The sequence below is a fragment of the Cucurbita maxima genome, unplaced genomic scaffold, assembly GCF_002738345.1.
Source record: "Cucurbita maxima cultivar Rimu unplaced genomic scaffold, Cmax_1.0 Cma_Scf00092, whole genome shotgun sequence".
Lineage (NCBI taxonomy): Eukaryota > Viridiplantae > Streptophyta > Magnoliopsida > Cucurbitales > Cucurbitaceae > Cucurbita > Cucurbita maxima.
The window spans coordinates 219804-288587 of record NW_019272108.1 but is presented as its reverse complement, the minus strand read 5'-3'; the positions used below and the strand labels follow the sequence as shown (position 1 = coordinate 288587).

General features: G+C 32.4%; 1 long non-coding RNA gene across 2 annotated transcripts; it reads left to right on the top strand.

Annotated features, from left to right (window-relative positions):
* Positions 1-8161: 8161 nt before the first annotated feature.
* On the top strand, positions 8162-48152 carry LOC111472925. 2 transcript variants are annotated; one of them, XR_002715511.1, is made up of 3 exons: positions 8162-8761; positions 31645-31733; positions 48061-48152. It is a non-coding gene; the product is annotated as an uncharacterized LOC111472925 (long non-coding RNA). The 2 variants fall into 2 exon arrangements; XR_002715510.1 differs by lacking the exon at positions 48061-48152 and adding an exon at positions 32231-32320.
* Positions 48153-68784: the final 20632 nt, after the last annotated feature.

Genomic DNA, 68784 nt, shown 5'->3' with positions numbered 1-68784 from the left:
TTTTTTTTTTTTTTTTTTTTTTTTTTTTTTTTTTTTTTTTTTTTTTTTTTTTTTTTTTTTTTTTTTTTTTTTTTTGCATCCTTCTCGTATCTTATCTCAAACATATCATTGAACACATCGTACCACAATTATTATCATACAATTCACATATTATAACATAACATAAACATAATATAAGCGTACAAATTCACTGATAATTCACACATATTAGTATATATGACGCGTGCCGAACCACAGGCACGTGTCAACATCAAATATAACCATGCCAATAGTAAGACTCCTGATTAGCTTAATTCGTTGTCACGAATATATGCTTAATGAAAGTTCGATTTTGTCCTTCAAAATCCGAGTAACTCTGTATCTACTTTTCTCTCTATATTTAGTTTGTGGTTTTTACAATAACTAATAATGAGTTCGAAAAGTATATTTTTTAATTAAAAAATCGGTTATCAAACATGGTTCTATTTTATTTCGAACAATAAATAAGAACGGGTTACCAAACAAGTCCATAATTGCCCTCCTTTGTGACAAGAATACAAAACACCGAAACCTACCCTTGTCATCAGCTTTAAAGTTAAAGGTCTGTAACATTACACTCAAGAATATGCGTTACAGTTATCGACGGATGATTAACGATCGCTCTTATGGGTTGTTTTTGTAAATAACTAAAATACTAATAACAATAAATAAAACAATTGATAAGTAAGCACGCAATATTTGGTCACCCATTTCAATACAACAGATCATGGGAGCCGTTAACAATTAAAACTAATTTTGCAAGTATAAAAGTGAAACAAACCAAGCACAAGTATTCTCATACTTCAAAATAAATTCATTTCCAACCCTTGCCCTTTCTCTCTTAACATTGTTCTTTACTTACAAACTCAATACCATGGAAGGATTAATATGGAAAAACCCAAGGATTTTCGTCAAGATAACAAATTCTCTAAAAGCTAACAATCAGCTCACTTTTCACTGCAAATCTGGCGATGATGATTTGGGAGTCCACAAGCTGACACCGTGGGCCAGCTACGAGTTCAGCTTTCGTCCAAATTTATTGTCATCAACATTGTTTTACTGTTCATTCCAATGGCCTGGCTCATTTCATTACTTTGATATCTACATAGATAAGAGAGATAGAAAGAATTGCGAAAGTACTCTATGCTCGTGGTATGTGAGTAAGCAAAATATCTGCATGTTCAACTATAAAACCAATAATTATCAAATTTTCTATGAGTGGTTAGATAAATGATCAACATATTCATAAACTGGAAAGTTGGTTTTTAATATTAAAATAAATAAATGTTCTTGACATGTTGTTTGTTTCCGAATTTAATTTATAGTTACCCAATCAAAATAATTTATTTTATAAGCTTGTTTAAAGCGACAAGATTAGTGTCACGTCTTACATCAGTCGCATCATGACATTTGTTTATTACGACTCTAATGTGGTTCGATGGGCGACACTCACATGTTTCTTTTTGTATGTCGTGTAGGTTAGAACCTATTCTCTTAGCTAAGACATTCTGTCTGTGAGATCTCACATCGGTTGGAGAGGGGAACGAATTATAAAAGAGTAGAAATTTCTCCATAGTAGACCCGTTTTAAAACCTAAAGAAGATAATATCTACTGAAAATTTTTACCTTTTAATCAGAAGTACATACTTTATATCAATTGAGTTACATTATATTAAGTTATAGTACTTATTAAATACCTTTCTAATACAATATCAAAATATATATGTATATATATATATATATCAATTAATTTCAACATTATCATAATTTAACCAATTGAATTGAGTTACATTATATTAAGTTATAGTACTTATTAAATACCTTTCTAATACAATATCAAAATATATATATATATATATATATATATATATATATATATATATATATATATATCAATTAATTTCAACATCATCATAATTTAACCAATTGATCTTAGGATTATGTACAAAATTCTGATGGATAAATCTAATTTGAGGAGCCGAGTGATGAGATATAATGACCAGATAAAAGCACGGTTGGACTAGGCCATGAGAAACTATAAGAACTAGACTAGGTGAAGGACCCATCTATACTACAAAAAATTATTATCAAACGAGAGAATTATATATCGAATCGAGAGAAGCGACAAGCAAGATAGTAAGAACCAAGAGAATGAAATGTCATAGCTGAGGAAGAAACTGAAACGATGACAATTTTTTTTTGCTGACGTGGGTTTGAAATGGTATATATACCTAACATACTTTTACATTTTTAATTCAAAAGTTTATAGAACAATAACCAATAATGTTTGAGTTACAACCCTATAGTTTTTTTTGTTAAAAAAACTGGTTATCAAATATGGTTCTATTTTTATTTTCAACAATAAATAAGAACGCATTATCAAACAAGTCCATAATTGCACTCTTTATGACAAGGATACAAAATATCGAAACATTAAAGTTAAAGGACGGATGGTTACCGATCATTACACTAAAAAATATGGGTTCCATTTATCAACCGATGGTTACCGATCGTTCTTAGGAGTTGTTTTTTTAAATAACAAAAATACTAATAATAATAAATAAAACAATCCATAAGTAAACACGTAATATTTTGTCAACCATCTTAATATAACAGATGGTTCCAAATAAAAGATGGATCCAAGCTTATTGACAATTAAAACTAATCTTGCAAGTATAAAATTGAAACAAACCAAGGACAAGTATTCTCATATTTACAAAATGAATTCATTTTCAACACTTGCGTTCTCTCTCCTAATGTCGTTGTTCTTCACTACCCTATTTACTACCATCAACGGATCAATCTTCAAAGACCCACCGATGACAGTCAATATAACAAATGTTCTAAAAAGTCACAATCAGCTCATTGTTCACTGCAAATCTAGCGATGATGACTTGGGAATCCTCCAGCTCCCACCTTTGGGTGGCCTTCACTTTTCGACCAAACTTCTGGGGCTCAACACAGTTTTACTGTACCTTCGAGTGGCCTGGCTTTTCGCATTACTTTGATATCTACAAGGATAACAGAGATAGAACCAAATGCAACAATACTCTGTGTTTGTGGATTGTGGGAGAGCAAGGTATCTGTATGTTCGACTATAAAACCAAATTGTATGATATTTGCCACACTTGGCTGCAAAAATAAATATAACTAATCAATATATCCATAAATTGGAAAGTTCAATTATAATATCATAATAAATGGATATTAATATGTTGTTTTTGTGCATGTTTTTTTTCTTTCCTTAAAATTTGATATGTTGTATTAGTTTTAATGAATTATAATATTAAGATTTGTTAAAGGTATTTGAACTTATACCCTACTTATTTATTAATTTCATCTACTTTGATCGAAATTATTTGAAGATGTCTCGTAATGTGGTAAAGATGGGCTGGGTTAAAGTCCCTCTCGTTCGCTCCGTTTAGGTGTTCTTCTGTTATAATCTCCAACGTTGAGAATTATTTTTGCTTGAGAAATGAGCATGCACCTGAATGCATAATTCTTAAAAAAAACACGGACAATAAGATGTTTTTCAAAAAGAGAAAACAAGTAGATATAATTTTCCTCATTTAAGGAAAATCTCCCATACTTTTTTCAAACATAAACCAAACTCAAATACCAAAGGAAATTAACTCTCTTTTTAATAAGTTTTTAAATTTAAAAATTCATTAGCTTGTAATCCTTAGGCTCTCTTGTTTGGATCAAAAGGGTTTGGTTTTCAATCTTGGACCAAATCTAGAAGAGTATTCTTATTTTTATTTGCTTATCTATTTGTATTGAAGTATCAATTAAATTTATAGCCACCCAATCAAAATTTATGGCTCTCAAGTGGTCCGATGGACCCAACTCGCATGTTGCTTTCTTGTCTATCGTGTAGGTCACAACCTACTCTTTTAGATATGACATTCTCTTTGAGAGATCCCACATTGAATGGAGAGGTGAGCAAAACATTTTCATAAGGGTGTGAAAACCCCTGATACATCGTTTTAAAACCTTGAGTGGGAGTCTTGAAGGGAAAACCCAAAAAAGACAATATTCACTAATTAAATTGACTTTTTAATCAAAATTACCTACTTTATAATAATTCAACTATGTTATATTAAATTATACAACCTATGCAAATTTTTTTCGAGTATAAGATCAACAAAACAAATTAATTTCAACCTGATCATAATTTAAATGGTCATGAGATTGTACTCTTGACGATATCATAGGTTCAAATCGCTCTATACTGTACGTTCTTGAACTCATTTTTGATGGTGTTAATATAACACATACGGAAGCAATTTGGATCTTAGGCACTTTTAAAACATCAATTATAGTAAATAACTAGCATGTTCATAAGTATTAAAACTTAATGAATTTGAATACTAACCTTTTTGTAGTTCAAATTTCTTTTTCCTCACGAATTGGTTTCGAACCACCACTAGTGTCTTCTCCACTATCCTCCGGCCTTAGAACGGGATTATGTAATCTGGTGAGTGACTTAACTTGGGAGGGATTTAGTATATATGAAAAGAGAGCTTGTGAGAATTTTCTCAAGGTCTTTTTCAAGGTCTAAAAAGACCTTCCATGTACCATGATCACTCTATTTAAAGAGTCATGTTTGCATGTTCATGCAAATTTGAGATCACCAAAATTTGACACTCAAAATTCCACTCAAATGTTTGGGATTATGTGGCAAGCATGCATGTTTGAGTTAACCAAATTTTGACACTCAAAATTCCACTCAAACTTGTGGGGTTTATTTGGCAAGCATATAAGTTTGGTTAAACCAAATTTTGACACATCAAAATTCCACTTACATGGATTTTTTCAATAAATGAAGTCAACATTTTGACTTTCTTCATTTTAATTCAACAATTAATTTGAATAATTAATTTCAAATTAAAGTAACATTAAATGATTAATTAAACTATTTAATTAATATTTAATATTAATTCAAATGTCAATTTCAATCAACTTCGACACATAATTTATTAGATTTAAATATCTCAAATTCACTTTTTTTGTTTAATTCGTAAATAAAACAAAAATGCAGTTAAATATAACGTATATATGTAGCACATATTCCCTAATTTGAATTCGAGCACTTCGAACTCCTTCGTCACACTGTTCTATGGTTTAGTCCGATATAAGCTAGCAGAGGGACCTAATGGACCCATAGGTCATGGGCTCCAACGATCCAAGATTAACTGGTTAAACTCATTAACATTGTTAACCAACATTCGTTAACTACTAGGACACTCCACCATAGCCTAGTAATTGCACTCCCCTCACTATTGATATATTTCTGTCCATTTGATATAACCATGATTAGTAAGTCGATCATTCACAGGTTGTTCGTAACTAGAGCTGGGTCAATTAGCCGTTTTACCCCTAAAGTTACTTCTTGTTCCTTATGTCCCACTGATTCTCTTATGAACAATTGGTTTGTGGTCCAACTAGTAAACCAAATCCCTCTATCTTGCACCCCACGTCCTCAGCTATTCACCCAGTCTTACCTCTGAAATGGGAGGCCTATTGAGTCGACGAACTCGAGCCACTCTCACCCATGCAAATCTAAGGATAATTTCGAATGAACGGGAGTTAATGGTTAGCTCAGGATTAAGATCGAGTTACCTAGGTCATCAAATGAAAAGAAAATCAGTCTCAACAGTAAACGACATTATAAAGAGAGAGTGATTTTCTTCATGATCCGATCTTATGCAATACTCATTGCATAGGACGCCCCCACTCACATGTCTCCACATGTACAATTTAGTAATCACATTGTTTTTTATCATATACAAAAGAGGGCCGCATCCATAGTGTCCCTAGAATAAGGTACTCAGCCTTATCCTTATACTATAGATCATTTTGACTATATACTTGAACTTGATCCACTTTTATGTCTCTACATATAGTTCAAGTAATCATACTATAGCCAGAGTGTTCTTAGTTTATTGGATTTAGATTAATGATCGTAAAGGTCACTTTATTCAATAACAATATTTACTGAATAAACATCAATAATAACTTTATTGAAAATAGAATATGTCTTTGTTTACAAACTATGAGTTTTAGGACATAAAACCCAACCATTTTTATTCCATATTAATGTGATAGCAGCTCTGTTACAAAGACTCGATGGAGCTTAGAAGGGTAATAAACTAGTTTACATAAAAAAATGTCATGAAGTGTAATGCCTCCAAACTGCAAACTCCTTGGGAAGGAGGTCATCTCGTAAGTGAAAATATAAACCATCATCAAGCAATTATTTAGTGTATTCTAAGATGTTGAACGTATAGTACTTGTATACAATTAGATACGATCATTTTGGTAAAAAGTTTATCAAATTGCAACAAAAATAGCCATAGAATTATTTCTAGGGTTTCTTCTTCCTTACGACCATACTTATCAAAATCGAAGGTTGTTATCCTTCCATAGGTGTTTATGGATGAGTTGGTTCTGAAATTTAGGCGAGCTCGACTTTCAAGCTCTAACTTCAAATCTGGTGGATGTGAAATGAACTAAATTTATTTTGACCCATTCTAAACAAACGAGCTTTCACATTTTGGGTCAAGATATTATTTAGATACATAATCCTTTGTAGATAAGGTATGAGCTACCCTACACGTAATTTAAAAGATACGGTATGAATTAAGATAACAAAATTCGATTGCTCGATTTCTTACTCCTGAAATGTTGAACTAAAATAATCAAAATTTAGAGACCTATTAGACATTATGTCTAGGTCTAAACGTATAATTTAAATGTCCAATAAGCTTTTAATCTTACATGATCTTACTAGCTCTTTATATGGTATGTTCTTACTCCATCTCCCTTGTATAGCATTTAAATGTTCAATAAGAAATATTATTAATTTTATTTTAATTTATACATTTTTTTAATAGGATCAGTATTAGAAAATTAAATTTTTTTGGTAAAAAATTATTTGAAAAAAAAAATTCCTTGTCTCCAATGTGATCCAATGTGATCTCCATGAGGAATCCTTCCTCTAATCTCCAAAAAAAAAAAAAACTAAATTGAGGATTTCGCACTGGATAATCATCTCTAATCCCCCACAAAAACTAATAGATGATTTTTGAGGAATTTTTCAGGAATAAAAAATAAAAACAGAAAAAAAGAAAGTTTTCCCACACATCTGTTGTAATAATAAACAATAAATGAAAATGTTATCAAATGATCCATATTTACTATTTATGGCAAGAATAGGAATATTGAAACCTCTCAAAGATACAATCAATTTTTACCTTCCATTACACTATTTATCAACTATAAAAGTGAAACAAACCAAGCACAAATGTGTTTATGCCTATATTTTTTCTCTACCATTTCAACAAAATATGTTTATTTTCAACACTTACGCTTTCTCTCTGAATTTCATTGTTCTTCGCTAACCAATTCACTACCATCGAATGATCGATGATCCAAAATCCATAAATTATCGTCAAGATAACAAATGCTCTAAAAGCTAAGAATTAGCTCACTTTTCACTCCAAATCTGGCGATGGAGTCCACAAGCTTACATCGTGGGCCAACTACGACTTTAGCTTTCGTCTAAATTTATAGTTCTCAACATTGTTTTACTGTTTCTTCCAATGGTCTGACTCATTTCATTACTTCGCTATGTACGTAAATAAGAGAGATAAAAAGAATTGTGAAAGTACTCTATGTTCGTGGTACCTTTTTCATAGGATTGCAGAATAGCATTTTTAAAATAATGATATGAAAAAAAAGGAAAATGGCCGAATAAAAAATGAATATTTTTTCCCTCTCTCTTCCCTCCCATTATTTTTCCTGTTTCCCTCTCATTTCTTTTTGTTTTTGGGTTTCCCTCTCTTCTCTCTCATTTCTTCTGTTCTTTCTCCTAGCCCTAGATTCATCTCTTCTCTCATTTCTTTCTCCTTTCTCTTTTCGGTTTCCATCTCTTCTAGCTCATTTCTTCGGTTCTTTCTCGTAGCCCTAGATCCATCTCTTTTGAGTTTTTTCCTTTCTTTCCATTGACAGTTTCAGAACTCACCCATTTCTCTCATTAGGCTGCTGGAAGTGATCGACAACAACCACAACGGCAGTAGAGGCGGCGACGAGGATCATGACCGAAACGCGGAGGATAGTTAATGATCCTTCTTTTGTAAGTGAACTAGAAAGTTTTTTTTATAGTTTTTGGAACTCTACTTATAAAAATAATGTATCTAAGAGTGATGATTCCGACTATGATAGTTGGAATAATCACATTAATAGTTGCATTGACAGTTATCTTCGGTCTCAAATCTGTATTGATAGTTACTTTTTAAGTGGTAGTCACAATTACAGTGACAGTTACGTTTATAGTTACATTTGTGGTGAAGGTGGAAATAGTAGTGAAAGTGAGAGTTCCAGTATAAGAACTAGCACGGATGGAAGTGATTTAACTAGAACGGAGAGTTCTACGGAAAGTTCTACGGAAAGTTCTATCGAAAGTTCTACGGAAAGTTTCGAGACCCCGAAAAATGAACAACTTTTCTTCGGAACACATAAAAGATTCGTCATTGCAAAAAGGGGGCGGCCCTGCTATCGCAATCGTACAACAAGAATGAACTGGATGAGATGCAGAGGAGCTGGCTTCTCGGTTCGGTGGAGGGGAAAAAAAACAGATATGTTGACCTAGGTTGCCTAATCATATCGAAGAAGGCTTTGAAATAAGAATACAGGTGGAAACAAGATGTGCCCATCCTATTTTTTTTCTGACCGACGCATGGTACGACTCCCTTTATAAATGATTTTGTATTTTAATCAACTTTTTTTTCTTCTATTGTTGTTCAGTTTAGAAGCTTAGTGCTTGAAATGGCCTGAATGGTTGCTGATAGACATAGACAAGAACTTTTGATTTTGAATTTGATTCTTTAGTTATGTAAAATAGAGTTAAGGGTCCTTTAAATACAAGAGAACCATTGTTGTAGAATAGCTTTCAATTCAGTGTTATGAGGGCATGTGTGGTTGCGGTAAGAAATGAAGAGGTGAAGGGGAAATCATGAACATTAACTCATTATGTTATTGGCTATTTGGATGAGAAGCATAAATATAGACACAAGACAAATTAATATAACAAGGATGCAATACTATATTTTTAATGTCTAGAACACATTCTAAATTATCATAATTGAGCGATTAAGTAACTAAGAGTTACTTGGAGCAGTGGAGAGGGGTGAAAGGGAAATGATTGAGAGTGAGAAATTGATAAAGATATGAATGATTAAAATGGATAAGTGGGGATTTGATATAACTTAGTTGGAAGGAAAACAGTGTTGTGTGGGATGTTAAGTAAGATTGTTAGGACTTGAGCCAAGAAGAATAATAATAGAGACTCTCGAGGTTTTGTTTGTTTTAATTTTATTGCAATTATACTAGGGAAAGATGTATAATTTGAAGTAAGGTTTGAATTTTAAATGTGCTAAGAAGTATACAAGTTTGGAGTGAGGAAATTTGAACTTTTGGCAGTGTGACAATGTCTTCTTTAGGCGGTATGTCAAGTTTGAGATTGAAAAATGTGCCCAATTTTTCAATAACAAAGTTGCTTTGCACAATAAGTCTCGGATGCCTTCTTCCTCTTTCCATTTCTTTTTGTGTTTGGACATTTGATCTTTTAGTTATTTATTATCTCTCACATGTGGAGTGATTCTACTTCAAATTCATCATTGTCTTAATTCACTTTGAAAAATATTGATCTAATGACTAAATTTTAATTAAAAGACTCTTATCAATTACAAAAAAGCCTTTTAATCCTTTGTTTCCCTCTTGAGTTATCTGTCACAATTAGTGCTGTCATCTTATTATTTGTTTTGGTTCTTATACGGTGCATATAAGGTTAGTTGTTGTGGGAATACGTTGTTATGGAATGGGAGTGAGGTCAAGGAATAGATGAAAGTGTTTCTCTATCTTCTATTTCTTGCATTTCTTTGATATTGAGTAATTGTAAGCAAGTTCCTTCGTAGAATAGGTGGAAAATGAAATCATTTTAGAAACTTGTTATAAAAAATTTATAATATCTCACTACTAGTCTACACTATATAAGTCTCATCTCTTTGAAAGAATACCTTTGTAGCCTTTAAATATAACATTTTGAACTAAAAACTATGAAAAATTGAACATCATGGCTATATATTTTGTTGTACAATTTTTTAACTCCCACCTCCAATTTTTATCTCTCCCCTTCCATCTTTTGGTTTTTGTCCATTTCATTTCACAATTTGTTTCCCATACGACATCAAAATTTTTCTTTCATTTTTTTAATCTACTTCTATATTACTAATTATCCTCTTTTAGAAGGTTAGAGAGATGAAGGTGAGCAGAGCAATAGTGACTTAAAGAAGAGGTTTTGGAGATTTCGTACTAGGAGCCTCCAAAGATTTAGGTAAGTTCAATTGAAATTGGTTGCTGTATTTTAGATTCTTGATGTTCAAGTATGGATTTACAGTCATTCCTCAAAATACTCTTCTCTATTTATGATTGTTTTGAATTTTAAAGTGGTTTTGACTGAAGATGTATAAGTGCATTTTGAATTTTAAAATGGTTTAGGCCGAAGAAGATGTAGAAGTATAGAGATACTTTGATTCTAAGTTTGATTTTCATTTGAATGATATGAATTTTGTTATTATGGTTTGAAGTGAGATTTGAGAATCTCTTTCTAGTTTGGAAGAATTTTAATTTTTGAATTTGAACTTATACAACAAGTTTCTCTTTATTTAACGATTATACATACATCTAAATGTCTCAATGTGAAATTTGGAGAAGTCATAAAGTTTAGATTTCATTTTTCTTTCTTTATAATCATTTTTTTTTTTGTTTTTTTTTTTGAATTCTAAGGCTAAATTGAGTTAAAATTTTCCATTTTCTACTATGAATTTGAGTGGTTATAAGTAATAGTAAAATCTTGTTTTTTTTTTTTTTTTTTTTGTTCAATTAGCTTATAAAATGTTGTCTTAATATGTAAGCTGAAAAGTTTGTAAGAGTATACTCCACGAGCAAAGATGATAGAAGACTTACAATGCAAAGCTTTCACATGATAGCGACTCATTCATTGAACAACAGTGTAGATAGTGGAGAATCCTTTATCTTGTATCATTTGAAAAACCCTTTATTTTTAGAAATTATTGAATACATTAGTTGGTAACCTAAATAGATTATAAAATTATTATAAAATTTCAACTATGAATTTAAGGGATGACATTTAGTATTATATATTTAATGTGGGTTTAGTCAAAAGATGAATACTTGGATTAAATTTTATTACAATAAAATTAATTCAATGATATTTAAATATTAAAATAAATTTTGACTAACAAAAAATAATAAATTCTATGGAAATGTTATTAGAATAATTATAATTATTATAAATGATTAAAATACTTTATTATAGCATAATATTAAAACTATAAATGTTATATTATAGCGTTAAAAAAATACAATTATAGGCTAAAGATAACACAAAATTTTAGTTATGTTAAACATATAATAGCATTAATAAAACGCTATAAAATGATTATATAACAATGTATAAAAGCTATAACTTCATACTTTATTATAATACTTATTATAGCTACAAAAAAAACGCTATAAAATGTCTCAGACTTTTAATAACATGGGCTGTCACGATACGAAAAACGCTATAAAAAGTCTATGATGGCATTTTTCGTAAGCTATTGTATTCATTGTTTCTTGTAGTGTGACATAAATTATGATATTAAGAATTGTCAACTTATTTTGGTCATGATTGGTAATCAAAACAACTATACGAGATGCGACATTGCTTTCCAAAAATTTTGGCCAAGAACAAAGGTAAAGTCGAGCCTTAGGACATAGCCTAGAGTAGAGGCAAGTATGATTGAACAGAATTTAGTCACTACATAAGTTATGTTGGGTTAACGAAGAATAACCCTGTCAAAGGTCTAATAAAGCCACAATGTTCAACGTACCATTTACTTTTCCTAACTTGGAGAGAAATTATTTGAAATCGTTTGGTTTATTTAAGGAAATGATAATACAAAAATATGATATAAATGATATTTCACAATGTGTCTAATATAAATATTTTCAATTCATAAATGACATATCAGAGGAGGGAAATACGAACATACCATGTAGACTATACGTTACCCTCTTTTATGACAAGAATACAAAATATCAAAACTCACCCTTGTTCATCCGCTTTAAAGTTAAAAGACCATAACATTACACTCAAGAATGTGTTACAGTTAACGTCGGATGGTTAACGATCGCTCTTATGAGTATTTTTTGTAGATCACAAAAAATACTAATAACAATAAATAAAACAATCGATAAGTAAGCACGTATATTGGGTCACCCATCCTAATATAACAGATCAATCGGAAAAGCGGTACACAATTAAAACTAATTTTGCAAGTATAAAAGTGAAACAAACCGGGCACAAGCATTATCATATTTACACAATGAATTCATTTTCAACACTTGCATTATCTCTCCTAATGTAGTTGTTCTTCACTACCCTATTTACAACCATTGACGGATCAATCTTCAAAGACCCACCGATTACAGTCAATATAACAAATGTTCTAGAAAGTCACAATCAACTCACTGTTCACTGCAAATCTGGCGATGATGACTTGGGAATCCACCAGCTCCCGTTTTTGGGCGGCTACGCCTTCACCTTTCGACCAAACTTTTAGGGCTCAACACAATTTTACTGTACCTTTCAATGGCCTGGGTTTTCACAGTACTTTGATATCTACAAGGATTACAGAGATAGAATCAAATGCAACAAAACTCTGTGTTTGTGGATTGTGGGAAAACAAGGAATCTGTATGTTTGACTATAAAACCAAATTGTACGATATTTGTCACGCTTGGTTGCCTAAATGAATGTAACTGTTAAGGATATTTAGTAATAAATTATTGTTTACCATATATATTATATTTGATATTTTATTATAAGACAAATATTAGATATTTGCCCTATTATCGTATCTTTCTATTTATTGTTATTTCCATTTATTACTATTTCCATATCCTTGTAATTCATTTGATTATAAATAAGATAACTTTCACACCATTTAGGTGTGGTGGATTAATCAAACATTCACATGGTATCAGAGCCCTCTCGGTTTAACAACCCCGATCCTTTCTTTTCAATGGCTTTTGAATCCTCTAATCTTCTTCTCCACCACCCTTGCTGGTTTTGACGCCACAGAGGCAGTCTTCATGGCTGCCGTAGTCGGAGCCGATTGATTACTCTTCGGCTCCACCTTATTGACCTCCAAATCACCTTTCGTCATACTCTGTACATACAACCTCACCTTTTCCAACCCAATCGGTTTTCCCCTTGGCCAATATAGTCTCTCTCATTTTCTTCCCAATCAACCTTCATCCTTCACATAAACCCTAACCTAAACCTATCAACCTTTTGCAGAGATTTACCTTCGGAATCTGGGTGCCGCACTGGCCTATTCGCCAACCAAGTTGCCGCCGCCCTTCCTGCCAAAATTGGCTTCTTCGCCCGATGAGGCGACTCTTCCGACTGCCCTTCTCGCCAAAATTGGCTCCTTCGCCCAATGTGGCGACTCTTCCGGCTTCAACATTGTCTTTGTCCCTTGCTCTAGGTTTCCCCTTCTACTTCTTGGGGTTAGAAATATTCTCACCAGAGCCAAGGCAGCATCGCCGCTGAGCGGCGATCCCTCTGCAAATTTTTGATGGCCAAGAACCGGGTTGTTAGCATCTTCATGAAAAGTGTTAAGGATATTTAGTAATAAATTATATTTGATATTTGAATTTTTCAGATTCAAGCTTCACATTCGTTTAAATCCGACGCTTAGCTTGCGGTGGGGTGTTAAGGATATTTAGTAATAAATTATTGTTTACCATATATATTATATTTGATATTTTATTATAAGACAAATATTAGATATTTGCCCTATTATCGTATCTTTCTATTTATTGTTATTTCCATTTATTACTATTTCCATATCCTTGTAATTCATTTGATTATAAATAAGATAACTTTCACACCATTTAGGTGTGGTGGATTAATCAAACATTCACAGTAACTAATCAATATATCCGAAAACTTCAAATATAATATTATAGTAAATCATATTAATTTGTTGTTCTTGTGTGTGTTTTTTCTTTTTTTAAAATTTGATATGGGGTATTAGTTTTAATGAATTATAATATTAAGATTTGTTAAGGTAATTGAACCTATACACTACTTATTTATTAATTTCTTCCACTTTGATCGAAATTATTTGAAGATGTCCCCGCAATGTGGTATAAGATAGGATGAGTTTATGTCTCTATTGTTAGATAGGATGAGTTTATGTCTCTATTGTTGGCTTGGTTTAGGTGGTCTTCCCTTATCTTTTGTAACGTTGAGAATATTTCTTGTTTGAGAAATGAGTGCTCTCAAATGCCCAACTCTATGATATTTTACAAAAAGACGAAACATATAGTAGACATAATTTTCCTCATTTATGGAAAAACTCTGGTAATTTTATAAAAAAATAAACCAAACTCAAATGTGGTAATAATACAAAAAAGGAATTAACTTCTCAGTAGAAAATTTAAAGTTATTTTTTGGAGATAGATTCGTTATATTAGATAATGTACTTTTTGTTCATGAAATGAAAAGAAATCTAATATTATCTCTTGTTTATTAGAACAATTGTATAAAGTATCTTTTGAAATCAATGAAGTGTTCATTTGCAAAAGAGGTATCCATATTTGTTCTGCAAAACTAGAAAACAACTTATATATGTTAAAACCGAATGAAACAAAAGTCATTTTAAATATCGAGATGTTTAAAACAGCTGAAATTCAAAATAAATGACAAAAGATTTCTTCTAATACCTATCTTTGACACTTAAGACTAGGCCACATTAATCTCAATAAGATTTAAAGATCGGTTAAAAGAGAACTTCTAAATGAGTTACAAGACAATTCTTTACCTCCATGTGAGTCTTGTCTTGAGGGTAAAATGACTAAACGATGGTTTTTTGAAAAAGGTTATAGAGCCAAAGAAACCTTAGAACTCGTGCATACAGATCTCTATGGTCCAATGAATGTCAAAGCACAAGGAGGGTATGAATATTTCATCAGTTTTATTGATGATTATTCAAGGTATGGCTATCTTTACCTAATGCGTCACAAGTTCGAAGTTCTTGAAAAATTCAGAGAGTATAAGACTGAGGTTGAGAATCTATTAGGTAAAACTATTAAAACACTTCGATCAGATCGAGGAGGAGAGTACATGGACTTAAGATTTCAGGACTATATGATAGAACATGGAATAAGGTCTCAACTCTCAGCCCCGGGTATGCCTCAACAAAATGGTGTATCAGAAAGGAGAAATAGAACTTTGTTAGACATGGTTCGGGCACAAGCATTATCATATTTACAAAGTGAAACAAATCGGGCACAAGCATTATCATATTTACAAAATGATTTCATTTTCAACACTTGTATTGTCTCTCCTAATGTCGTTGTTCTTCACTACCCTATTTACAACAATTGACGGATCAATCTTCAAAGACCCACCGATTACTGTCAATATAACAAATGTTCTAGAAAGTCACAATCAACTCACTATTCACTGCAAATCTGGCGATGATGACTTGGGAATCCACCGGCTCCCATTGTTGGGCGGCTACGCCTTCACCTTTCGACCAAACTTTTGGAGGTCAACACAATTTTACTGTACCTTTCAATGGCCTGGGTTTTCGCAGTACTTTGATATCTACAAGGATAAAAGTGTAAGAATAAAATGCAACAAAACTCTGTGTTTGTGGATTGTGGAAAAAAAAGGTATCTATATGTTTGACTATAAAACCAAATTGTACGATATTTTCCACGCTTGACTGCCTAAATGAATGTAACTAATCAATATATCCATAAACTGGAAAGTTCTAGTATAATATTATAGTAAATCATATTAATTTGTTAATCTGGTGTGTTTTTTCTTTTTTTTTTTAAAATTTGATATGGGGTATTAGTTTTAATGAATTATAATATTAAGATTTTTTAAGGTAATTGAACCTATACACTACTTATTTATTAATTTCTTCCACTTTGATCGAAATTATTTGAAGATGTCTCTGCAATGTGGTATAAATAGGGTGAGTGTATGTCTCTCTCGTTCGCTTGGTTCAGGCGGTCTTCCCTTATCTTCTCTAACGTTGAGAATATTTCTTGTTTAAGAAATGAGTGCACCGGAATGCCAACTCTAAGATATTTTACAAAAAAAAGAAACAATAGTAGACATAATTTTCCTCATTTATGGAAAAACCCAGTAATTTTATAAAAAATAAACCAAACTCAAATGTGGTAAGAAAATACAAAAAGTAATTAATTTCTTTTTTTTTTCATCCGTGTTTAAATTTAAAATCTCATTAGCCTTTAATCTTACCTTACCTGTCTCTGTTGTTTCGACCAAAAGGGGTTCGTTTTCAATATTGACGCAACCAGGTCGCGTTATTTTTATTTTCTTTTCTATTTACCATTGAAATATCAATTAAATTTATAGCCACCCAATAAAAATAATTTATTTTACATACTTGCTGGAATCAACATGATTAGCGTCACGGTCTTATATTGGTCGCGTCATGGTTTTTGTTTATTAGTCTCTCAAATGGTCTGATGGGCGCCACTCGCATGTTGCCTTCTTGTCTATCGTGTAGGTCAAAACCTACTCTCTTAGATATGATATTCTCTATGAGAGATTTCACATAGCGGTGAACAAAATATTTTTTACAAGGGTGTGAAAACCTCTGATACAAGCGTTTTAAAACCTTGAGAGAAAACCCCAAAGAAAAAAATATCTAACGGAGAATTTGACATTTTAATCAAAAGTACATAATTTATAACAATTTAGCTATGTTATACTAAATTACAGTACTTATGCAAATTGTTTTCGGGTACAATATCAACAAAACTAATTAATTTCTATCTGGATCATAATCTAAATGTGAATGAGATTATACTCTCAACGATATTAGAGGTTCAAATCGCTCTATACTACACGTTCTTGAACTCATTTTTATTCCACATTAACGTGATAGCAACCCTGTTACAAAGGCTTGATGGAGCTTCCAAAAGCAAAAGGATAATAAACTAGTTTACATACAAAAATGACGTGACGTCTAATGGCTCTAAACTGCAAACTCGTCGGGAAGGAGGTCAGCTCATAAGTGCAAGTGTACACCATTATCAAGCAATTGCTTAGAGTATTCTAAGATGTCGAACATATAGTACTTGTACACAATTAGATATCATTTTGGTAAAAAGCTTATCAAATTGCAACAAAAATAGTCATAGAATTATTTCTAGGGTTTCTTCTTCCCTGCGACCATCCTAATCAAAATCGAAGGTTGTTCTCCTTTCATAGGTGTTTATGGATGAGTTGGTTGTTGAAATTCAGGCGCAGAGCTCGACTTTCAAGCTCTAACTTCAAATCTGGTGGATGTGAAATGAACTCAATTTATTTTGACGATACTAAACAAACGAGCTGTTGTATTTTGCGTCAAAATATTATTTAGATACATAACTGTTCGTAGATAAGGTATGACCTACACTAAGCGTAATTTATTAGATACGGTATGAATTAAGATAACAAAGTTCGATAGTTAAATTTCTTACTCCTGAAATGTTGAACTAAAACAATAAAAATTTAGAGAACTATTAGACATTCTACCAAGTATATGGACAAGTGGATATAAAGTTGATAGTTTACTTTATGAGATGCAATATGGCATTCGAAGGATTTTAGGTCTAGAGTAAAAGTAAAGACGAGCCTTAGGACTTGGCTTCGAGTAGAGGCAAGTCGGTTAGTATTTCTATCAAGTGAACATATACTCATACTCCCTACATTTGTCATTGAACAAAGCTTAGTTTATGTATAAGTTATGTTCGGTTAGCAAAGAAGTTTAAATTGCTCTATACAATAACTAATAATGAGTTGGAAAAATATATTTTTTTAATTGAAAAATAAGTTATCGAACATGGTTCTATTTTATTTTGAACAATAAATAAGAACGAGTTACCAAACAGGTCCATAATTGCCCTCCTTTGTCATCAGCTTTAACGTTAAAGGTCTGTAACATTACACTCAAGAATATGCATTACAGTTATCGACCGATGATTAACGATCGCTCTTATGAGTTATTTTTGTAAATAACTAAAATACTAATAACAATAAATAAAACAATTGATAAGTAAGCACACAATATTTTGTCACCCATTCCAATACAACAGATCATGGGAGCCCTTAACAATTAAAACTAATTTTGCAAGTATAAAAGTGAAACAAACCAAGCACAAGTATTCTCATACTTCAAAATGAATTCATTTCCAACACTTGCCATTTCTCTCTTAATTTCATTGTTTTTCACTTACCAACTCAATACCGTCGAAGGATCAATATAGCAAAACCCAAGGATTTTCATCAAGATAACAAATGCTTTAAAAGCTAACAATCAGCTCACTTTTCACTGCAAATCTGGCAATGATGATTTGGGAGTCCGCAAGCTGACACCGTCGGCCAGCTACGAGTTCAGCTTTCGTCCAAATTTATGGCAATCAACATTGTTTTCCTGTTCCTTCCAATGGCTTGACTCATTTCATTACTTCGATATCTACATAGATAAGAGAGATAGAAACAATTGCGTAAATACTCTATGTTCGTGGTACGTGAGGAAGCAAAATATCTGCCTGTTCAACTATAAAACCAAGAATAATCAAATTTGCTATGAGTGATTAGGTAAATGATCAATATATTTATAAACTAAAAAGTTGGATTTTAATATTGAAATAAATAAATGTTCTTGACAGGTTTGTTTCCGTATTTTTTTTTCTTTTTTTGAAGCTTGATATGATAAATGAACTATAAATGCTACCGACATAAGTTATGATATTAAGAATTGTTAACTTATTTTGGTCGTGATTGACAATCAAAACAACTGTATGAGATGCAATATGACATTCGAAAGATTTTTGGCCTAGAGTAAAGGTAAAGTCGATCCTTCGGACTTGGCTGAGAGTAGAGGCAAGTCAGTTAATATTGCTATCAAGTGAACGCATACTCATACTGGATACATGTATCATTGAACAAAGCTTAGTTTCTGCATAAGTTATGTTCGGTTAGAGAAGAAGAACCTTGCCTAAGGTCTAATGAAGCAGCATAGTCAAGTAAAAAAGGTTTTTCATTTCTTTATTTTTTTCAACTTTGGGAGAAATTAATAGAAAATGTTCGGTTTATTTAAGGAAAGGATAATACAAAGATGTGATATAAAAGACACCTTACAATGTGTCAATAATATAAACATTTTTATTAAGAAATGACATATTAGAGGAGAGAAATACCAACATACCATATTAAGCCATTTTGCAATCTATCATACATGAAAAAATAACAATTTAAACCTTTAATATTTAAAAAGAAAACTAAGATGCAAGATACTTGATATTGTTGTTTCTAAGATTTCTGATTAATTTTGAATTAGAAAGAACAATAAACGAGAATCGTGTTCAAATAGTTATCAAATGGTTCGGTTTTTTAATAAAAAAACAAGAACCATCTCAAACGAATCTTATTTAGCTTAGCTAAATTTCTTAAAGGCCGTTTGGTTTAAGGTTTTATTTACTGTGCTCGAAATCAAATAACTATGTTTGGTGTTTCATGAAAAATATTATCAGAAAATAGTGGATCTCATATATTCATGATACGTAAATGTATGACTTAGGGACTAGTAAAGAGTTAACCAATTTATCTTAGGATCATGTACAAAATTCTGATGGATAAATATGATCTGAGGAGTCGAGTGATGAGATATGACGACAAGATAAAAGCCTAGTTGAACTAGGCCATGAGAAGCTATGAGAATTAGACTATGAGAAGCTATGAGAATTAGACTATTTGAAGGACACTTACCCCACCTTAACATAAAATTATTTTTCATCTTATACTTTTTATGTTTTTAATTCAAAATTTTAGAGAATAATAACTCATAATTATTTTCAAACATATATTTTTCAACTAAATAAAATAATTAATTCCATTTTTATTATGAACAATGAATGAGAATGCGTCATCAAATGGGTCCATAATTGCCCTCATTTATGATAAAAATATAAAATATTGAAACTCACCCTTGTTCATTAGTTTTAAAAGTTAAAAGCTCATAACATTACACTCAATAATATGTAAGACAGATGGTTAACGATACGAGTTGTTTTTGTGAATAAATATAATACTAATAACAATAAATAAAACAATTCGATAAGTAAGCACGTAATATTTGATCACCCACTCCAATATAATAGATCGGGTGCCGTTGAACATTAAAACTAATTTTGCAAGTATAAAAGTGAAACAACAAGCATTCGAATATTTACAAAATGAATTCATTTTCAACACTTGCATTGTCCCTTCTAATGTCATTCTTCTTTGCTACATTATTTAATACCAGCAATGGATCAATCTTCCAAGACCTACATTGTATGATATTTTCTACATATAGCTGCCTAAATCAATATAAGGAATCGATATATTCATGAATTGGAAGGTTCGGTTATGATATTAAAATAAATGTGTATTCTTTTTCAATATTAAAATAAATGTGTATTCTTTTTCAATCTTGAAAATTAGTTTTAAGAAATTATAATATTAAGATTCGATTAGGTATGTGAAAGCATACAATACTTATGCTAAGTCTTTAAAAAAGAAGATATGATGATAAAATCGTTTTTAAAAAAGAGAAAAGCAAGTGTTAGACGAACACGACTCCCCACAATGGTATGATATTGTCCACTTTGAGCATAAGCTCTCATGGCTTTGCTTTGGGCTTCCCAAAAGGCCTCATCCCAATGGAGAGTGTATTCTTAGATTATAAACCCATGATCATTCCCTAAATTAACCGATGTGGGACTTTTATCATCCAACAGCAAGAATACAAAACGAAATTAACTTTTTCTTTTATATAGTCTTAAAATTTAAACAATTATTAGCTTTTAATCTTAAGTTACTTGTCTTTGTTATTAAGACGAAAATGGGTTAAATTTCAACGTAGGGGCAATCTCGACTAATATCCTTATTTTTTGCTAATCTATTTACTATGGAAGGATGAATTTAATTTATAGTCACCCAATCAAAATAATTTATTTTATAAACTTGTTCAAATCGACATGATTAGTGTCATGTCTTACATCTGTCGCGTCATGACATTTGTTTATTGCGACTCTAAAGTGGTTCGATGGGCGACACTCACATGTTGTCTTCGTGTATGTCGTGTAGGTCCGAACCTACTCTCTTAGCTGTGACATTCTCTCTGGGAGATCTCACATCGGTTGGAGAGGGGAACGAATTATAAAAGGGTAGAAATTTCTCCATAGTAGACCCGTTTTAAAACCTAAAGAAGACAATATTTATTGAAAAATTTTACCTTTTAATAAAAAATACATACTTTATATCAATTGACTTACATTATATTAAGTTATACTACTTATGTAAATACCTTTCTAATACAATATCAAAAAAAAAAAAAAAAACAATTAATTTCAACATCATCATAATTTAAATAGTCATGAAATTGTACTATCGGCGATATCAGAGGTTCAAATTGCTCTATACTACACGTACTCGAACTCATTTTTATTTCATATGAAGGAGATGGCACCTTTGCTTGATGAAGCATACGTGACAAAAGGGAAAAGATAAGAAAATTGTGTAATTATTTATTTCATATGAAGGAGATAGCAACAAAGCATGAGTGGAGAAGAAAACATTCCTCCGTTTTACCCGACTCTTCTGCAGAACTCATCACAAACTTGAACATCGTCACAGTTCATCAGACAAACAAGTTCACTCATTCGTGCATATAACCCAACATTTCAATCATATATTTATTCGAGTAAAAAAGACTATACTACAAAAAATTATTATCAAACGAGAGAATGATATATCGAACCGAGAGAAGCGACGAGCAAGATAGTAAGGACCAAGAGAATGAAATGTGATAGCTTAGGAAGAAACTGAAACAATGACAATTTTTTTTTCTGCTGACGTGGGTTTGAAATGGTATATATACGTAACATACTTTTACATTTTTAATTCAAAAGTTTATAGAACAATAACCAATAATATTTGAGTTCCAAGCCTATAGTTTTTTATTAAAAAAAAAACTGGTTATCAAATAGGGTTCTATTTTTATTTTCAACCATAAATAAGAGCCCATTACCAAACAAGTCCATAATTGCACTCTTTATGACAAGAATACACATATCAAAACCCTCCCTTGTTCATCAACTTTAAAGTTAAAGGACCGTAACATTACAATCAAGAATATGAGTTCCATTTATCGACGGATGGTTATCATCGCTGTTAGAAAAAAACAAAAATACTAATAATAATAAATAAAAAAAATTCATAAGTAAGCACGTAATATTTGGTCAACCATCTTAATATAACAGATGGATCCAAGCTCGTTGACAGTTAAAACTAATCTTGCAAGTATAAAAGTGAAACGAACCAAGGACAAGTATTCTCATATTTACAAAATAAATTCATTTTCAACACTTCGTTCTCTCTCCTAATGTCGATATTCTTCACTACCCTATTTACTACCATCGACGGATCAATCTTCAAAGACCCACCGACGACAGTCAATATAACAAATGTTCTAAACAATCACAATCAGCTCACTGTTCACTGAAAATCTAGCGAAGATGACTTGAGAATCCACCAGCTCCCACCTTTGGGCGGCTACGCCTTCACTTTTCGACCAAACGTCTAGGGCTCAACACAGTTTTACTATATCTTCGAGTGGCCTGCCTTTTCGCATTACTTTGATATAAGGATAACAGAGATAGAACCAAATGCAATAATACTCTGTGTTTGTGGATTGTGGGAGAGCAAGGTATCTGTATGTTCGACTATAAAACCAAATTGTATGATATTTGCCACACTTGGCTGCCAAAATAAATATAACGGATCAATATATCATAAATTGGAAAGTTCAATTATAATATCATAATAAATGGATATTAATATGTTGTTTTTGTGTGTGTTTTTTTTCTTTATTTAAAATTTGATATGGTGTATTAGTTTTAATGAATTATAATATTAAGTTTTGTTAAGGTATTTGAACCTATACCCTACTTAGGTATTAATTTCTTCTACTTTGATCGAAATTATTTGAAGATGTCTCCGTAATGTGGTGAAGATTGGCTGGGTTAAAGTCCCTCTCGTTCGCTTTGTTCAGGTGTTCTTCCGTTATAATCTCCAACGTTGAGAATTGTTCTTGCTTGAGAAATGAGCATGCACCTGAATGCATAACTCTTAAAAATAACATGGACTAGATGTTTTTCAAAAAGAGAAAACACATAGTAGATATAATTTTCCTCATTTATGGAAAATCTCCCATACTTTTTTCAAACATAAACCAAACTCAAATACAAAATAATAAGCTTTTAAAATTAAAAATTCATTAGCATATAATCTCTAGGCTCTCTTGTTTGGACCAAATCTAGAAGAGTATTCTTATTTTTATTTTCTTATCTATTTGTATTGAAGTATTAATTAAATTTATAGCCACCCAATCAAAATTTACAGCTCTCAAGTGGTCCGATGGGCCCAACTCGCATGTTGCTTTCTTGTCTATCGTGTAGGTCACAACCTACTCTCTTAGAAATGACATTCTCTCTAAGAGATCCCACATCGAATGGAGAAGTGAGAAAAACATTTTCATAAGGGTGTGAAAAACCCTGGTATATGCATTTTAAAACCTTGAGTGGGAGTCCCGAAGGGAAAGCCCAAAAAAGACAATATCCACTTGGTAAATTGACTTTATAATCAAAAGTACCTACTTTATAATAATTTAGCTATGTTATATTAAATTATACAACCTGTGCAAATTCCTTTCACGTATAAGATCAGCAAAACAAATTAATTTCAACCGGATCATAATTTAAATGGTCATGAGATTGTACTCTTGACAATATCAGAGGTTCAAATCGCTCTATACTGCACGTTCTTGAACTCATTTTTATTCCATATTAATGTGATAGCAGCTCTGTTACAAAGACTCGATGGAGCTTACAAGCAAAAGGGTAATACTAGTTTACATAAAAACTGACATGAAGTCTAATGCCTCCAAATTGCAAACTCCTTTGGAAGGAGGTCATTTCGTAAGTGCAAATATAAACCATCATCAAGCAATTATTTAGTGTATTCTAAGATGTCGAACGTATAGTACTTGTATACAATTAGATACGATCATTTTGGTAAAAAGTTTACCAAATTGCAACAAAAATAGCCATAGAATTATTTCTAGGGTTTCTTCTTCCTTATGACCATACTTATCAAAATCGAAGGTTGTTATCCTTCCATAGGTGTTTATGGATGAGTTGGTTGTTGAAATTCAGGCGAAGAGCTCGACTTTCAAGCTCTAACTTCAAATCTGGTGGATGTGAAATGAACTCAATTTATTTTGACCCATACTAAACAAACGAGCTTTCACATTTTTGGTCAAAATATTATTTAGATACATAACCATTTGTAGATAAGGTATGAGCTACCTTACGCGTAATTTAAAAGATACGGTATGAATTAAGATTACAAAATTCGATAGTTCGATTTCTTACTCCTGAAATGTTGAACTAAAATAATCAAAATTACAGACCTATTAGGCATTCTGTTAGGGTGTAAACGTATAATATAAACGTTTAATAAGCTTTTAATCTTACATGATCTTACACGCTCTTTATATAGTATGTTCTTACTACATCTCCCTTGTATAGCATTTAAATGTTCAATAAGAAATATTATTAATTTTATTTTAATTTATACATTTTTTTTAATAGAATGAGTATTAGAAAATGAATTTTTTTTGGTAAAAAATTATTTGAAAAAAAAAATTACTTGTCTCCAATGTGATCTCCATGAAGAATCCTCCCTCTAATCTCCAAAAAAACTAAATGGAGGATTTCACACGTGATCTCCTGGATAATCATCTCTCTAATTCCCACGAAAACAAACCGATGATTTTTCAGGAATAAAAAATAAAAACGGAAAAAGAGAGAGCTTTCCGACGCATCTGTAGACATCGGCTGGAACAATAGACAATAAATGAAAATGTTATCAAATGATCCATATTTACTCATTATGGCAAGACTAGGAATATTGAAACCTCTCAAAGATACAATCAACTTTTACCTTCCATTACACTATTTATCGACTATAAAAGTGAAACAAACCAAGCACAAATGTGTTCATGCCTATATTTTTTCTCTACCATTTCGACAAAATATGTTTATTTTCCACACTTACTTTTTCTCTCTGAATTTCATTGTTCTTCGCTAACTAATTCAATACCATCGAATGATCGATCATCCAAAACCCAGAAATTATCGTCGAGATAACAAATGCTCTAAAAGCTAAGAATCAGCTCACTTTTCATTCCAAATCTGGCGATGGAGTCCACAAGCTTACACTGTGGGCCAGCTACAACTTTAGCTTTCGTCCAAATTTATGGTTCTCAACATTGTTTTACTGTTTCTTCCAATGGCTTGGCTCATTTCATTACTTCGATATGTACGTAAATAAGAGAGATAGAAAGAATTGCGAAAGTACTCTATGTTTATGGTATATGAGTGAGCAAAATGTTTGTATGTTCAACTATAAAACCAATAATTATGATATTTGGTAAGAGCAGTCGGGTAAAAAATCAATATATTCATAAATTGGAAGGTTGGATTTTAATATTGAAATAAATTAATGTTTTTTGATATGTTTGTAGTGTGTGCATCTTTTTTTCTTCTATCTTTTAAGCTTGATATGATTAGTATAAGTGAATATAAACGCTATCAACACTACAACAAAGGTACCTTTTCATAACATTGTATAATAACATTCTTAAAATAATGCTATGAAAAAAAGAAGGAAAAGGGCCCAATAAAAAATGAATATTTTTTCCCTCTCTTCCCTCCCACTTTTTTGGGTTCCCTCTCATTCCTTTTTGTTTTTGGGTTTCCCTCTCATTCCTAATTGTTGCTGGGTTTCCCTCTCTTCTCTCTCATTTCTTCCCTTCCTTCTCCTAGCCCTAGATTCATATCTTTTCTCTCATTTGTTTCTCCTTTCTCTTTTCGGTTTTTATCTCATCTAGCTTATTTCTTTGGTTCTTTCTATTAGCCCTAGATCCATCTCTTCTGGATTTTTTCCTTTCTTTCCATTGATAGTTTCAAACTCACCCATTTCTCTCATTAGGCTGCTGGAAGTGGTCGACAACAACCACAACGGTAGTAGAGGCAGCGATGAGGATCATGATTGGAACGCGGAGGATTGGGATTGGGCGGCCCTGCTATCGCAATCGTACAACCAGGATGAACTGGACAAGATGCAGAGGAGCTGGCTTCTCAGTCTAGTGGTGGGGAAGAAAAACAGATATGTTGACTTAGGTTGCGTAATCATATCGAAGAAGGCTTTGAAATAGGAATATCGGTGGAAACAAGATGTGCCCATCCTATTTTTTTCTGACCTACGCATGGTACTGGTGAGATATGATTCAAAGTATTCAAAATGAAGATATGATTTAAAGTAGTTGGGATATGATTCAAATATTCAAACTACCAAGATTTTAGGAGATTTTAAGAGATTGTTAGTAGATTTTTCATGATTTACTATTTCTGGTCCAGTGTATAAGCTATAAATAATGTAATTGTGTAACTCTTTGAGCATCAAGTCAGTAGACAATAATAAAGCACTGCAGCTTTCATCGATTCTATCTTTTCATATCTCTTTCCACTATTCCTTCTTCAAACAATTTTGGTATCAGAGCCAAGTTCGTTCGATACCAAGGCGAGTGATTATTTTCTTTCACAAAACAAAAATGACATTAGCTGGTTTTTCTTCCTCTACACAGTTGTTACCAATCTTTAATGGTGAGAAATATGAGTGGTGGAGCATCAAGATGAAGACATTGCTCAGATCGCAGGATCTATGGGACTTGGTGGAGCAGGGTCTGTTGATGTATTAGAACTCACAGTAGAAGAAAAGGAGAGACTAAGTGAAACCAAGAAAAATGATGCCAAGGCTCTATTCATTATTCAGCAAGCAGTTCATGAGACTATCTTTACACGAATTGTAGCAGCAACCACATCAAAGCAGGCATGGTCAATTCTACCGAGGGAGTTTCTAGGAGATTCAAAAGTCATGACAGTGAAATTGCAATCTCTAAGACGTGATTTTAAAACTCTACTCATGACGAATGGCGAATCAATTGCTGATTTTTTGTCAAGAGCAATGGCAGTAGTTAGTCAGATGCGTACCTATGGAGAGAAAATCTCAGACGAAACAATTGTTGCAAAGGTGTTCAGAAGCTTGACTCCAAAGTTTGACCATATGGTGGCTGCCATAGAAGAAGCTAAGGATCTATCCATACTCTCCGTTGATGAACTGATGGGCTCGCTTCCGGCTCATGAGGCAAGAATCAATAGATCATCAGAAAAGAATGAAGAAGAGGCACTTCAAGTGAAGGAGACAACCAGCCACGAAAATAACGAAAAGAAAATATTCATTTAGCAGGTAGAAGTCGTGGAAGAGGAGGATTTCACAACTTCTATGGTGGTCGTGATAACAGAGGTAGATGGGGAAGTGATGAACATAGACAATTCAATGAACAAAGGAATGTCATACAATGTTACCATTGCATAAGGTATGGGCACACAAAATCTGATTGTTGGTATAAAAATCAACGAATGAATTTTGCAGCAGAGAATGAAGAAGAAGAAAAGTTGTCTGTGGCGTGCATGGATACTAATCCGAAAAAAGGTGACTTATGGTTTGTTGATAGTGGATGGATGCTCGAACCATATGACATACACCAAATTCTTATTCAAAGAGCTTGATGAGACGCAAAAGATTAAGGTGCAACTTGAAAATACAAAAGAGATGCAAGTTGAAGAAAAAGGGACAGTGAAAGTCGAAACTAGTCATGGTAAGATAAAACAATTAGATAATGTTCAATTTGTACCTGATTTAGGGTACAATTTATTGAGTGTTGCACAATTGATGACCAGAGGACATTCAGTTTTATTTGATCACAACACGTGTCATTACACATAAAAAATCAGGCCATAAAGTTCAAATTGTCATGACTTCAAATAAGATGTTTCCACTCCATGTTTCTAACATGGAGGATTTTGCTCTTACTACTAGCACGAAAGATGACTCAACATTATGGCATCTCAAATATGAACATCTTCATATGAACGGCCTAAAAATACTCAGGGATAAAGGTATGGTTTTCGGATTACCAAGAATTGATTTAATTAATTTGTGTGAATGATGCATTTATGGCAAGCAGACTAGGAAGTCCTTTCCCATTGTAAAAGCTGTAAAAGCTAAAAGAGCTTCACATTATCTAGAACTAATTCATGCTTATTTATGTGGGCCAATGCAAACGAAGTCCTTGGGTGGGAGTATTTACTTTTTACTATTTATTGATGACTATAGTCGCATGAGCTGGGTTGACTACCTACAACATAAGTCATAAACTTTTCAGAAGATTTTTAAAGCTACGGTGGAGAACCAAAGTGGCTGTCACATTAAAGTTCTTCGCACAGACAGAGGTGGCGAGTTCATATCTAAAGAGTTTAATCTATTTTGTGAAGAAGAGGGCATCCAAAGAGAGTTAACAACTCCTTACACTCCAGAACAAAATGAAATCGCTGAACGAAAAAATCGAACTATTGTGGAGATGTCATGAACTATGTTACAAGCAAGGAGACTTCCAAACCAATTTTGGGCAGAAGTCGTAGCAACATTTGTTTATCTATTAAACATCTCACCAACAAAGGCGGTTATGAATCGAACTCCTTATGAAGCATGGCATGGAAGGAAACCATCTGTAAGTCATTTACGAATCTTTGGCTGTGTTACTTATGCTTTGAAACATCCTCAAATTCGTCAAAAGCTTGATTAAAAATCTGAAAAATGCATTTTCATTGGCTATTGTACTCAATCAAAGACATATAAATTATATGCCCCCATTAGTGAAAAGATTTTAGTTAGAAGGGATGTGATATTTAATGAAAACGTGAGTTGAGATTAGAGTAAAGATCAGGAGCAGCAAAAGATTATAGTTGAAGTTTTCCCAAATGAAGAGACAACGGTTGACTCCAGTGCATCTCCCAGTGCATCCACTGCAACACAAAGTGTGTCAAATTCATCATATTCAGCATCACTGAACAACAATTCTTCTCTTGAAGAACTTTCGGATGAGACACCTCCAAGGAAGTATAAATATTTAGTTGACATATATGCATCATGTCAATTTGCTCTTACTGTTTCAGACCCTATGAATTATGAAGAAGCAACTGAAAAAGAAGACGGGAAGAAAGCCATGGCAGTAGAGATGCAGTCCATTAAGAAAGATGGAACATGAGATATGGTTGACCTACCAAACGAAAAATTTTATGGAGATTTACAAGAAGAGGTTTATGTAACACCGCCAGAGGGATTCATAAAGGAAGACAAAGAAACAAAGGTATACAAGCTGAGACAGACATTGTACGGGTTAAAGCAGACATATTTACGAAGGCCTTGTCAAAAGAAAAGCTCTGTACTTACATTTGCAACTTTGAATCAAGGGGGAGTGTTGAGATATGATTCAAAGTATTCAAAATGAAGATATGATTTAAAGTAGTTGAGATATGATTCAAATATTTAAACTACCAAGATTTTAGAAGATTTTAAGATATTGTGAGTAGATTTGAATTTATCTAGATTTTTATGATTTACTATTTCTGGTCCAGTGTATAATCTATAAATATTGTGTAACCCTTTGAGCATCAAGTCAGTAGACAATAATAAAGCACTACAGCTTTCATCGATTCTATCTTTTCATATCTCTTTCACTATTCCTTCTTCCAACAGGTACAGCTCCCCTTATAAAAGATTTTGTATTTTAATCAACTTTTTTTTTCTTATGTTGTTGTTCAGTTTAGAAGCTTAGTGTTTGAATTGGCCTGAATGGATGCTGATAGACATAGACAGGGACTTTTGTTTTTGATGCATCACTCTTGAATTTGATTCTTTAGTTATGTAAAATAGAGTTAAGGGTCATTTAAATACAGGAGAACCATTGTTGTAGAATAGCTTTCACTTCAGTGTTAGGAGGGCATGTGTGGTTGCGGTAAGAAATGAAGAGGTGAAGGGGAAATCATGACCATTAGCTCATTATGTTATTGGCTATTTGAATGAGAAGCATAAATATAGAAATTAATATAACAAAGATGCAATACTATATTTTTAATGTCTAGAACACATTCTAAATTACCATAATTGAGCGATTAAGTAACTGAGAATTGCTTGGAGAGGGGTGAAAGGGAAATGATTGAGAGTGAGAAATTGATAAGATATGAATGATTAAAGTGGATAATCATAATAAGATTGGAGACTTAAGTAAGATTTGATATAACTTAGTTGGAAGGGAAACAGTGTTGTGTGGGATATTAAGTAAGATTGTTAGAACTCGAGCAAACAAGAATAATAATAGAGACTCTGTAGGTTTTGTTTGTTTTAATTTTATTGCAATTATACTAGGGAAAGATGTGTAATTTGAAGTAAGGTTTGAATTTTAAATGTGTGAAAAAATGTGCCCAATTTTTCAATAACAAAGTTGCAAAGTTGCACAAGCCTCTTTCCATTACCTTCCCAAGGATTCAAATATGCTTTTGCAGATACCCACATTTTGCTTCTGCAAAGAATTTTAAATCCTTCTCAATATGTAACAAATTTTTCTCTGCTTATTTATCAATTTTTTTTCAATATTTACCATTTTGGTTTTAGTTGATTATGTGAGAATGAGTACATGTGAAAAATGTTAATGTATGCCTTCTTCCTCTTTCCATTTCTTTTTGTCTACATTTGATCTTTTTAGTTATTTATTATCTCTTACACATTGTTTTAAATCACTTTGAAAAATATTTATCTAATGATAAATTTTTAATTAAAAGACTATTATCAATTACAAAGAAGACTTTTAATCTTTTGGTACCTTCTTGATTTAAGCTTTGCAGCATACAATTTGTTAAAGTAAGCTACACTGTCATTAGTGTTGTCATCATATATTTGTTTTGGTTATGGTTCTTATACAGTGCATATAGGGTTAGTTGTTGTGGGAATAGGTTGTTATGGAATGGGAGTATGGTCAAGGAATAGATGAAAGTGTTTCTCTATCTTCTTTCTTACATTTCTTTGATATTGAGTAATTGTAAACTAGTTTCTTCATGAATAGGTGGAGAATGAGATCATTTTCGAAACTTGTTACAAAAATTTCTAATATCTCACTACTAGTCTACACTGTATAAGTCTCATCTTTTTGAAAGAATACCTTCATAGCTTTTAAATATAACATTTTGAACTAAAAACTATAAAAAATTGAACATCATGGGCTATATATTTTGTTGTACAATTTTTTAACTCCCACCTGCAATTTTTATTTCTCTCCCTTTCCATCTTTTGGTTTTTGTCCATTTCATTTCACAACTTCTTTCCCTCCTCGACATCAAAATTCTTCTTTCATTTTTTTAATCTACTTCTATATTACTAATTATCCTCATTTAGTAGGTTAGAGAGATGAAGATGAGCAGAGCAACAGTGACTTGAAGGAAGAGGTTTTCGAGATTTCGTACCAGGAGCCTCCAAAGATTTAGGTAAGTTCAATTGGAATTGGTTGCTATATTTTATATTCTTGATGTTCAAGTATGGATTTACGGTCACTTCCTCAAATACTCTATTCTATTTATGATTGTTTTGAATTTTAAAGTGGTTTTGGCTGAAGAAGATGTAGAAGTATAGAGATATTTTGATTCTAAGTTTGATCTTCATTTGAATGATGTGAATTTTGTTATTATGGTTGGAAGTGAGATTTGAGAATCTCTTCCTAGTTTGGAAGAATTTTGATTTTTGAATTTGAACTTATACAACAAGTTTCTCTATATTTAACGATTATACCTGTGAAATTTGGAGAACTCTCAAGTTTAGATTTCACCTTTTTTTTCTTTATAATCATTTTTTTTTTAGGATTGAGCCAAAATTTTCCATTTTCTACTATGGATTTGAGTGGTTATAAGTAATAGTAAATTCTGGTTTCTATTTTACATTTTTTTTTTGTTCAATTATCTTATAAAATGTTGTTTTAATATGTCAGCTGAAAAGTTTGTAAGAGTATACTCCCCGAGCAAAGATGATAGAAGACTTACAATACAAAGCTTTGACATGATAGCGACTCTCATTCATTGAACAATAGTGCAGATAGCGGAGAATACTTTATCTTGTATCATTGGAATAACCCTTTATTTTAAGAAATTATTGAATACATTAGTTTGTAACCTAAATAGATTATAAAATTTCAATTATGAATTGAAGTCATGTATTATGTATTTAATGTGTGTTTAGTTAAAGATGAATACTTGGATCAAATTTTATTACAATATAATTAATTCAATGATATTTAAATATTAAAATAAATTTTGAAAAAAAAAAAAAAAAATTCTATGGAAATGTTATTAGAATAATTATAATAATTATAAATGATTAAATAACTTTATTATAGCATAATATTAAAACTATAAATGTTATATTATAGCGTTAAAAAATGCAATTATAAGCTAAAGATAACACAAAACTTTAGTTATGTTAAACATATAATAGCATTAATAAAACGCTATAAAATGATTATATAACAATGTATAAAAGGTATAACTTCATACTTTATTATAACTACAAAAAAAAAAAAAAGCTATAAAAAGTCTATGATATCATTTTTCGTAAGCTATTGTATTCATTGTTTCTTGTCGTGCGACATATATTATGATATTAAGAATTGTCAACTTATTTTGGTCATGATTGGTAACCAAAACAACTATACGAGATGCGGCATTGCTTTCCAAGAATTTTGGCTTAGAATAAAGGTAAGGTCGAGCATTAGGACTTAGCCTAGAGTAGAGGCAAGTATGATTAAACAGAATTTAGTCACTGCATAAGTTATGTTGGGTTAACGAAGAATAACCCTGTCAAAGGTCTAATAAAGCCACAATGTCCATAACATTATACTCAAGAATATGTGTTACAATTAACGACGGATGGTTAACGATGGCTCTTATGAGTTGTTTTTGTAAATCACAAAAATACTAAGGAATGTGTATGTTTGACTATAAAACCAAATTGTACAATATTTGCCACGCTTGGCTGCCTAAATGAATGTAACTAATCAATATATCCGGAAACTTCAAATATAATATTATAGTAAATCATATTAATTTGTTGTTCTTGTGTGTATTTTTTCTTTTTTTAAAATTTGATATGGGGTATTAGTTTTAATGAATTATAATATTAAGATTTGTTAAGGTAATTGAACCTATACACTACTTATTTATTAATTTCTTCCACTTTGATCGAAATTATTTGAAGATGTCCCCGCAATGTGGTATAGATAGGATGAGTTTATGTCTATCTTGTTCGCTTGGTTCAGGCGGCCTTCCCTTATCTTCTCTGACGTTGAGAATATTTCTTGTTTGAGAAATGAGTGCACCCGAATGCCCAACTCTAGATATTTTACAAAAAGAGGAAACAGATAGTAGACATAATTTTCCTCATTTATGGAAAAACCCGGGTACTTTTATAAAAAATAAACTAAACTCAAATGTGGTAAGAATACAAAAAGTAATTAACTTCTTTTTTTTTCCATCCCTTTTTAAATTTAAAATCTCATTAGCCTTTAATCTTACATTACATGTCTCTGTTGTTTCGGCCAAAAGGGGTTCGTTTTCAATCTTGACGCAACCTGGTCGCGTTATTTTTATTTTCTTTTCTATTTACCATTGAAATATCAATTAAATTTATAGCCACCCAATAAAAATAATTTATTTTACAAGCTTGCTGGAATCAACATGATTAGCGTCACGGTCTTACATAGGTCGCGTCATGGTTTTTGTTTATTAGTCTCTCAAATGGTCTGATGGGCGCCACTCGCATGTTGCCTTCTTGTATATCGTGTAGGTCAAAACCTACTCTCTTAGATATGATATTCTCTATGAGAGACGTCACAAAGCGGTGAACAAAATATTTTTTAGAAGGGTGTGAAAACCTCTGAAACAAGCGTTTTAAAACCTTGAGAGAAAACCCCAAAGAAAAAAATATCTAACGGGGAATTTGACATTTTAATCAAAAGTACATAATTTATAACAATTTAGCTATGTTATACTAAATTATAGTACTTATGGAAATTGTTTTCGGGTAAAATATCAACAAAACTAATTAATTTCTATTCGGATCATAATCTAAATGTGAATGAGATTATACTCTCGACGATATTAGAGATTCAAATCGCTCTATACTACACGTTCTTGAACTCATTTTTATTCCACATTAACGTGATAGCAACCCTATTACAAAGGCTTGATGGAGCTTCCAAAAGCAAAAGGGTAATAAACTAGTTTACATACAAAAATGACGTGACGTCTAATGGCTCTAAACTGCAAACTCGTCGGGAAGGAGGTCAGCTCATAAGTGCAAGTGTACACCATTATCAAGCAATTGCTTAGAGTATTCTAAGATGTCGAACATATAGTACTTGTACACAATTAGATATCATTTTTGGTAAAAAGCTTATCAAATTGCAACAAAAATAGTCATAGAATTATTTCTAGGGTTTCTTCTTCCCTGCGACCATCCTAATCAATATCGAAGGTTGTTCTCCTTTCATAGGTGTTTATGGATGAGTTGGTTGTTGAAATTCAGGCGTAGAGCTCGACTTTCAAGCTCTAACTTCAAATCTGGTGGATGTGAAATGAACTCAATTTATTTTGACGCATACTAAACAAACGAGATGTCGTATTTTGGGTCAAAATATTATTTAGATACATAACCGTTCGTAGATAAGGTATGAGCTACACTAAGCGCAATTTATTAGATACGGTATGAATTAAGATCACAAAGTTCGATAGTTAAATTTCTTACTCTTGACATGTTGAACTAAAATAAAGAAAATTTAGAGACCTATTAGACATTCTACCAAGTTTATGGACAAGTAGATATAAAGTTGAAAGTTTGTGAGGGACTAAACGTATAATTTAGATAAATTTAAATGTCCAATAAGCTTTCTTTATACTACATCTCTCTTATATAACATTTCTTTTTTGAAGCTTGATATGATTAGCATAAATGAATTATAAACGCTACCGACGTAAGTTATGATATTAAGAATTGTTAACTTATATTGGTCGTGATTGACAATAAAAACAACTATATGAGATGCAATATGACATTCGAAGGATTTTGGGTCTAGAGTAAAAGTAAAGGCGAGCCTTAGGACTTGGCTGAGAGTAGAGGCAAGTCGGTTAAAATTTCTATCAAGTGAACATATACTCATTTTTGCTACATGTGTCATTGAACAAAGCTTAGTTTCTACATAAGTTATGTTCGGTTAGCAAAGAAGTTTAAATTGCTCTATACAATAACTAATAATGTGTTGGAAAAGTAAATTTTTTTTAATTAAAAAAATCCGTTATCAAACATGGTTCTATTTAAATTGCCCTCCTTTGTGACAAGAATACAAAACACCGAAACCTACCCTTGTCATCAGCTTTAACGTTAAAGGCCTGTAACATTACACTCAAGAATATATGTTACAGTTATCGACGGATGATTAACGATCGCTCTTATTGGTTGTTTTTGTAAATAACTAAACTACTAATAATAATAAATAAAACAATAGATAAGTAAGCACGCAATATTTTGTCACCCATTCCAATACAACAGATCATGGGAGCCATTAACAATTAAAACTAATTTTGCAAGTATAAAAGTGAATCAAACCAAGCACAAGTATTCTCATACTTCAAAATGAATTCATTTCCAACTTTTGCCCTTTCTCTCTTAATTTCATTGTTCTTCGCTTACCAACTCAATACCGTCGAAGGATCAATATGGCAAAACCCAAGGATTTTCGTCAAGATAACAAATGCTCTAAAAGCTAACAATCAGCTCACTTTTCACTGCAAATCTTGCGATGTTGAACGAGGTAATGTTAAAGGAAAGACTCAAGCGAAAACCAAGTAAGAGAGTTGTAATGCCCGATAATCAAGAAGGTCCGGAGATTCTTTCCTAGATGTACTCTCCGATTCTCCTTCATCATCTTTTTGCACTTTCTTTGTGGGCGGAAATGGAACTAGGGTTAGCTTCAAGCTACTTCTGACTAAATCCCATAGAATCTCTTCCCGTTGGAACCAATGAAGCAAATGATTGACCCATCATATCATCCGAAGAAACGGTTTCGTGAGGCTAATCAAACAACGGCAGATAATTCGAGAAAAGGGAAGGGAATAGAGGTTCCGAGGAAGGTTCAGTCGCTTCTCTTTCTTCTCATCACCCAGCTCTTTTTCTTTTCTTATTATTTATTGATTTGGGAGTCCACAAGCTGGCACCGTCGGACAGCTACGAGTTCAGCTTTCGTCCAAATTTATGACAATCAACATTGTTTTACTGTTCCTTCCAATGGCCTGACTCATTTCATTACTTCGATATCTACATAGATAAGAGAGATAGAAACAATTGCGTAAATACTCTATGTTCGTGGTACGTGAGGGAGCAAAATATCTGTCTGTTCAACTATAAAACCAAGAATTATCAAATTTGCTATGAGTGGTTAGGTAACTGAAAAGTTAAATTTTAATATTGAAATAAATAAATGTTCTTAACATGTTTTTTTTCTTTTTTTGAAGCTTGATATGATAAATGAATTATAAATGCTACCGACAAAAGTTATAATATTAAGAATTGTAAACTTATTTTGGTCGTGATTGACAATCAAAACAACTATATGAGATGCAATATGACATTCGAAAGGCGAGCCTTAGGACTTGGCTGAGAGTAGAGGCAAGTCGGTTAGAATTTCTATCAAGTGAACATATACTCGTACTCGCTACATGTCATTGAACAAAGCTTAGTTTCTGCATAAGTTATGTTCGGTTAAAGAAGAAGAACCTTGCCTAACCTCTAATGAAGTCGCATAGTCAAGTAAAAAAGGTTTTTCATTTCTTTATTTTTTTCAACTTTGGGAGAAATTAATAGAAAACGTTCGGTTTATTTAAGGAAAAGATAATACAAAGATTGTGATATAAAAGACACCTTACAATGTGTCAATAATATAAACATTTTTATTAAGAAATGACATATTAGAGGAGAGAAATACCAACATACCATATTAAGCCATTTTGCAATCTATCATACATGAAAAAATAACAATTTAAACCTTTAATATTTAAAAAGAAAACTGAGAAGCAAGAAACTTGATATTGTTGTTCTTAAGATTTCTGATTAATTTTGAATTAGAAAGAATAAAAAACGAGAATCGTGTTCAAATAGTTATCAAATGGTTCGGTTTTTTAATAAAAAATCAAGAACCATCTCAAATGAATCTTATTTAGCTTAGCTAAATTTCTTAAAGGCAATTTGGTTTAAGGTTTTGTTTACTGTGCTCGAAATCAAATAACTATGTTTGGTGTTGCATGAAAAATATTATCAGAAAATAGTGAACCTCACATATTCATGATACGTAAATGTACGACTTAGGGACTAGTAAAGAGTTAACCAATTTATCTTAGGATCATGTTCAAAATTCTGATGGATAAATCTGATATGAGAAGTCGAATAAATATGATCTGAGGAGTCGAGTGATGAGATATGAAGACAAGATAAAAGCCTAGTTGAACTAGGTCATGAGAAGATATGACAATTAGACTATTTGAAGGACACTTACACAACCTTAACATAAAATTAATTTCCATCTTATACTTTTTACGTTTTTTATTTAAAATTTTAGAGAATAATAACCCATAATTATTTTCAAACATATATTTTCCACTAAATAAAATAATTAATTTCATTTTTATTATAAACAATAAATGAGAATGCGTCATCAAATGGGTACATAATTGCCCTTGTTTATGATAAGTGTTAAGGATATTTAGTAATAAATTATAGTTTACCATATATATTATATTTGATATTTTATTATAAGGCAAATATCTAATATTTGGCTTATTATCATAGATATCTTTCCATTTATTGTTATTTCCATTTATTACTATTTCCATATCCTTGTAATTTATTTGATTATTAATAAGATAACTTTCACACCATTTAGGTGTGGTGGATTAATCAAACATTCACAATAAGAATATAAAATATTGAAACCCACCCTGGTTCCTTAGCTTTAGAAGATAAAAGTTCATAACATTACACTCAATCATATATAAGACGGATGGTTAACGATACGAGTTATTTTTGTAAATAAATATAATACTAATAACAATAAATAAAACAATTTGATAAGTAAGCATGTAATATTTGGTCACCCACCCTAATATAACACATCGGGTGCCATTGAACATTAAAACTAATTTTGCAAGTATAAAAGTGAAACAACAAATATTCGAATACTTACAAAACGAATTCATTTTCAACACTTGCATTGTCCCTTATAATGTCATTCTTCTTTGCTACACTATTTAATATCATCAATGGATCAATCTTCCAAGACCCACATTGTATGATATTTTCTACATATGGCTGCCTAAATCAATATAAGGAATCGATATATCCATGAATTGGAAGGTTCGGTTATGATATTAAAATAAATGTGTATTCTTTTTCAATCTTGAAAATTTGATATGGTGTATTAGTTTTAAGAAATTATAATATTAAGATTCGATTAGGTATGTGAAAGCATACAATACTTATGCTAAGTCTTAAAAAAAAAGATAGGATGATAAAATAGTTTTTAAAAAAGAGAAAAGCAAGAATACAAAGCAAAATTAACTTTTTCTTTTATATAGTTTTAAAATTTAAACAATTCATTAGCTTTTAATCTTGGTTACTTGTCTTTGTTATTTAGACGAAAATGGGGTTAAATTTCAACGCAGGGGCAATCTCGACTAATATCCTTATTTTTTTCTAATCTATTTACTATTGAATGATGAATTTAATTTATAGTCACCTAATTAAAATAATTTATTTTATAAGCTTGTTCAAATGGACATGACTAGTGTCACGTCTTACATTTGTCGCGTCATGACATTTGTTTATTATGACTCTAAAGTGGTTCGATGGGCGACACTCTAAATAGTCATGAAATTGTACTATCGGCGATATCAAAGGTTCAAATTGCTCTATACTACACGTACTCGAACTCATTTTTATTTCATATGAAGGAGATAGCACATTTGCTTGATGAAGCATATGTGACAAAAGGAGAAAGATAAGAAAATTGTGAAATTATTTCATCGCTTGTTGCAGCAACAAAGCATGAGTGGAGAAGAAAACATTCCTTCATTTTACTCGGTTCTTTTGCAGAACTCATAACAAACTTGAACATTGTCACATTTCATCAGACAAACAAATTCACTCATTCGTGCATATAACCCAACATTTCAATTAGATATTTATTCGAGTAAAAAAGACTATACTAAAAAAAATTATTATCAAATGAGAGAATTGATATATCGAACTGAGAGAAGCGACGAGCAAGATAGTAAGGACAAAGAGAATGAAATGTCATAGCTGAGGAAGAAAATGAAACAATGAACTTTTTTTTTTTTTTTTTTTTTTTTTGCTGACGTGGGTTTGAAATGGTATATATACATAACATACTTCTACATTTGTAATTCAAAAGTTTATAGAACAATTAACCAATAATGTTTGACTTCCAAGCCTATAGTTTTTTATTAAAAAAAACTGGTTATCAAATATGGTTCTATTTTTATTTTCAACAATAAATAAGAGCGTATTACCAAACAAGTCCATAATTGCACTCTTTATGACAAGAATACAAATATCAAAACATTAAAGTTAAAGGACTGATGGTTACTGATCATTACACTCAAGAATATGGGTTCCATTTATCGACGGATGGATACCGATCGCTCTTAAGAGTTGTTTTTGTAAATAATAATAAATAAAACAATCCATAAGTAAGCACATAATATTTGGTCAACCATCTTAATATAACAAATGGATCCAAAGAACAGATGGATCCAAGCTGGTTGACAATTAAAAGCAATCTTGCCAGTATAAAATTGAAACAAACCAAGTACAATTATTCTCATATTTACCAAATGAATTCATTTTCAACACTTGTGTTATTTCTCCTAATGTTGTTGTTCTTCACTACCCTATTTACTACCATCGATGGATCAATCTCCAAAGACCCACCAATGATATTCAATATAACAAATGTTCTAAAAAGTCACAATCAGCTCACTGTTCACTGCAAATTTAGCGATGATGACTTGAGAATCCACCAGCTCCCACCTTTGGGCGGCTACGCCTTCACTTTTTGACCAAACTTCTAGGGCTCAACACAGTTTTACTGTACCTTCGAGTGGCCTAGTTTTTCGCATTACTTTGATATCTACCAGGATAAACGAGATAGAACCAAATGCAACAATACTCTGTGTTTGTGGATTGTGGGAGAGCAAGGTATCTGTATGTTCGACTATAAAACCAAATTGTATGATATTTGCCACACTTGGCTGCCAAAATAAATATAACTAATCAATATATCCATAAAATGGAAATTTCAATTACAATATCATAATAAATGGATATTAATATGTTGTTTTTGTGTGTGTTTTTTTTCTTTATTTAAAATTTGATATGGTGTATTAGTTTTAATGAATTATAATATTAAGATTTGTTAAGGTATTTGAACCTATACCCTACTTATTTATTAATTTCTTCTACTTTGATCGAAATTATTTGAAGATGTCTCCGTAATGTGGTAAAGATTGACTGGGTTAAAGTCCCTCTCGTTTGCTTCGTTAAGGTATTTTTTTTAAGAGTTATGCGTTCGCTTCGTTAAGGTGTTTTTTTTAAGAGTTATACGTTCGCTTCATTAAAATGTTTTTCAAAAAGAGAAAACACATAGTAGATATAATTTTCCTCATTTATGGAAAATCTCCCATACTTTTTTCAAACATAAACCAAACTCAATTACAAAAGAAAATTAACTTTCTCTTTTTAACAAGTTTTTAAATTTAAAAATTCATTAGCCTGTAATCATTAGGCTCTCTTGTTTGGACCAAAAGGGTTTGGTTTTCAATCTTGGACCAAATATAAAAGAGTATTCTTATTTTTATTTGCTTATCTATTTGTATTGAAGTATCAATTAAATTTATAGCCACCCAATCAAAATTTACGGCTCTCAAGTGGTCCAATGAGCCAACCTCGCATGTTGCTTTCTTGTTTATCGTGTAGGTCACAACCTACTCTCTTAGATATGACATTCTCTCTGAAAGATCCCACATCGAATGGAGAGGTGAGAAAAACATTTTCATAAGGGTGTGAAAACCCCTGGTACATGCATTTTAAAACCTTGAGTGGGAGTCCCGAAGTGAAAGCCCAAAAAAGATAATATCCACTTGGTAAATTGACATTTTAATCAAAAGTACCTACTTTATAATAATTCAGCTATGTTATATTAAATTATACAACCTGTGCAAATTCCTTTCTAGTATAAGATCAACAAAACAAATTAATTTCAACGATCATAATTTAAATAGTCATGAGATTGTACTCTCGACGATATCAGAGGTTCAAATCGCTCTATACTGCATGTTCTTGAACTCATTTTTATTCCATATTAATGTGATAGCAGCTCTATTACAAAGAATCGATGGAGCTTAGAAGCAAAAGGGTAATAAACTAGTTTACATACAAAAATGACATGAAGTCTAATACCTCCAAACAGCAAACTCCTTGGGAAGGAGGTCATCTCGTAAGTGCAAATATAAACCATCATCAAGTAATTATTTAGTGTATTCTAAGATGTCAAACGTATAGTACTTGTATACAATTAGATACGATCATTTTGGTAAAAAGTTTATCAAATTGCAACAGAAATAGCCATCGAATTATTTCTAGGGTTTCTTCTTCCTTACGACCATACTTATCAAAATCGAAGGTTGTTATCCTTCCATAGGTGTTTATGGATGAGTTGGTTCTGAAATTCAGGCGAAGAGCTTGACTTTCAAGCTCTAACTTCAAATCTGGTGGATGTGAAATGAACTCAATTTATTTGGACTCATACTAAACAAACGAGCTTTCACATTTTGGGTCAAAATATTATTTAGATACATAACCCTTTGTAGATAAGGTATGAGCTACCTTACGCGTAATTTAAAAGATACGGTATGAATTAAGATAACAAAATTCGATTGTTCGATTTCTTACTCCTAAAATGTTGAACTAAAATAATCAAAATTTCTTATTTTCAAACATATATTTTCCACTAAATAAAATAATTAATTCCATTTTTATTATAAACAATAAATGAGAATGCGTCATCAAATGGGTCCATAATTGCCTTCATTTATGATAAGAATATAAAATATTGAAACCCGCCCTTGTTCATTAGCTTTAAAAGCTAAAAGTTCATAACATTACACTCAATAATATGTAAGACAGATGGTTAATGATACGAGTTGTTTTTGTGAATAAATATAATACTAATAACAATGAATAAAACAATTCGATAAGTAAGCACGTAATATTTTGTCACCCACCCCAATATAATAGATCGTGTGTCGTCGAACATTAAAACTAATTTTGCAAGTATAAAAGTGAAACAACAAGTATTCGAATATTTACAAAATGAATTCATTTTCAACACTTGCATTGTCCCTTCTAATGACATTCTTCTTTGCTACACTATTTAATATCATCAATGGATCAATCTTCCAAGACCCACATTGTATGATATTTTCTACATATGGCTACCTAAATCAATATAAGGAATCCATATATCCATGAATTGGAAGGTTCGGTTATGATATTAAAATAAATGTGTATTCTTTTCAATCTTGAAAATTTGATATGGTGTATTAGTTTTAAGAAATTATAATATTAAGATTCGATTAGGTATGTGAAAGCATACAATACTTATGCTAAGTCTTTAAAAAAGAAGATAGGATGTTAAAATAGTTTTTAAAAAAGAGAAAAGCAAGAATACAAAACGAAATTAACCTTTTCTTTTGTATAGTTTTAAAATTTAAACAATTCATTCGCATCTTAAGTTACTTGTCTTTGTTATTTAGACAAAAATGGGTTAAATTTGAACGTAGGAGCAATCTTGACTAATATCCTTATTTTTTTCTAATCTATTTACTATTGAAGGATGAATTTAATTTATAGTCACCAAATCAAAATAATTTATTTTATAAGCTTGTTCAAATCGACATGATTAGTGTCATGTCTTACATCTGTCGCGTCATGACATTTGTTTATTGCAACTCTAAAGTGGTTCGATGGGCGACACTCACATGTTGTCTTCGTGTATGTCGTGGGTCAGAACCTACTCTCTTAGCTGTGACATTCTCTCTGGGAGATTTCACATCGGTTGGAGAGGGGAACGAATTATAAAAGGGTAGAAATTTCTCCATAGTAGACCCGTTTTAAAACCTAAAGAAGACAATATTTATTGAAAAATTTTACCTTTTAATCAAAAGTACATACTTTATATCAATTGACTTCCATTATATTAAGTTATACTACTTATGTAAATACCTTTCTAATACAATACCAACAAAAAATAATAATAAATAAATAAATAAATAAAAAATCAATTAATTTCAACATCATCATAATTTAAATAGTCATGAAATTGTACTATCATAATTTAAATAGTCATGAAATTGTACTATTGGCGATATCAGAGGTTCAAATTGCTCTATACTACACGTACTCGAACTCATTTTTATTTCATATGAAGGAGATAACACCTTTGCTTGATGAAGCATAAGTGACAAAAGGGGAAAGATAAGAAAATTGTGTAATTATTTCATGGCTTGTTGCAACAACAAAGCATGAGTGGAGAAAAAAACATTTCTTCATTTTGCTCGACTCTTCTGCAAAACTCATCACAAACTTGAACATCGTCACAGTTCATCAGACAAACAAATTCACTCATTCGTGCATATAACCCAACATTTCAATCATATATTTATTCGAGTAAAAAAGACTATGCTACAAAAAATTATTATCAAATGAGAGAATGATATATCGAATCGAGAGAAGCGACGAGCAAGATAGTAAGGACCAAGAGAATGAAATGTCATAGCTAAGGAAGAAACTGAAACAATGACAATGTTTTTTTGCTGACGTGAGTTTGAAATGGTATATATACATAACATACTTTTGCATTTTTAATTCAAAAGTTTATAGAACAATAACCAATAATGTTTGAGTTCCAAGCCTTTAGTTTATTATTAAAAAAAAACTTGTTATCAAATATGATTCTATTTTTATTTTCAACAATAAATAAGAGCGCATCACCAAACAAGTTCATAATTGCACTCTTTATGACAAGAATACAAAATATTCAAACCATCCCTTGTTCATCAGCTTTAAAGTTAAAGGACCGTAACATTACACTCAAGAATATGAGTTCCATTTATCGACGGATGGTCTCTTAGGAGTTGTTTTGGTAAATAACAAAAATACTAATAATAACAAATAAATAAGCAGGTAATATTTGGTCAACCATCTTAATATAACAGATGGATCCAAGCTGGTTGACAATTAAAACTAAGCTTGCAAGTATAAAAGTGAAACGAACCAAGGACAAGTATTCTCATATTTACAAAATGAATTCATTTTCAACACTTGCGTTCTCTCTCCTAATGTCGTTGTTCTTCACTACCCTATTTACTACCATCGACGGATCAATCTTCAAAGACCCACCGATGACAGTCAATATAACAAATGTTCTAAAAAGTCACAATCAGCTCACTGTTCACTACAAATCTAGCGATGATGACTTGGGAATCCACTAGCTCCCACCTTTAGGCGGCTACGCCTTCACTTTTCGACCAAACGTTTGGGGCTCAACACAGTTTTACTGTACCTTCGAGTGGCCTACCTTTTGGCATTACTTTGATATCTACAAGGATAATAGAGATAGACCCAAATGCAACAATACTTTGTGTTTGTGAATTGTGGGAGAGCAAGGTATCTGTATGTTCAACTATAAAACGAAATTGTATGATATTTGCCACACTTGGCTGCCAAAATAAATATAACTAATCAATATATCCGATAATTAGAAAGTTCAATTATAATATCATAATAAATGGATATTAATATGTTGTTTTTGTGTATGTTTTTTTTCTTTATTTAAAATTTGATATGGTGTATTAGTTTTAAAGAATTATAATATTAAGTTTTGTTAAGGTATTTGAACCTATACCCTACTTATTTATTAATTTCTTCTACTTTGATCGAAATTATTTGAAGATGTCTACGTAATGTGGTGAAGATTGGCTGAGTTAAAGTCCCTCTCGTTCACTTCGTTCAGGTGTTCTTCTATTATAATCTCCAATGTTGAGAATTGTTTCTGCTTGAGAAATGAGCATGCACTTGAATGCATAACTCTTAAAAAAAATACGGACAATAAGATGTTTTTCAAAAAGAGAAAACACATAGTAAATATAATTTTCCTCATTTAGGGAAAATCTCTCATACTTTTTTCAAACATAAACCAAACTCAAATACAAAAGGAAATTAACTTTCTCTTTTTAAAAAATTTTTAAATTTAAAAATTCATTAACATGTAATCATTAGGCTCTCTTGTTTGGACCAAATCTAGAAGAGTATTCTTATTTGGTTATCTATTTGTATTGAAGTATCAATTAAATTTATAGTCACCCAATCAAAATTTACGGCTCTCAAGTGGTCCGATGGGCCCAACTCGCATGTTGCTTTCTTGTCTATCGTGTAGGTCACAACCTACTCTCTTAGATATGACATCTCTCTAAGAGATCCCACATTAAATGGAGAGGTGAGCAAAATATTTTCATAAGGGTGTGAAAACCCCTGGTACATGCATTTTAAAACCTTGAGTGGGAGTCCCGAAGGGAAAGCCCAAAAAAGAAAATATCCACTTGGTAAATTGACTTTTTAATCAAAAGTACCTATTTTATAATAATTCAGCTATGTTATATTAAATTATACAACCTGTGCAAATTCCTTTCTAGTATAAGATCAACAAAAAAAATTAATTTCAACCTGATCATAATTTAAATAGTCATGAGATTGTACTCTCGACGATATCAGAGGTTCAAATCGCTCTATACTGCACGTTTTTGAACTCATTTTTATTCTATATTAATGTGATAGCAGCTCTGTTACAAAGACTCGATGGAGCTTACAAGCAAAAGGGTAATACTAGTTTACATAAAAACTGACATGAAGTCTAATGCCTCCAAACTGCAAACTCCTCGGAGAGGAGGTCATCTCATAAGTGCAAATATAAACCATCATCAAGTAATTATTTAGTGTATTCTAAGATGTCGAACGTATAATACTTTTATACAATTAGATACGATCATTTTGGTAAAAACTTTATCAAATTGCAACAAAAATAGCCATAGAATTATTTCTAGGGTTTCTTCTTCCTTACGACCATACTTATCAAAATCGAAGGTTGTTATCCTTTCATAGGTGTTTATGGATGAGTTGGTTCTGAAATTCAGGCGAACTCGACTTTCAAGCTTTAACTTCAAATCTGGAGGATGTGAAATGAACTCAATTTATTTGGACCCATTTTAAACAAACGAGCTTTCACATTTTGGGTCAAAATATTATTTAGATACATAACCCTTTGTAGATAAGGTATGAGCTACCCTAGGCGTAATTTAAAAGATATGGTATGAATTAAGATTACAAAATTCGATAGTTCGATTTCTTACTCCTGAAATGTTGAACTAAAATAATCAAAATTTAGAGATCTATTAGACACTGTGTCAGGGTCTAAACGTATAATTTAAACGTCCAATAAGCTTTTAATCTTACATGATCTTACACGCTCTTTATATGGTATGTTCTTACTACATCTCCCTTGTATAGCATTTAAATGCTCAATAAGAAATATTATTAATTTTATTTTAATTTATACATTTTTTTAATAGGATAAGTAATTGTAAACAAGTTTCTTCATAGAGGAAAATGGGATCATTTTCGAAACTGGTTACAAAAAATTTATAATATCTCACTACTAGTCTACGCTATATAAGTCTCATCTCTTTGGAAGAATACCTTTCTAGCTTTTAAATATAACATTTTGAACTAAAAACTATGAAAAACTGAACATCATGGGCTATATATTTTGTTGTACAATTTTTTAACTCCCACCTGCAATTTTTATTTCTCTCCCCTTCCATCTTTTGGTTTTTGTCCATTTCATTTCACAACTTCTTTCCCTCCTCGATATCAAAATTATTTTTTCATATTTTTAATCTACTTCTATATTACTAATTATCGTCTTTTAGAAGGTTAGAGAGATGAAGATGAGCAGAGCAACAGTGACTTGAAGGAAGAGGTTTTAGAGATTTTGTACAAGGAGCCCCCAAAGATTCAAAGTTCAATTGGAATTGGTTGCGGTATTTTAGATTCTTGACGTTCCAGTATGGATTTACAGTCACTCCCTCAAATACTGTTCTCTATTTATGATTGTTTTGAATTTTAAAGTGGTTTTGGCTGAAGATGTAGAAGTGCATTTTGAATTTTAAAGTGGTTTGGTACAAGAAGATGTAGAAGTATAGAGATACTTTGATTCTAAGTTTAATCTTCATTTGAATGATGTGAATTTTGTTATTATGGTTTGAAGTGAGATTTGAGAATCTCTTTCTAGTTTGGAAGAACTTTGATTTTTGAATTTGAACTTATATAACAAATTTCTCTATATTTAATGATTATACATACATCTAAATGTCTAATGTGAAATTTGGAGAACACTCAAGTTTAGATTTCACTTTTTTTTTTTCTTTATAATCATTTTTTTTTTTTTGGTAGGATTCTAAGGCTAAATTGAGTCAAAATTTTCCATTTTCTACTATGGATTTGAGTGGTTATAAGTAATAGTAAAATCTTGTTTTTTTTTTTTTTTGTTCAATTATCTTATAAAATGTTGTTTTAATATGTCAGCTGAAAAGTTTGTAAGAGTATACTCCACGAGCAAAGATGATAGAAGACTTACAATACAAAGCTTTGATATGATAACGACTCTCATTCATTGAACAACAGTGCAGATAGTGGAGAATACTTTATCTTGTATCATTGGAATAACCCTTTATTTTAAGAAATTATTGAATACATTAGTTTGTAACCTAAATAGATTTTAAAATTTCAATTATGAATTGAAGTCATGACATTTAGTAATATGTATTTAATGTGTGTTTAGTTAAAGATGAATACTTGGATTAAATTTTATTACAACATAATTAATTCAATGATATTTAAATATTAAAATAAATTTTGACGACCAAAAAAAGTAATAAATTCTAGGTAAATGCTATAATAATAATTATAATTATTATAAATGATTAAATAACTTTATTATAGCATAATATTAAAACTATAAATGTTATATTATAGCGTTAAAAAATGCAATTATAAGCTAAAGATAACACAAAATTTTAGTTATGTTAAACATATAATAGGATTAATAAAACGCTATAAAATGATTATATAACAATGTATAAAAGCTATAACTTCATACTTTATTATAGCATTTATTATAGCTACAAAAAAACGCTATAAAATGTCCCGGACTTTTAATCACATGGGCTGTCACGACGTACGAAAAGCGCTTTAAAAAGTCTATGATATCATTTTTCGTAAGCTATTGCATTCATTGTTTCTTGTAATGCGACATAAATTATGATATTAAGAATTGTCAACTTATTTTGGTCATGATTGGTAATCAAAACAACTATACGAGATGCGGCATTGCTTTCGAAGAATTTTGGCCTAGAATAAAGGTAAGGTCGAGCATTAGGACTTAGCCTAGAGTAGAGGCAAGTATGATTGAATAGAATTTAGTCACTGCATAAGTTATGTTGGGTTAACGAAGAATAACCGTGTCAAAGGTCTAAAATAGCCACAATATTTAACGTACCATTTATTTTTCCTAACTTGGAGAGAAACTATTTGAAAACGTTCGGTTTATTTAAGGAAAGGATAATACAAAGATATGATATAAATGATATTTTACAATGTGTCATATCAGGCAATAATATAAACATTTTCAACTAATAAATGACATATCAGAGGAGGGAAATACGAACATACCATGTAGACTATACGTTACCCTCTTTTATGACAAGAATACAAAATATCAAAACTCACCCTTGTTCATCAGCTTTAAAGTTAAAGGACCATAACATTACACTCAAGAATATGTGTTACAGTTATTATTGATATTTATTCCGTAAAGATTGTTAGTGTGGCTTATATTCTAAAACTCATGGTTTGTAAACAAAAACATATTTTGTTTTTAATAAAGTTATTATTGATGTTTATTTAGTAAAGATTGTTATTGAATAAAGTGAATGTTACGATCATTCATCTAAATCCAATAAACTAAGAATACTCTGGCTATAGTATGATTACTTGAACTATATGTAGAGATATTAGAGTGATCAAGTTCAAGTATATAGTCAAAATGATCTATAGTACATGAATAACGTTGAGTATCTTATTCTGGGGACACTATGGATGCGACCCACTTTTGTATATGATATAAACAATGTGATCACTAAATTGTAAGTGTGGAGACATGTGAGAGGGGGCGTCCTATGCAATGAGTATTGCATAAGATCGAACCATGAAGAAAACCACTCTCACTTTATAATGTCGTTTACTGTTGAAACTGATGTTTTCATTCAATGACCTAGGTAACTTGATCTTAATCCTGAGCTAACTATGAATTTCTGTTTATTCGAAATTATCCTTAGATTTGCATGGGTGAGAGTGGCCCGAGTTTGCCGACTCAATAAGCCTCCTCTTTCAGGGGTAAGACTGGGTGAATAGCTAGAGACATAGAGTGTAAAATGTAATTCACTACTACCCGCTTTTAGGGATAGTAGAGAGGTTGTTCTAAAGTATTGACTCCAAGTCTGGAACAAGGGGTCTCACCCTCTCATTGGCTCGAGAGGGATTCGGTTTGGTGGTTGGACCACAAACCAATTGTTCATTAGAGGATCAATGGGACTCAAGGAACAAGAAGTAACTTTAGGGGTAAAATGGTAAATTGACCTAGCTCTAGTTCCGAACAACCTGTGAAGGATCGACTTACTAATCGTGGTATATCAAATGGACATAAATATATCTATAGTGAGGGGAGTGCAACTACTAGGCTATAGTGGAATGTCCTAGTAGTTAACGAATGTTGGTTAACAAGGTTAACGAGTTTAACCGGTTAATCTTGGATCATTGGAGCCCATGATCTATTGGTCCATTAGGTCCCTCTACTAGCTCATATCGGACTAAAAAATAGAACAGTGTGACAGTGAGTTCGAAGTGTTCGAATTCAAATTAGGGAATACATGCTAAATATATACGATATATTTAACCACATTTTGTTTTAATTATGAATTAAAAAAAAAGAGAGAATTGAAGATATTTAAATAAAATTTAAATATTTTAATTGTGAATAGTGATTCATAATCATATGTGCCGGAATTGATTGGGATTGGCATTTTATTTAATGTTAAATATTAATTAAATTGTTTATTTAATCATTTAATATTATTTTGATTTGAAATTAATTATTTAAATTAATTTTTGACTTGAGTAAAAATCCATGTTTGAGTGTCAATATATGGTTTAACCAAACTTATCCATGTTTGAGTGTCAATATATGGTTTAACCAAACTTGCATGTTTGCCCCATAATCCAACAAACCAACAAATTTGAGTGGAATTTTAAGTGTCAAATTTGGTTAACTCAAACTTGCATGGTTGCCATGTAATCCCACAAATTTGAGTGTCAAAATTTGGTAATCTCAAATTTGCATGAACATGCAAATATAACTATAAATAGAGTGATCAAGGTACATGTAAACTTGGTTGAACAATTTTGAGAAAATCTCTCAAAACTCTCTCTTTATATATACTAAATTCATATCAAGTTTAGTCACTCACTGGATTCCACAATCTCGTTCTAAGGCCAGAGAATAGTAGGGAAGACACTAGTGGTGGTTTGAAACGGGTTCTTGAGGAAAAATGAATTTGAACTACAAAAGGTTAGTATTCAAACTCATTGAGTTTTAATGCTTTTGAAGATACTAGCAAATTTACAATAATTAATGTACTTAGAATGCCTAAGATCCAAATTGCTTCCGCACGTGTTATAGTAACACCATCAATTGGTATTAGAGCAAGTTTTAGGCACTTTATTTACATTAATTTGAGCATGGTCGGTATCAATCCATATATGAAATTTTGTGGTTGCTAAATTGGATGTTTTTGGTTTTGACATTTTTTTTATGCTTCCATTTGATACAATTATTGTAATTGAAGGTGTTAATATAACACATGCGGAAGCAATTTGGATCTTAGTCACTTTTAGAACATCAATTATAGTAAATAACTAGCATGTTCATTAGTATTAAAACTTAATGAGTTTGAATACTAACCTTTTGTAGTTCAAATTCCTTTTACCTCACGAACCGGTTTCGAACCACCACTAGTGTCTTCTCCACTATCTTCCGGCCTTAGAACGGGATTGTGGAATCCGGTGAGTGATTAAACTTGGGAGGGATTTTGTATATATAAAGAGAGTGTTTGTGAAAGGTTTTTCTCCAGATTTTTCACCAACAAGAAGACCTTTCATGTATTATGATCACTCTATTTATAGAGTCATATTTGCATGTTTATGCAAATTTGAGATCACCAAATTTTGACACTCAAAATTTCACTCAAATGTTTGAGATTATGTGGCAAGCATGTATGCTTGAGTTAACCAAATTTTAACACTCAAAATTCCACTCGATTTTGTGGAGTTTATTTGGCAAGCATGCAAGTTTGGTTAAACCAAATTTTGACACCTCAAAATTCCACTAACATGGATTTTTTCATTAAATGAAGTCAACATGTTGACTTTCTTCATTTTGATTCAACCATCACTATTTAATTAATTATTTAATATTACTTCAAATGACAATCTCAATTAATTCCGACACATATTTGATTAAGATATTAAATCTTATTTAAATATCTCAGATTTTCTCTTTTTGTTTAATTCGTAAATAAAACAAAAATGCGGTTAAATATATCGTATATATGTAGCGCATTCTCCCTAATTTGAATTCGAACACTTCGAACTCACTCGTCACATTGTTCTATTGTTTAGTCCGATATGAGCTAGTAGAGGGACCTAATGGACCAATAGATCATGGACTCCAACGATCCAAGATTAACAGGTTAAACTCATTAACCTTGTTAACCAACATTCGTTAACTACTAGGACATTCCATTATAGCCTAGTAGTTGCACTCCCCTCACTATAGATATATTTATGTCCATTTGATATAACCATGATTAGTAAGTCGATCCTTCACAGGTTGTTCGTAACTAGAGCTAGGTCAATTTACCGTTTTACCCCTAAAGTTACTTCTTGTTCCTTGAGTCCCATTGATGCTCTAATGAACAATTGGTTTGTGGTCCAACCACCAAACCGAATCCCTCTCGAGCCAATGAGAGGGTGAGACCCCTTGTTCAAGACTTGGAGTCAATACTTATGGGAACAACCTCTCTACTATCCCTAAAAGCGGGTAGGAGTGAATTCCATTTTACAATCTATGTCTCTAGCTATTCACCCAGTCTTACCCCTGAAATGGGAGGCTTATTGAATTGGAAAACTCGGGCCACTCTCACCCATGAAAATCTAAGAACAATTTCGAATAAACAAAAATTCATAGTTAGCTGAGGATTAAGATCAAGTTACCTAGGTCATCGAATGAAAACATCAGTCTCAACAGTAAACGGCATTATAAAGTGAGAGTGGTTTTCTTCATGGTTCGATCTTATGGAATACTCATTGCATAGGACGCCCCCACTCACATATCTCCACATTTACAATTTAGTGATCACATTGTTTATATCATATACAAAAGTGGGCTGCATCCATAGTGTCCCTAGAGTAAGGTACTCAACCTTATCCCTGTACTATAGATCATTTTGACTATATACTTCAACTTGATTACTCTTATGTCTCTACTTATAGTTCAAGTTATCATACTATAGTCAGAGTGTTCTTAGTTTATTGGATTTAGATTAATGATCGAAAAGTTCACTTTATTCAATAACAATCTTTACTGAATAAACAACAATAATAACTTTATTGAAAATAGAATATGCTTTTGTTTACAAATTATGAGTTTTAGAACATAAAACCCAACAAACTCCCACTTGGACTAAAACTCTAGTGGGGTTTTATAACGTTGAATAAAGAGAGACATAAATATAATAAACTAGGTCATCACATACTCATGCCTTTTCTCCCACTTGCCCTAGATTACATAACTCATAGTCCTAGACTCACTAGGTGCTCTTCAAACACTTTAGCCGTGAGGGGCTTTGTAAATGGATTAGCAATGTTGTGCTCTGAAGCTATCTGTGTGACGATTACATCTCCTCGTTGCAGAATTTCCCTTATGAGATGATATTTGCGCTTAATATGTTTTCCTCGCTTATGGCTTCTTGGTTCTTTTGAATTTGCAACTGCTCCACTGTTATCACAATAAAGAGTGACGAGAAGATGCATATCTGGAACGACTTCCAAATCAGTTAAGAAGTTCCTAAGCCATACAGATTCTTTCGCTACTTCACAAGCAGCAACATACTCAGCCTCCATGGTGGAATCAGCAATGTAACCTTGTTGTATGCTTCTCCATATTATTGCTCCTCCATTCATAGTGAAGACAGATCCTAATGTTGATTTCCTTGAATCTACATCGGTCTAAAAATCTGAGTCAGTGTACCCTGTAAGGATCAGATCCTTAACACCGTACATTAGCATATAGTCCCTCGTTCTCCTAAGATACTTGAGGATATTCTTAACGGCAGTCCAATGAGCACGTCCCGGATTGGATTGATATTTGCTGACAATTCCCACAGCATAGCATATGTTGGGTCGGGTACACAGCATGACATACATCAGACTACCGACTGCTGATGCATAGGGAATGTGTCTCATATCCTCAACTTCTTGAGGTGTCTTAGGACTTTGTTCCTTCGAAAAATGAACTCCATGCCTAAAAGGTAATAATCCTTTCTTGGAGTCTTGTATCTTATATCGAATCAACATTTTGTTGATGTACGATGCTTGAGACAATGCTAGTGATTTGTTCTTGCGATTCTGAACAATTTGGATTCCAAGAACAAACTGAGCCTCTCACAAATCTTTCGTTTGGAATTGTGTCCCTAGCCAATACTTAATGTCAGTCAGAAATCCCACATCATTTTCAATGAGTAAGATATCGTCAACGTACAACACCAGGAAAGCTACTGTAGAGTTGACTATCCTTTTATAAACACAAGGTTCTTCAACATTCTGTTTAAAACCATAAGATTTGATCGCAGTATCAAACTTTATATTCCAAGATCGAGATGCTTGCTTCAACCCATAAATGGATCTTTTAAGCTTGCAAACCCTTTGCTCGTGATCCTGTTCAATGAACTCCTCTAGTTGAGCCATATAGATACTCTCTTCAAGATTGCCGTTTAGAAAGACTGTCTTAACATCTATTTGCCAAATTTCATAATCATAAAATGTGGCAATAGACAAGAGTATTCTAATCAATTTAAGCATAGCAACAGGAGAGAAGGTTTCTTCATAGTCCACCCCCTCTCTTTGGGTATAACCCTTTGCTACTAGTCGAGCTTTAAAGGTCTATACCTTGCCGGTTTGGTCTCGTTTCCTCTTATAGATCCATTTGCAACCAATAGGTTTTATCCCATCTGGTTGATTTACAAGTTCCCAAACTGAATTGAAGTACATTGACTCCATTTCAAGATTCATGGCTTTAATCCACTAATCTCTATCTTTATCATTCATTGCCTGTTTATAGGTCAATGGATCCTCAATGCCATCATCAAGTATGATGACTTGAGTTTCTGCCAAACCCAAGTAATGATCAGGTTGAGTTATAACCCTCCCACTACGTCGAGGCATTCTTAACTCTTGAGAAGGATGTGATTGACCAAAAGTGTCAGCTCCATCAACAACTCTTGTTGAAGAACCAACTTGATCAACAACTCTTGTTGTTTTATCAGTAGTTTTTAGAAATCTCACTTAATACTAGTTTGCTGCGAGGTTGATGATTTCTTACATGATCTTCCTCTAAGAATGTAGTGTTTGTTGATACAAACACTCTATTTTTTTTAGGGTCATAAAATAAACCACCTTTCTTCTCTTTGGTGTATCCTACGAATAGACATAATTTTGAACGACATTCTAATTTCTTAGGGTTTTGCAACAACACATGTCCTGGACATCCTCAAATTCTGAAGTGACGTAAACTACCTTTTCGCCCTTTCCATAACTCATATGGTATTTTTGAAACACTCTTAGTAGGAACCATGTTCAAAATGTATGTAGCAGTCTCCACTGCATATCCCTAAAACGAATCGGGTAATTGAGCGAAACTCATCATAGACCGAACCATGTCTAACAAAGTTCTATTTCTCCTTTCTGATACACCATTTTGTTGAGGCATATTAGGGGCTGAGAGTTGAGACCTTATTCCATGTTCTATCATATAGCCTTGAAATCCTTTAAGTCCATGTACTCTTCTTCTCAATCTGATCGAAGTGTTTTAATAGTTTTACCTAATAGATTCTCAACCTCAGTCTTATACTCTCTGAATTTTTCAAGAGCTTCAAACTTGTGACGCATTAGGTAAAGATAGTCATACCTCGAATAATCATCAATAAAACTGATGAAATATTTATACCCTCCTCGTGTTTTGACATTCATTGGACCACAGAGATCTGTATGCACGAGTTCTAAGGTTTCTTTGGCTCTATAACCTTTTTCGGAAAACGATCGTTTAGTCATTTTACCCTCAAGACAATACTCACATGGAGGTAAAGAGTTGTCTTCTAACTCATTTAGAAGTTCTCTTTTAACCAATCTCTCAATTCTATTGAGATTAATGTGGCCTAGTCTTAAGTGCCAAAGATAGGTATTAGGAGAAATCTTTTGTCGTTTATTTTGAGTTTCAACTGTTTTAAACATCTCGGTATTTAAAATAGCTTTTGTTTCACTCGGTTTTAACATATATAAGTTGTTTTCTTGTTTTGCAAAACAAATATGAATACCTCTTTTGCAAATGAACAAGAGATAGATATTAGATTTGTTTTCATTTCAGGAACAAAAAGTATATTATCTAATATAACGAATCTATCTCCAAAAAATAACTTTAAATTTCTTACTGATCTTGCTGAGACAACCTCTCCTGTTCCAACCCTGAGTGTTATCTCGCCGTCCGCAAGCATTCTCCAGGAGCTAGTTTCCTGGTAAAAAGAACAAATATGATTAGTCGCCCCTGAATCTAGTATCCAAGTTGAGTTGTCATACTCTACTAAACATATTTCTACAATGAGTAAATCATATTTACCTTGTTGTGTCTTTTCGGCTTTCTTCTCAGTAAGGTATTTTGGGCAGTTTCTCTTCCAGTGCCCGTTTTCGTTGCAATGGAAACATTTTCCTTTAGCTGCTTTTTGAACCTTGTGTTTGCGGTTAGTAGGAATCTTATTTTTCTCTTTACCCTTCTTCTTCATCAAAACACTTTTAGAAGTTGAAGGTCTAGACTTATTTTTGGAGGATGATCCTCATAGTAATTTCTTGGAGATAACAACATTTGCTTCTCCTGTTTGTCTCTTGTTCGTTAAGAGGGATTGATAAGTTTGTAGCTCATTGAGAAGAGCAGTCAAGTTATATTCTATTTTGTTCATTACCACATTTGTGCGGAACTGGAAGAAGCTCTTCGGAAGAGACATCATGATAAAACTGACTTGACTCTTCTCATCAATGACAGCTTCATTTTCTTCTGCCACATTGAAATGGACCATCATGTCCAGGACAAGTTCTCTAACTGAGGTCCCTTCTTTCATACGACAGTTGTAAATGTATTTTATGGCTTCATGTCTAAGGGAGAAGATGGTTGTTCAAACATCCCTTTTAGAGATTCCATAATCTCTTTAGCAGTACTCATAACATCATGTTTCTTAGCCAAAACATCAGATATGCTGGCTAGAATGTACACTCGGGCTTTGTCATTTTCCTTTATCCATCTGTCATACGCATCTCGAACTGTTCGGTTTGCATTTGAGCTGGTGTTTGGAGGACATTCCTCAGTTAAAACAAACCTTAAATCATCAATAACCAGTATTGTGTTTAGGTTTGATTTCCAAGTTACGTAATTGTCGCCGTTTAATTTCTCTGAAGCGAGTTATTGTACTATTGAGTTTGTCATGCTGTGTGATACAAAGAAAATTCTATTAGTGATTTGACTTAATCCTGTTTAATCCAATCAATTTTAGCAAATGTAATAATGTACCAAAAAATTATTAATTTGCAACAATACTTTAGTGAGTTAGAGCAACTGCTACCGAGGGGCAGTCAATCACTCATTCACTAAACCAAGACATTTTTTACTTTAAACACTAATCCCATAATAACTCTTGTTCCTATAGTGTTTTTAGTTATCGCTATTTTGGTCAAGAATATACTAACTCTTAGTAATTCTTTGTAAGTGTGACCCGCCATTTTAAACCTCAGAGATCGGTCCCAACAACTCTATCGAATGAAAAAGCCAAAGTTGGAAACGGACCTAAGAAATCCTATCCATTTATGGAGTTTGCGTTGTTTCGACTCCCATGTTACGACCCTCTCTATGGATAGTTGCTCTAGGGAAACATGCAAATGGAACATGGGAATCTCACGGTGCAACCTAGTGGTAGAGACCATAGGAGGTGTTGACATACTTCCATCTCCCACTTACTATAAATACTTTCTTTATTCACCTTGTTATTGACTCATGCAAATACCTTCCGAATGGAGGACGCTTCCAAGGCGACGCAAGACCGAGCATGAATCTCACCGTGTGAATTTTTCAGAGAGTGTAAAAGGAAAACGATGTATCTCATATATCTTTTTCATCCCACTAAGTATTTTAGACAGTTGGGTATACTTATTACTTAAGTATATTCTGGCTAATTAAATATAACTTAAGTCTAGGTGATTTTTCTAAAACTTATATCACTTAAGCATGCTCATAAAACTGGGCTAACTAAGCTCAAGTATTGGTCCGATCTCCAGGTAGTAGGTGTTTCGTAAACCGTCAACTTAAGTACCTCCAGCCTTAGACAAGATCGTGCCAGGTGAGCTTTCTTGTAACCGCAATTTTGTAAGAAATCAACCTATTTTAACTATAAAAATTGATCGTGCTTGGTTCTTAACCCTAAGTGATCATGCACTTATCTTTATTATAGATTTTAACGTCTATCTCGTTTTATGACGTTGAAAATAACCTATAACATGCGGAAGCAATTTAGATCTTAGGCACTTTTAGAACATCAATTATAGTAAATAACTAGCATGTTCATAAGTATTAAAACTTAATGAGTTTGAATACTAACCTTTTGTAGTTCAAATTATTTTTCCTCACGAACCAGTTTTGAACCACCACTAGTGTCTTCTCCACTATCCTCCTGCCTTAGAACGAGATTGTGGAATCCGGTGTGTGACTAAACTTGGGAGGGATTTTGTATATATGAAGAGAGTGTTTGTGAGAGGTTTTTCTCAAGGTTTTTCACCAACAAGAAGACTTTTCATGTATTATGGTCACTCTATTTATAGAGTCATATTTGCATGTTCATGCAAATTTGAGATCACCAAATTTTGACACTCAAAATTCCACTCAAATGTTTGGGATTATGTGGCAAGCATGCATGCTTGAGTTAACCAAATTTTGACACTCAAAATTCCACTCAAATTTGTGGGGTTTATTTGGCAAGCATGCAAGTTTGGTTAAACCAAATTTTAACACCTCAAAATTTCACTAATATGGATTTTTCCATTAAATGAAGTCAACATGTTGACTTTCTACATTTTGATTCAACAATCAATTTGAATTATTAATTTTAAATTAAAGTAATATTAAATAATTAATTAAACTATTTAATTAATATTTAATATTAATTCAAATGACAATCCCAATTAATTCCGACACATATTTGATTAAGATATTAAATCTTATTTAAATATCTCAGATTCTCTCTTTTTGTTTAATTCGTAAATAAAAAAAAATGCGTTAAATATCGTATATATGTAGCGCATTCTCCCTAATTTGAATTCGAACACTTCGAACTCACTCGTCACACTGTTCTATTTTTTAGTCCGAAATGAGCTAGTAGAGTGACCTAATGGACCAATAGATCCTGGGCTCCAATGATCCAAGATTAACCGATTAAACTCATTAACCTTGTTAATCAACATTCGTTAACTACTAGGACATTCCACTATAGCCTAGTAGTTGCACTCCCCTCACTATAGATATATTTCTATCCATTTGATATAACCATGATTAGTAAGTCGATCCTTCATAGGTTGTTCGTAACTAGAGGTGGGTCAATTTACCGTTTTACCCCTGAAGTTACTTCTTGTTTCTTATGTCTCACTGATCCTTTAATGAACAATTGGTTTGTGGTCCAACCAGTAAACTGGATCCCTCTCAGGCCAATGAGAGGGTGGGGCCCCTTGTTCAAGACCTGGAGTCAGTACTTAACGGAACTACCTCTCTTCTATCCTTAAAAGTGGGTAGGAGTGAATTCCATCTTGCACCCCACGTCCCCAGCCATTTACCTAGTCTTACCCCTGAAATGGGAGGCCTATTGAGTTGGCGAACTTGAGCCACATTCACCCATGCAAATCTAAGGATAATTCCAAATAAACAGGAGTACATGGTTAGCTCAGGATTAAGATCGAGTTACCTAGGTCATCGAATGAAAAGAAAATCAGTCTCAACAGTAAACGACATTATAAAGTGAGAGTTGTTTTCTTCATGGTCCAAACTTATGCAATACTCATTGCATAGGACTCCCCCACTCACATGTCTCCACATGTACAATTTTAGTTGTTTATATCATATACAAAAGTGGGCCGCATCCATAGTGTTCCCAGAATAAGGTACTCAGCCTTATCCTTATAATATAGATCATTTTGACTATATACTTGAACTTGATCAACTCTTATGTCTCTATATATAGTTCAAGTAATCATACTATAGCCAGAGTATTCTTAGTTTATTGGATTTAGATTAATGATCGTTAAGTTCACTTTATTCAATAACAAACTTCAATGAATAAACAACAATAATAACTTTATTGAAAATAGAATATGTTTTTGTTTACAAACTATGAGTTTTAGGACATAAAAATCAATAGTTATAAGCCTAATGCTTTAATGAGTGAAGAAAGGTCTATAATTTTTATGGAGTTATTAGAGTCCATTTTAGGTTGTAATTGATCGAAAATGGAAGAGATAGCAAGTTGAACCGAAGAAGAAGATGGAAGAGGCAGTTCGGGTGTTTTTTCTGCCTTTGGAATCCAGTTCAACGTTTTTAAGGGTTGGTTCGCCCAGTTCGTGATCCTCGGGAGCGGTTCAAGTTGTTTTTAATTATTAATGTAATAATTTAGTTAATTGCTTGTTTAAAATGTCAAAACCAATCCACTTTAGCGTGTTTAATTAATTATGCATTATGAATGTATGTTTTAATTAAATAGAAAATGTATATGCATAAAGTATGTCATGTAGATTTAAAATCCCACCCTAGGCTAAGCATGTTTCATGCATTCCAAGTATGTTATAAGTGTTATAATGTACTTGAGCCTAGTTAGCCTAGTTTTATGAGCATGCGTGAGTGATGTAAGGATTTTTTTTTTAAAATGAAAAATCGCCTAGACATCAAAGGTAAAAATCCAGTATAAATCTTATACTTGGAAAAATCACCTAAACTTAGGTTATATTTAATTAGCCGGAATATACCTAAGTAATAAATATATCCAACCATCTAAAATACTTAGTGGGAGGAAAAAGGTATATGAGATACATCGTTTTCTTTTTACGCTCTCTGGAAAATTTACACCATGAGATTCATGCTCGACCTCGTGTCGCCCTAGGAGCAACCTCCATTTGGAATGTATTTGCATGAGTCAATAACTAGGTGAATAAAGAAAGTAAGTGGGAGAATGAAGTATATGAACACATCCTATGGTCTCTACCACTAGGTTGCACTGTGAGGTTCTCATGTTCCGTCTGCATGTTACCCTAGAGCAACTACCCATTCGGAGGGTTGTAGCATGGGAGTCGGAATAACGCAAACTCCAAAAATGGATAGGATTTCTTAGGTCCATTCCCAACTTTGACTTTTTCATTCGATAGCATTGTTGGGGTCGATCTCTGAGGTCTGGAAATGGCGGGTCACACTTACGAAGAATTACTAAGAGTTAGTATATTCTTGACCAAAGTGGCGATAACTAAAACACTATAGGAATAAGAGTTATTCTGGGATTAGTGTTTAAGACAAGAATGTCTTGGTTTAGTGAAGGAGTGATTTACTGCCCCTCGGTAGCAATTGCTCTAACTCACTAAAGTATCGTTGCAAATTAATAATTTTTGGGTACGTTATTCATTTGCTAAACCTGATTGGATTAAAAAGAATTAAGTCAATTCACTAATAGAATTTGCTTTAATTCTCAGCATGTCAAGCTCAATAGTACAATTACTCGCTTCTGAGAAATTAAACGACGACAATTACGCAACAAGGAAATCAAACCTAAACACAATACTTGCAAATGATGATTTGAGGTTTGTTTTAACTGAGGAATGTCCCCTAAACCCCGGCTCAAATACAAACCGAATAGTTTGGGATGCATATGACAAAAAGGGTAAGGGAAAGATAAGATTCTCACTAACCGCAAACGCAAGGTTCAAAATGTAGATAATGAAAAATGTTTCCATTGCAATGAAAACGAGCACAGGAAAAGTGACCTCCAAAATACCTTGCAGAGAAGAAAGCCGAAAAGGCACAACAAGGTAAGTATGATTTACTAGTTGTAGAAATATGTTTAGTAGAGTATGACCACTCAACCTGGATATACTGGATTCAAGGGCCACTAATCATATTTGTTCTTTTTTTCAGGAAACTAGTTCCTGGAGAATGCTTGTGGAAGACGAGATAACACTCAGGGTTGGAACAGGTGAAGTTGTCTCAGCAAGATTAGTAGGAAATTTAAAGTTGTTTATCGAAAATAGATTCATTATATTAGATAATGTACTTTTTGTTCATAGAATGAAAAGAAATCTAATATCTATCTCTTGTTTATTAGAACAATTGTATAAAGTATCTTTTGAAATTAATGAAGTGTTTATTTTCAAAAAGGTATTCATATTTGTTCTGCAAAACTAGAAAACAACTTATATATGTTAAAACCGAGGAAAACAAATGCTATTTTAAATACCGAGATGTTTAAAACAGCTAAAATTCAATGAACCATGAAAGAAGCAATTGAGTTGGCAAAGAACCCAATGAACCATGAAAGAAGCAAACACATTGACGTTCGTTTTCACTTTATCTGAGATCATGTGAAGGAAGGAAGTGTGGAATTTCTGCATGTGGCAAGTCAGGATCAAGTTGCGGACATCTTTACAAAACCGCTACCGAAAGTACTTTTTGAAAAATACAAGAAGATGAATTGCATGACAGATGGCAGGAGCATTTAAGTTGATGGGGGAGCTTTATTGAATAAACGTTAAATGTTATTTGTTAGTTAATTTTAGTGGGTTTTAAATTCAAAAGTCAGTCGTAAACAGAAAGGCAAAGTCTTGAAAATGAAAGGCCAAAATTTATTTTAGGAGATAGTGGGTTTTATGGGTCAGGAAATAGTGGCATTCTGATAGCCATAGCTTATAAATACATAGTATTTCTATTGTGAAGAGCAGAGAAAAAAAGAAAAGAAACAAAGAAGTAATAGAAGAAGGTTTTTTCAAATAAACAGAGTGTTCTTTGTCTCTTTCTTTCGTTAGTGTGCAAGATTTATTTAGCTTTTACACGTTTTTACTCAGTTGATTGAATATTTTGTTTTGACCATTTGACAAACACTTGAAATGGATTACCATTTTGTAGGTGGCCATTTGAAGGGAAGTGGCACAGATTTAGTTGGTCCCTTTGGGGCCATTTTTAACGGTACTTTTTTCATCAAAGTCAGATTCCAAGTTTTCTTTTCTGTGTTATTTTTACGCTTTTTGTTTTCATTTTATTCCAACAAATGTCCTTTGTTCCGTCAACGATTTTCTCTCACCAATTGTCAAAAGACTGATGGTGTTATATAACACGCGCCGAAGCAATTTGTATCTTAGGCACTCTAAGTACATTAATTATAGTAAATTAGCTAGCATGTTCAAAAGCATTAAAACTCAATGAGTTTGAATACTACCCTTTTGTAGTTCAAATTTCTTTTACCTCACGAACCGGTTTCGAACCACCATAGTGTCTTCCCTACTATTCTCTGGCCTTAGAACGGGATTGTGGAATCCGGTGAGTGACTAAACTTGATAGGAATTTAGTATATGTAAAGAGAGTTTTGAGAGATTTTCTCAAAGTTTTTCAAGCTCACTTTTCATGTACCTTGATCAGTCTATTTATAGATTCAAATTTGCATGTTCATGCAAATTTGAGATTACCAAATTTTGACAATTAAATTTTCACTCAAATTTGTGGGATTATGTGACAAGCATGCAAGTTTGAGTTAACCAAATTTTGACACTCAAACTTCCACTCAAATTTGTGAGGTTTATTTGGCAAAGATGCATGTTTGGTTAAACCAAATGTTCGACACTCAAAATTCCATTAAAATTTGTGGGATTAGATGTCAAACATGCAAATTTGGTTAAACCATATATTGATATTCAATATTTCACTAACTCAATCATGGATTTTTCCATTAGATGAAGTCAACATTTTGACTTTTTTTATTTTAATTCAACAATTAATTTCAAATCAAAATAATATTAAATGATTAGTTAAACAATTTAATTAATATTTAACATTAAATAAAATGTCATTCCCAATCAATTTCGGCACATATTGATTATGAATCCCTATTCATAATTAAAATATTTAAATCTTATTTAAATATCTCCAATTCTCTCTTTTTGTTTATTTCATAATTAAAACAAAATGCGGTTAAATATATCGTATATATTTAGCGTATATTTCCTAATTTGAATTCGAACACTTCGAACTCACTCGTCACACTACTCTAAGGTTTAGTCCGATATGAGCTAGTAGGCAGACCTAATGAACCTACAGATCATGGGCTCCAACGATTCGAGATTAACCGACTAAACTCATTAACCTTGTTAACCAACATTCGTTAACTACTAGGACACTCCACTATAGACTAGTAGTTGCACTCCCCTCACTATAGATATATTTCTGTCCATTTGATGTAACCATGATTAGTAAGTCGATCCTTCATAGGTTGTTCGTAACTATAGTTGGGTCAATTTACCGTTTTACCCCTAAAGTTACTTCTTGTTCCTTAAGTCACACTGATACTCTAATGAACAATTGGTTTGTGGTCCAACTACCAAACCGAATCCCTCTCGGGCCAATGAGAGGGTGGGGCCCCTTGTTCAATACTTGGAGTCAGTACTTAAGGGAACAACCTATCTACTATCTTAAAAGTGGGTTCCATCTTACACTCTATGTCCCCAGCTATTCACCCAGTCTTACCCCTGAAATGGGAGACTTATTGAGTCGGCGAACTCGAGCCACTCTCACCTCATGCAAATCTAAGGATAATTCTAAATAAACAGGAGTTCATAGTTAGCTCAGGATTAAGATCGAGTTACCTAGGTCATCGAATGAAAAAATCAGTCTCAACAGTAAACGACATTATGAAGTGAGAGTGGTTTTCTTTATGGTTCGATCTTATGCAATACTCATTTCATAGGACGCCCCCTCTCACATGTCTCCACACGTACAATTTAGTGATCACATTGTTTATATCATATACAAAAGTGGGCCGCATCCATAGTGTCCCCAGAATAAGATACTCAACGTTATCCCTGTACTATAGATCATTTTGACTATATACTTGAACTTGATCCACTCTAATATCTCTACATATAGTTCAAGTAATCATACTATAGCCAGAGTATTCTTAGTTTATTGGATTTAGATGAATGATCGTAACATTCACTTTATTCAATAACAATCTTTACTGAATAAACATCAATAATAACTTTATTGAAAACAAAATATGTTTTTGTTTACAAATGGTGAGTTTTAGGACATAAAACCCACCAAAGACAACAACTGGTATCATAGCCAAGTTTAATCCACCGATGGTATATCATTGCAGAGGAGTCAACTTTATCAAAACTAAGTTGATTAGCTCAATTGGTCAGCCATGTCTGTGTTCTCAGAGCTCGATTTGAGGATTCCACCACATGGATGTGAAATCAGCGTTCCTCAACGGACCAGAGGCTGGGGTGTGAGAAACCCGCATTCCTCAACGGACTAGAGGTTGGGGCATGAGTAGGTTTATGGAAGCACCTAGACCAGAGGCTGGGGCGTGAGTAGGTTTATGGTAGCACCTAGGGAGGATTTACTTCCTCTCAGGCGGCGTGATCTACTAGCAATCAACTAAACAAAAGGGAGTTGTTTTATCTTCTTGCGAAGCAGAATACATCGTCGCTTTGATGGCGGCAACACAGGAGATCTGGATTGCGCGACTGATGGAAGAACTTATTGGAAGAGAAGGCGATCCACCAATGTTATACGTGGATAACAAAGCTACGATCTCCTGATAAAAACTATAGTTTTGCACGATCGAAGCAAGCACATAGAAATCAGATTCCATTACATCCGAGAATAAATCAGATTCCACTACATCCAGGAATGTGCAAGAGGCTCATCAAGATAGATATACCACAGATTTTAGGAGGAGATTGTTAGGTAAAATACTATAATATTTACCTTATTTAGTTATTCATGTCTTTCCTTAAAATAAGTTGTTTGAATATTGTTTTTAGGCCATGTGAATTTATGCATGGGAGAGCATATTTTTAGCCGGCCGCCAACTTTAAGCGCAAAAGATTGGTGGGCACTTCTGCCATTATTAGAATGATAAATAAAAGCACGGTGTTGTTCCAGCAAAGTCAAATACAAAATCTCCCTATTCTTTCTTCTGTTATTTTCTCGTGCTTTTCTGTTTTTTCTTCTCCCAATAAATTCTTCACCAGTTTTGTTTCGCCAAGATTTCCTCACCACACTTAGTGAGAGACAACATCAAAGATGTCGGAATGTCCTCTGAAATCTACTTCCCGAACCTTTCGTCGACGCTGGCTTACAAAAATCTACGGAAACTGAAATACTTAAGCAAATTTCATCCATCGACGGAATCGTCGGACCAGAGCCGTTTCTATTCCATTTTGATCGGCTCGGAGTTCAAGTTCCGACCATCATGATCTTACTGTGGATAGAGAAGGGCACTGGTATAAATTCTTTATTGGTTCCTTTTATAATTTTTTGTTCACAATTTAGAAATTCTGTTTCACAGTATGTTTGAGATTTAAATCACATTCATATATATAGTAACATGTGACTTGAGTATACGAATGTCTTGCCTTAACTTGAAAAATGTAGTAGCACATGGCTTGAGTATTTAAAGAAATACTTAGTAAGTGACCCAACTATTGGGGTTAAATGCAAGAATATGCGAATGCAAGGACGGGACCTATCCTTTCAATCTGTTTTCCTATGGTACTGTCCTACATGTACCATATACTCTACACACAGCCCATACGTGCAGGTATGGGCTCACCAGTCAATTCGCACACCGTTGGGCCACCTTACTTGTCAGGAAAGCATACATTGGGATGCTCCCTAGGCCGAACACCCATTAGAACTAGTAACCGTCACGACAACGCTATTCAAAACATAACGATCGTTGTCCTACCATGTACGCGTCCGTACCGTTGTGATGGAATAGGGGAATCCCTCTAAATGCATGAGCACACATAATGCATGAGGTCCCCAACATTTCTACTTTTACCATTAATGAATGTAACCCCGCTATCATCTTTCATGCTTAACATGTCATTTCTCAATTTTCAGTCTACGTATCATGCATAATCCTAACGAGGTTACATTTCATTTCATTTATCGTGATATCATGTCATTCATAACACGCTGTATACATACAATTTAGAAAACATAACATAACACTCCATGCTTTTAACATGTGGTTTCTTAACGTGCAATTCTTATAACAATTACCTCAATGATCACACAAAACAATCTAAAAATAACATATCACATCACAATATATTGTATCATAAACATGTCATATCGTATACACTTCTTGGTCATATCGTTCCCTAAGTTATCATAGCCTTAACGTTCTTATACCTATCACAGTCATATTGTTACGTGAACGTACCTTAGTCATATCATCACAGGAACGTATCCTAACGCTATCATTCTATCAATCTNATTTTCTCAAAGTTTTTCAAGCTCACTTTTCATGTACCTTGATCACTCTATTTATAGATTCAAATTTGCATGTTCATGCAAATTTGAGATTACCAAATTTTGACAATTAAATTTTCACTCAAATTTGTGGGATTATGTGACAAGCATGCAAGTTTGAGTTAACCAAAATTTTTTTTTTTTTTTTTTGCATCCTTCTCGTATCTTATCTCAAACATATCATTGAACACATCATACCACAATTATTATCATACAATTCACATATTATAACATAACATAAACATAATATAAGCGTACCAATTCACTGATAATTCACACATATCAGTATATATGACACGTGTCGAACCAGGCACGAGTCAACATCAAATATTACCATGCCGATAGTAAAGCTACTTACCTAATTAGCTTAATTCGTTGTCACAAATATATCCTTAATGAAAGTTCGATTCTGTTCTTCGAAATCCGAGTAACTCTGTATTTACTTTTCTCTCTATATTAAGTTTGTGGTTTTTACAATAACTAATAATGAGTTCTAAAAGTATATTTTTTTATTTTAAAAAAATCAGTTATCAAACATGGTTCTATTTTATTTCGAACAATAAATAAGAACGGGTTACCAAATAAGTCCATAATTGCCCTCCTTTGTGACAAGAATACAAAACACCAAAACCTACCCTTGTCATCAGCTTTAAAGTTAAATAACATTACACTCAAGAATATGCGTTACAGTTATCGACGGATGATTAACGATCGCTCTTATGGATTGTTTTTGTAAATAACTAAAATACTAATAACAATAAATAAAACCATCGATAAGTAAGCACACAATATTGGTCACCTACTCCAATGCAACAGATCATGGGAGCCGTTAACAATTAAAACTAATTTTGCAAGTATAAAAGAAACAAACCAAGCATAAATCTTTTTAAGGATTTCTTATGAGTCCTTGGTACTCGAAGAAGTATGAAACTAGTGAATCTATTCCATGAAAAAATTGAAAAATGGAGATTCTTAATTATTCGTAATTAATGATTTCTTAATTGATTTTATAGAAATTCAAAAATCTCTCTCTCGATCTCGATATAGATATTATATAGAAAATATCTATATATAGAGAAATAAATATTGCACTCATAGAAAAAAAATGTTATATGACCCAATATATACAATAAAATATGGGATTAAATAAATAGAAGTATTCCCAATACCTTTTCAAAAACTACCCATGCCATAAGAGTATAGATTACTATGGACCAACTAAACCAATGACTATACATGATTCCATAAAAGAATCAATTACA